This window comes from Saccopteryx bilineata, chromosome 5 (genome assembly GCF_036850765.1).
Source record: "Saccopteryx bilineata isolate mSacBil1 chromosome 5, mSacBil1_pri_phased_curated, whole genome shotgun sequence".
Taxonomy (NCBI): domain Eukaryota; kingdom Metazoa; phylum Chordata; class Mammalia; order Chiroptera; family Emballonuridae; genus Saccopteryx; species Saccopteryx bilineata.
Genome location: NC_089494.1, coordinates 200,319,392 through 200,391,480, shown reverse-complemented (window position 1 = coordinate 200,391,480; position 72,089 = coordinate 200,319,392). Strand labels below are relative to the sequence as shown.

General features: G+C 40.5%; 1 protein-coding gene and 1 pseudogene across 1 annotated transcript; one reads left to right on the top strand and one right to left on the bottom strand.

The window, feature by feature from the left end:
• The first annotated feature begins 6,658 nt into the window (after positions 1 to 6,658).
• On the top strand, positions 6,659 to 7,438 carry LOC136338371 (nucleophosmin pseudogene; annotated as a pseudogene).
• Positions 7,439 to 38,451: 31,013 nt separating this feature from the next.
• PLAC8 (placenta associated 8) lies at positions 38,452 to 66,285 on the bottom strand. The gene is made up of 5 exons (XM_066232767.1): positions 66,138 to 66,285; positions 49,371 to 49,499; positions 47,498 to 47,622; positions 40,731 to 40,845; positions 38,452 to 38,662 (listed from the first exon to the last, which is right to left on the bottom strand). Exons 2-4 carry the CDS (start codon positions 49,468 to 49,470, stop codon positions 40,741 to 40,743), a joined length of 330 nt encoding a protein of 109 aa, XP_066088864.1. The 5' UTR covers positions 49,471 to 49,499; positions 66,138 to 66,285; the 3' UTR covers positions 38,452 to 38,662; positions 40,731 to 40,740.
• Positions 66,286 to 72,089: the final 5,804 nt, after the last annotated feature.

Below are 72,089 nucleotides of genomic sequence, written 5' to 3'. Positions count from 1 at the left end.
ATAAGTACACAAAATGAGTACAAAAATTGACATTAAGTGTTTAGAAATCCTTTAAAACGATAGACATTTAAAAGTGCCAAGATTGGCCTGACCAGGTGGTGGTGCAGTGGATACAGCATTAACCTGGGATGCAGAGGACCCAGGTTTGAAACCCTGAGGTCCCTGGCTTTAGGGCAGGCTCACCAGCTTTAGTGCGGGGCCACCAGCTTGAGCATGGGATCGTAGACATGACCCCATGGTTGCTGGCCTGAGCCCAAAGGTCACTAACTTGAAGCCCAAGGTCACTGGCTTGAACCCAAAGTTGCTGGCTTGGGCAAGGGGTCACTGGCTCAGCTGGAGCCCCTCCACCCCTAGTCAGGGCACATATAAGAAAGCAATCAGTGAACAACTAAAGTGCTGCAACAAGTTGATGCTTTTCATCTCTCTCCCTTCCTGTCCCTGTCAGTCCCTCTCTCTCTGTCTCACTCGCTAAAAAAAAAGAAAAGTGCCACAATTGAAAAAGTAGCAAAAAGGCGGAATAGACAATTCACAAAAAAAGACATGAAGATGACCCATAAATGTACAAAAAATGTTTAAACTCACTAAATATTAAAAAATGCAAATGAAACACTTTAGATTAGCAAAAATTAGAAAATATGCAACACATTCTCTTGACAAAGCTGTGGAGAAACAGGCACTCTAATATATTGCTGGTGAGGATGCAAACTGGTGTGACCATTCTGGAAGGGACTTTGGCAATACTGAACAAAACTACATATAGATTTACCATTTGGCCCAGTAACCCCACTTTTAGAAATTGATCCTGAAAATATACCTCCTACAATGCAAAAAAATATATATATATAGTGAGGTTATTCATAGCAGTATTGTTTGTTTTTACAAACTATTGTAAACAAACCAAATGCTTACATATGGGACTGGTTAAATAAACTCTGGTACATTCATACAACAGAGTGTTATGAAGCTGTCAGAAAAACAATGAGAGCAATCGCTATAAACTGCTATGGAATGACTTCCAGGATGTACAGTGAAGTGAAAAGAGAAATGTACAAAAGAATATAGCATGACATCCTTCATATAAGAAATAAAAGGATATAAGAAAACATACATGTATATATCTGTTCAAACGAGCAATAAAAGTTGCAGGAGGAATAAATTAAAAAATGGGTGAAATTTGTTAAGTTCAAAGAAAATGAGATGGAAAGAATGGGAGAATGGAAATGGAGTGGTCTGGATGGGAGTGACACTTCTCTAAGTATACCTTTTCTGTATGGCTCAGGCTCTGAAACATGCTAATATTTCACAAATAAAGTCAACATGTAAATAATTGAAATCAACCAGAATGTGAGAAAACCCCCAAAATAAACAGGAACAAATGGACCTAGTTGTATTACAATTAATATTATAACCACACATCATTTTCATGTCTCCTTTTGTGAATTATTTATTTCTACCTTTTTGCTATTTTTTTCAATCTTGGCATTCTTTTTTTTAGAGAGAGAGAGATAGAGAGAGAGGGACAGGGACAGAAAGGGAGAGAGATGAGAAGCATCAGTTCTTTGTTGTGGCACCTTAGTTGTTCATTGATTGAGTGGAAAAGAAAAAGGTCACCTTAGTAACTTTGGAAAACAGTATTTTGACTATATAATTCAGTGTTTTTCAACCCCCGGTCGGCGGACTGGTGTTGGTCAGCTAGAAACTAGACTATAATCCTTATACAACATCAGAGAAATTAAGTCTTTTGCAGACCAGCATGACATTTCTGGCAGACCAGCCACAAAAAAACACTAAGATAATATAAAGCTGAAGTAAAAAATAATTAGCAAATATTATACTCTAGTTAAGAAACTCATTTTTTACAGGAGAATAGATTAGCAATTCTGAAACAAAAATACAAACAAATAAATGTACTGTGGATAACAAGACTGAGGACTTTCAATGTCAGAGAAAAAAACTACAAGGAAGAAAAGGAGGAAGGCTAGTATGAATCCTGTGCTATTGCATTGGAATTGGGAGTGTGAACTCATGGTTATTTACACACATGCACATGCACACACAGATATAGAAATGGGTGTATAGGTATGTATACATAAATATATTTCTAGTCTTCTCCACTGACATTTGTTTTTAAGCGAGAGAGAGGGACAGACAAGGACAGACAGACAGTAAGGGAGAAAGATGAGAAGCATCAACTCATAGTTGCGTCACTTTAGTTGTTCATTGATTGCTTTCCCATATGTGCCTTGACTGGGGTTGCTCCAGCTGAGCCAGTGACCCCTTGCTCAAGTCAGAGACCTTGGGCTTTAAGCCAATGACCCATGGGCTCAAGCCAGCAACCATGGGGTCATGTCTGTGATCCCACACACAAGCTGGTGACCCCATGCACAGTATCTCAGGTTGATGCTCCATCCACTGTGTCACCACCTAGTCAGGCTATGCTGTGATTTTTAATATAATTAAAACTTCTCTTCAATTTTAGAGTCACCCTTTCCTTCAGCTGACAGTCCTCACTCAGTATATGCTGTGTTTGTCATTTAAATTGGCTACTTATCTATAAAATCGGCTTCTGATAGACCTGTTAGCAGCTTGAGACCTGATCATTCTCTGCGTGCTGGGGGTCTGATCAGTAGTACTCTGTATAGTCTGTAGCAAGCAGCTTTATCCAAAATATTTGTGTTCTGACTGCCAGTTAGTTTGTATGAAAGTTTACTTCCTCAGTGTAGTGGTCTGAACAGTCTTTTGTCCAACAGTCAAAGCTCTGGGTGTCTGTTTTTTTTCACTACTTTTGACTTCCTCTTCTGTATATGGGAAATTGTGGCGAGTCAGGTGCTTCTGTGGGCTTGAGCAGAGAGAAAAGAGCAGAGGTGGCGGCCTGAGGAGGATTCTCACGCTGTGGGAAGCTGAGGTTCCTCTCCAGGGAAGGTGCCCTGACAGCCGTGGGGAAGGCTGCCCAACCCGCCCAGTCTGGCCCCGCCCCGAAGAGCAGCACGAAGGGGAATCAGCATCTCAGATTTAAACCAGTTTAGCTTATTCTGAAACACCTCTCACGTGAGACCTTTTACTTGAGGAAAACAAAGGTGTCCAGTAGTTTTTTCTTTTTTTTAACCTTAGCCATGCAAATTAAAAGACCAACAGCAAGAGTGTGTGTGTAGGGGGAGGCAATAACAAAAGATGATGCCCCTGAAATAAACTTAATGCCCAGTGATGTTCCTAAGAATTTCTGGAAACTTATCCACTGTTCAGTGTCTTCCTGTTTAGTGATCCTCAATGCTTACTGTGTGCAAGAGCCACCAGGAGTACCAGCTAGTGCCACCAGGAGTACCAGCTAGCCTGAGGAGCACAGGCTGGACCTACCCTTGTTGCGTCTTCGCTGCCTGCCCGTGCAGAGCCCCGGCCTCCCAGGGGGTTGCTGGTCCAGCAGCCTTACAGTGCATATTTTGCAACCCACAACACTTGGTTTTCCCATTTCTCTTCTGTTACAGATAACTACAGATCCAAGCCAATTCAGCAAACATTTATTGGGCATCCAATGTGTGTAAAAGCTTTCTGTCTGAGTTGGTAGAGGTCCAGCTGTCTGTGGTTCCTTCTCTATGACCAGCAGCTCTGTCCATTATTGGGTGACCACACACCTGTTTTGTTTCATATTATCTTGGATCCCACAGGAGCAGAGAGAGTGATGGGAAAAGTGGATGGGAGCCACTTGGGGAAAAGGAGAAATGGAGGCGGGAGGAATTGAAATGGGGATCTTGTGGAGAGACTTGGAAGACAGACTACATACAACTCCTTTCTTCAGAAGGCTCTTTTTGTGGACCGACCTCAATGCCAGGGAACCTTGCAGGATTTGGCTCACATTTAAAAAATCTTAATTTCACTTATTAGTCTTAATTGCAACTAATATTTTACTTATCTTCCTGCCTTGTAACACCTCACTCTTGAGAAGGATGCCATCGTCTTACTAATATTAATTAACAGTCTTAATATATTAATTACATTATAGTAGTGATCCTTTGTTTGCCAGGGATCTGTTCCAAGACCCCCAGTGGATGCATGAAAAAATGGATAATACCAAACCCTATATATACAGTGTGTCCGTAAAGTCATGGTGCACTTTTGACCGGTCACAGGAGAGCAACAAAAGACGATAGAAATGTGAAATCTGCACCAAATAAAAGGAAAACTTTCCCAGTTTCATATCTATTCAGTGCAGTTCGATGTGGGCTCACGCACAGATTTTTTAGGGCTCCTTAGGTAGCTATCCCGTATAGCCTCTACAGGTACAGACTCATCACTGACTGATGGCCTACCAGAACAGGGTTTCTCCACCAAACTGCCGGTTTCCTTCAACTACTTATCCCACTGAGTAATGTTATTCCTATGTGGTGGCGCTTTGTTATAAACGTGCCGATATGTACGTTGCACTTTGGTCACGAATTCAAATTTAGCGAGCCACAGAACACACTGAACTTTCCTCTGTACCGTCCACATCTCGACTAGCATGGCTGTGGGCTGCTCCGCTGTATACACGGTGTTATGTCATCATCTGCGCATGCGCGCATGCTGCCACATCATCCTACAGAAACTGGGAGGGTTTTCCTTTTATTTGGTGCAGATTTCACATTTCTATCGTCTTTTGTTGCTTTCCTGTGACCGGTCAAAAGTGCACCATGACTTTACAGACACACTGTATATTATGCTTTTTCCTATATACACACACCTGTGGTAAAGTGTAATTTATCAACTAGGCACAATAAGAGATGAACAAAAATAACAGGTAATAAACTAGAACATTTATAACCATATATTATAATAAAAGTTTTGTAAACGTGGTCTCTCTTTTTCTCATAACTGATCTGATAATCCAGATGGATAAATAGCTAATCACTATGTTGTACACCTGAAACTTTAATATAATAGTGTATATCAACTGTAATTGAAAAATTAAAATATTTTAAAAAACATTAAAAAAGAGCCATAGTTTATAGCTGACTTGACACGGGATAAAATCCTAGTTGTGTGACTTGTTAGCTATGTAGACTCTGAAAGTCAACTGAAAGCTCTGAGCTTTACCTTAGGCAAACCCTAGCTTTGTTCTTGTGCATCTGGGGTGCATGTCCAGACCTTTCGAAAACAGACCCACCAGCAGCAGAGCTCCAGGACATCAAATCTCCCTGTTGTCGTCTTGTTGTCCACGTGCCATCTCTCTTCACTGTAATTGTTCAATGTTGACTATCCTGTGCCCACCAATGTAAAAGAAATGTATCTCTCCATTTTCCTTTTTATCCAGTCCTAGTGATTTCCTCCTTTGCTTTCTCCTGCTTTCCTAGTCTACTAACAATAGATTTTATGTAACCTTCTTTACTTTTCTTCCTTTGATTCTAACTGTGTAAAAAAAACCCCTAGAAAACAGACTTTCTCTGGAGTATAATCTCAACCCCTTGACGTTTCACTTCCAGACATGACCTCAAATGTGGCTCGAGTAAATTCTTTTTTTTTTGAGAGAGAAGTGGGGGATGGGAGAGGGAGAGAAACATCAACGTGTAGTTGCTTCCACTTTATTTTTATTTTATTTATTCATTTTTAGAGAGGAGAGAGAGAGAGGGAGAGAGAAGAGAGAGAGACAGAGAGAGAGAAGGGGGGAGGAGCTGGAAGCATCAACTCCTATATGTGCCTTGACCAGGCAAGCCCAGGGTTTCGAACCGGTGACCTCAGCATTCCAGGTCGACGCTTTATCCACTGCGCCACCACAGGTCAGGCAGTTGCTTCCACTTTAGTTGTACTTTGAGTTTCTTGTATGTGCCTTGATCAGGGCTGTGCCAGTGTCCCCTTGCTCAAGCCAGTGACCTTGGGCTTTTCATACCAGTGACCTTTTGGGCTTAAGCTGGTGAGCTTTGGGATCATGTGGAAGATTCCCTGCTTGAGCCAGCGCTCTCTGGGTTTTAAACTGGTGACTTCAGTGTACCGGGTCGATGCTTTATCCAAATTACCACCACTGGTCAGGCTCAAGTAAATTTTTTTTCTTTTTTCTTTTCTTTTTTTTTTTTTTAGGTTTTAGGTGAGAGAAAGGGAGATAGTGAGGCAGACTTCCACACGCACCCTGACTGGGATACACCTGGCAACCTCACCTGGGCTGATGCTCGAGTGCTGAGCTATTTTTAGCACCTGAGGCTGACGTGCTTGGACCAATCAAGCTATCCCCAGTGTCTAGGGCCCTCAAACCAATCGAGCTACTAGCTGCAGGAGGGGAAGTGAGAGAGAAGGGGGAGAGGGCGGAGATGAGAAGCAGATGGTCACTTCTCCTGTGTGCCCTGACCAGGAAGTGAACCTGGGACGTTGATACCCCAGGCTGATGCTCTATCCACTGAGCCACCAGCCAAGAACTCAAGTAAATTCTTAATAAAAATTTTCACAGGTCAGTATATTTCTTACATCAACACCTTTCACATATTTTTCCAAGTGAAACCCTTGCACAAATCATTCATTCTTGGCATTTGCTCCTCAGGGGACAAGGACTAACACACATTCTTTTTCATTTATTAGCTGAAATGCTTCTAAAAAATAAAGTTGCTGGTGTGATTCCATCCTGCTTGTCTGTTCTCAGAAACAGAAGTCATTTAGCTCTGTCTGCCTACTCCCTCACCTAAGTGTGTGCTGTCACCCCATGGAAGATTTACTGGACATGGACATGAGCCCTCTGAGGCCCCAGAACTATCTTTTCAATTGTGAACTAAAAAGGCTGACAAAGATGATCACTTCAAGATGAATAATGATGAAAATGGGCACCAATTATCTTTACGAACAGTTGGTTTAGTTTAGGGGCTGGTGCAAAGGACGAACTGCACATTGTTGAAGCAGAGGCAATGAATTATGAAGGCAGTCCAATTAGAGTAACACTGGCAACTTTGAAAATGTCTGTACAGCCAACGGTTTCCCTTGGTGGCTTTGCAATACCACCACCTGTGGTCTTCCTGTGGAAGTGTGGTTCAGGGCCTGTGCATATCAATGGACAGCACTTAAAGTATATCTGGAAAGCATTCTGCCCCTGGAAGTGGCAATAAGCTTCCATAGAAAAAAAGTAAAACTTGCTGCTGAGGATGATGATGGTTTTGAGAATGAGGAAGCTGAAGACAAAGCTCCAGTAAAGAAATCTATACGAGATATCAGCCAAAATGCACAAAAATGAAACCAGAATGGAAAAAACTGAAAACCAAACACTATGATTGAAAGGTCAGGAATCCTCAAGAAACAGGAAAAAACTCCTAAAATTCCAAAAGGAGTTCTGTAGAAGACATTAATGCAAAAATGCAAGCAAGTATAGAAAAGGTGGTTCTCTTCCCAAAGTGGAAGCCAACCTCATCACTTATGTGAAGAATTGCTTCCGGATAACTGACCAGGCTATTCAAAATCTCTGGCAGTGGGGGAAGTCTCCTTAAGAAAATAGTTTAGACTGTTAAAATTTTCCATCTTATTTTATTTCTGTAACAGTTGATATCTGGCTATCCTTTTTATAATGCAGAGTGAGAACTTTTCCTACCATGTCTGATAAATGTTGTCCAGGTTCCATTGCCAAGAATGTGTTGTCCAAAATGCCTGTTTAGTTTTTAAAGATGGAACTCCATCCTTTGCTTGTTTTAAGTATGCATGAAATGTTACGATAGGACCCAGTAGTAGCGGTGGTCAGACAGATGGCAATGGTGGGGAGACAAAATATACATGTGAAATAAACTCAGTATTTTAATAAAATTAAAAAAAAGTAAAATAAAATTCTCCTCACCAACTATTTGGTCACATTAAGGTATAATTCCTATAAAAAAAGCAAATAATATTTAATATGTTTGATTTATTTCCCAGTTTTCAAAATAATAAGTTTTTCCCTAATATTTATTTCACAGTTATCTAATGAATTAAAAATTTTTAGTATTGTTACAAACTCATGTAATTAAACATGTTTGGTGTGTTTCAATCAATTGCAGTTATTATCTTATTGATGCTCATATTGGGCTTCGATAGATTCTTTGTTTCTTTTATGACACAATATTCCCAGATAATTTTATGTATTTTCTAAGATTATATATATCAGACCTCTAGTTGACCATTTCTCCAAGGAACCCTGGTTTGTGAAAGTTTATTAAAAAGGAAAGGGGAAGAAGGATTGGGCAGGAGAGTCATGAGACCACCATCAGATAAAATCTGTCAGCTAACCACATTCCTTACAGCTGGACAGCCAGTCCTTTCTTTTATTTTTCCTTTTTTTTTCTTTTTAAAGAGAGAGACAAACAGGTAGGGATAGACAGGCAGACAGAAAGGGAGAGAGATGAGTAGTATCAGCTCATAGTTGCGGCACCTTAATTGTTCATTGATTTTTTTCTCATATGTGCCTTGACAGGGGGTGCGGTGGGGGGTGGCTCCAGCCGAGCCAATGACCCCCTGCTTAAGCCAGCGACCTTTGGGCTCAAGCCAGTAACCTTGGGCTTCAAGCCAGTGACCTTTGGGCTCAAGCCATTGACCTTGGGGTCATGTCTATGATCCCACACTCAAGCCGGCGATGCTGTGCTCAAGCTGGTGAGCTTGTGCTCAAGCCAGAGACCTCGGGGTTTCAAATCTGGGTCCTCAGCATCCCAGGCTGATATTCTACCTACTGCGCCATCACTGGGTCAGGCCAGCCGGTCCTTTCTTGAGGGGACTGTAGGTGGTGCATTTCAATGCCAGAAACAGCATGCGACCCAGGCTTATCCAATCATAGAGCTTATATTCTTGGAAACAGTGACTGAACCAAAAGATTGGGCATATGACCTAAATAAGTCCAACTCAGTTTCTTCCTGAAGATTGCTCTAAGAGGCTGGAAGGATAAAACTCTCTCTTTTCTGTTAGAATATTTAACTGGAATGAAAGCCTGGCCTTGCCAGTAGGCGTCTTCCTTGGCCACTTGGAGCGAGTCTAACTGTAGTAGGGGAGGAGGATTCCAGTATGCAGGCTGAGGGGGTGGGGATGGGAGAGTTGGGACATTGTGGTTCTACTCACTAATTTCAATTATTCTATAAGGAAAAAAACTGCATTCCCCCCTTCATTTATTAATTAAATTACTTATTCATACCAATGTATATTTATGGATTATTTATTTAATTCTGTGAATTATAATCTAACACAATCATTTATTTTGTCTCTCAAATTATTCCAGGGTTGGCCATTGAGAGCTTCTTCAGGTTGTTTCTTGTGTCCTTGTCACATCCTCCCATCCTTGTTAAGTACTTTCTTACTGTCTGCTATCACACGATGTCCCAGGCTCATCTTGAATTAAAAAAAAAAAAAAAGCCATAGCCTGCCTCAGCCCTGGAATTACCTTCTTCTCTAAGAAACCCTAGTTCCTTTCATTGGAGAATGGTATTTAGAAACCAAGATCTGGGTGCTAGGTGGGCTCGTTATTATTGAGTTCTGATTGCTTTTAAGCTCCTGCAATAAACTTAGGAGATGTATGTATATATACATATATATATATAATTTACACATAACTATGTACATGTATATGCATACATACAGCTATATTTATCTATCAATCAAAACCATGACTTTATACTGATACCTCTAATTCCAATCCAACACCAGGAAGGTTAATACTAGCTTTCCTCATTGCCTTATTTGTAAGTTCTTTCTCAGACATCGAAAAATTTAATTCTTAGCTACAATATATTTACTTATTTGTTCAATCTCAGTATGTACTCAAATGGTTTCAGAATTGCTGACCCATACTTCTGTGAGAAATAAATTTATTCACTAGATTACAATGTTTGTGTGCAGTTCTTTTTATTTTTAACTGTTCAGTATTTAGTCAAACTACTGTTTTCCAAAGTTACTTATCTTAATACTTTTCTTTCCTACCCCCTTTAATGTGGTTAGGTAAGATATACTCCCTCCTAAAAAAAAAAAAAAAAAAAAAAAAAAAGATATTCTCCCTCCTCATTTCTGCTGCCTTATTTCCATTCCCCCTTTCCATGCCTGTCCTACTCATCCCATGGAGGTAATCAATCTCTTTAGCTTTGGTTTATCTTCCTTAATTCCTTTGTACACATGAGCGGATACATGTATATATTCTTATAGGAAGGATAGCACACTAGAGATACTATTTTACACTTTGTTTTTATTTTTTCACTTAATATTATATACTAGAATACACTTCTTAATAGTTAACATTGGTCTTCCCAATTTCTCTTTATAGTTGCAGAGTACTCCATGGTGTGGATCTACCAGAGTTTATTCAACTCTCTCTTATGTGTGAACATGTAGTTTGTTTTCAGTAATTTGCAATCACACACAGTGCTGCTGAGAATAACTGTATGCATATGCATGTTCCTAACATTGGAAGTTTATCTTCAGGATAGGTTCCTAGAAGTGAGAGTGCTGGGTCAAAAGCTAAGTGCACGTGTAGTTGTATTTGGGAATACCAAATTGCCTTCCAAGAAGTACACTCTAGTTTGTATTCCCAGCAGTAATGTGTCAGAATGCCTGTGTTCTGACAGTTTCATCAGCAACAGAATGTGTTGCATGCTTTTTAACTTTTGCCCATTTTATAAGTGAAAAATTGTATCATAGTATTGTTTTAATTTGTATTTGGCCCCGGCCGGTTGGCTCAGTGGATAGAGCATTGACCTGGCATATGAATGTTCCCAGTTTGATTTATAGTCAGGGCACACTTGGGAAGCAACCAACTGCTTCTCTCTCCCTCCTTCTTTCCCTTCTCTCCCCACACCCTGCAGGCAGTGTCTTGATTGGTTCAAGCGTGATCCTGAGCACTGAGGATAGCTTGGTTGGTCCAAGCACCTCAGCCTCAGGTGCTGAAAATAGCTTGGTACTTGACATTGGCCCCAGACAGAGTTGCCAGGTGGATCCTGGTCAGGGAGCTGATGGTATCTGTCTCACTATCTCCCCTCCTCTCACTTGGAAAAGGGGAAAAAAATTGTATTTTATAATTATAAGTTTCAACATTTTTCATATTTGAGAGCTATTTAAAAAGTCTTCTCTGTTTGTAAATTGTTCATTCATGTCTTTCCTTTCATTTTTCTATTAGATTTTTAGTCTTTTGTTTCCTAATTCTTTTTAAAATATTTTATTTATTGATTTTTAAAGAGAGGAGAGAGAGAGAGAGAAGGGAAGAGGAGTGGGAACCATCAATTTGTAGTACTGTAGTTGCTTCTCTTTTGTGCCATGAATGGGCAAGCCCAAGGCTTTGAACTGGTGATCTCAGCATCCCGGGTGACATTTTATCCACTGCACCATCACAGGTCAGGCCTTTGTCTCCTAATTTTTAAGAGTTGTTTATACATCAAGGATGCCAACACTTGTTAATATAATATTTAATATTTTGCAAGTATCATTTTGCAGTTTGTTGGTTGTGTTTGACTTTGTTTATGGTGTTTTTTGCCTTGCAATTGTAAATTTGTATTGTCAAATTCATCATTCTTTTCTTTTATTACCTCCAGACTTAGAGTCACAGTGAAAAAAGCCTTTCCCTTACACTGAGATTAATGAAGAATTTAACCATATTTTCTTCTAGTATTTTTGTGGTTTCATTTTTTTACATTTAGATCTCTAATTCATCTGGAGTTTATTCTTGTGATCTAATTTTATCTTTTCCCAAATGACTACAAATTATTCCAACATTATTTATTAAAAAGTCCATCTTTGACCCAGAAATTTAAGATGTCACCTTTATCATATAAATTTCCACATGGACCAAGTGCCTAAATTTGATAAGCACATATATGGGAGAGAAAAAGAAAATAAGTCCAGATGATTTTTCTACGCCATTTTTAGTTTTGATCTCAATGTTTAATCACTGATTAAGTAAGTATCACTTGCCTTCCTTTTATTTACTTCACTTTGGCAGCCTTCTCTTATGACTTCACCCCTTTTTTCCAAAACCCTTCACTTTGACCTTAAAGTCACTTTACAGATCTGAAGGTGGATGTGTGACATGTGTGTATATATGGGGTTTCCTTCTTTGCATTATAGTTTCTGAACAGGCCATGTAGGCTTAATAACATGCCATAAAAACAAAAAACAAAAAAGCCCCTCACAAGATTGCTGATGTAGCAGTTATAAAACATGTTCCCAAAACTCTTTTATGAGCTTTCCATTCAGAGGTGTGGTCTGTGTCCTCTCCCTCTTGAATCTGGACTCTGTGACTTCCTGACCATAAAATACGGCAGACGTGACTATGTGCCACTTTCTGGCTCAGGCCTTATGAACTGGGCAGCTTGTTTTCTGTTTCTTGAGATGCTTGCTGCTGTAACCCAGTGGCCCACTGAGAGGCCCATATGGAGAGGAACTGAGACCCAGTTCACAACCTCATCTGAACTCCCAGTTAACAGTCAGCACCAATTTGCCTGTCATCTTGAAAGAAAAGCCTCCCTGTTTGACCTCCTCGGCTGATGGTGCCATGTAATAGATGTGCTATTTCCTCTGAGCTCTGCCCAAGCTGCAAATTTGTGAGCAAAGTCCATGATTGCTGGTATAGCCACTAAGTGTTTGGGTAGTTCATTTCCAGAAATAGATAACATTTCCAGAAATAGAGCAGAATGCAAACAATACATTATGATGGACTTAAAATAATATTGCACTATGGGAGAGGAGAACTTGACACTTGAACAAGTTTCTTCCTGCAGACTCCAGTTCCTCAAAGAAAAAAAAATTGTAACTGGTGACAGATGTTAACTAGACTCATTGTGGTGATCCTTTTGCAATATATACAAATATTGAATTATTATGTTGTACACCTGAGACCAATATGTTATATGTCCATTATACCTCTGTAATACATAAAAATAAATAAATACCAAGTCTGGAGAATAAAAGAAATGACATGAAAATTAAAGAGGGAAAACCATTCACCCTGTGCCATTACTCATTTGTTTCTAAAGAAACAATAATATATTCTCTATCATCTATAATGCAACCTATATTCCCATAGAGCACATTCACACTATCACAAATAAAATTCACTTTTTTTCTACTCTGGGTGTGATGCCAGATGACTGCTATATTCACATGCTCTTTTCTCTTTTACTCTTTTCTGTGGTACTTTAATTTGTGGTCTTGCTTTGTGTGTCTTTCTGTGTGCCCTACATTTAACATACTGTTATAACGATCAAAGGTGTTCAATAACTTTGATTGTTAAATGATGAGTGTTTAATGAATAAACATTATGATTTTATTATATATATATATAAACACATATATTTATCATCAATTTATTTAATGCCTTGGTTTCTAATTTCCTGCCCCCTCTATACATATCATATAAAAACATAGAATGCTTAATTTGGTGGTTTATATAGGTCATGAGAAAATTTAAACAAAAAAACTGGGAATTGAAACAGAAAATAGGTTAGTGGTTGGCAGAGTTTCAGGGAAGGGGTTCCTATAAAGGAAAATATTTTAGAATTAGATAGTGATGAAGACTGCATAACTGTGACTATACCTAAGACCTTGGAACTGTACCTTAAAGCAGTAAATTTTATGGTATGTCAATTACTATTTAAAAGCTGTGAGTTAGAAATTCTTTTTTATTTTATTCTTAAAAAGAAAATCAACAGTTGGAATTAAACTCTATATTCAATGCATTTTTTAAAGTTAGCAACTGGAATAACTGGAATTGTCATTCATGTCAAACTAAGGGCCAGTTTCTCGTGAAATTATAATCAATTAATATCCTTCTAACCAGAAAATTGGCCGCTGTATAAATATTTTCATAGAAAAATTAAACATTTCCAGATGTGAGTGAGGGCAAAACATTTATATTTCTCAACCAACTTTTATCACATCCTGTGTAAATAAATCTTAATTGCCTTTGCTTGTACTCTGGGATCATTGCTATAAACAATGTTAGAAGTTGTGGCATTTCTCCAGATGAAGTAATATCCTAAAAGTAATGTGATGCCAAAGCTCATTTTTATTTATTATCCCTTGTTTGTTAGTTAAAGCAAACAAACTAAATACGAATCATTAAGCTTAATGGAAGAGAAGACTGAAGAGTCCATGCCCTCCAAATGTTGAAGGAACAGCATTGACCAAAGCACAGTCCAGAAAAGCTTTCATAGTTATTCCCCTGAACAAACATTCTCTAAGGGAGAGGGAAATTGAAATGAATGAGACCAAATGATTTACAATTCACCTGGTAAAGGAGAAGGTAAATATTATAAAATGAGTTTTCTGTGAAAATCTATGTCTGTGGTTAGAGATACTCATCCACTTCCAGCTCATGCTGCAACTTAAGTCAGTTTATGTCTGGTGAAATATATTTCCAGAAGGTTGCAGCTGAGAATACAGTTTTCTGATCATTAATAAGTGCTATGGAAGAGATTGTGATGATTATGACATTTATTTCCCTGGAGTAAACTTTTTTTTGTTTGTTTTTTTGTGGGTCTCCTAACTGTAGATTAAATTCCTGTCCTCCTGATGCAAGATAGAAGATTCTCCATTTCTTTATTTTATTTATTCATTTTAAAGAGAGAGAGAGGGAGAGAGACAGAGAGAGGAAGGGGGGAGGAGCTGGAAGCATCAACTCCCATATGTGCCTTGACCAGGCAAGCCCAGGGTTTTGAACCGGCAACCTCAGCATCTCCAGGTCAACGCTCCATTCACTGTGTCACCACAGGTCAAGCAGATTCTCCATTTCTTAAGGAAACACTGTCTCCATACTCAATGGCTACAGACTTGTAGGTAAGCCCAGCTTTCTTTATGATATTTGATAACTTTTTATTAAGGAGAGACCATGTGTAGGCTGCCGGAAACAGAACCCACTTACCTGCCCTTATCCCCAAACAAAACAAAAATCAAGAAACAAGAGCCTGAGGGCAGGGATATAAACAGCTCTTTGAAATAATCAGACTCGCCGGACCTGTGGTGGCTCAGTGGATAAAGCGTCGACCTGGAAATGCTGAGGTCGCCAGTTCGAAACCCTGGGCTTGCCTGGTTAAGGCACATATGGGAGTTGATGCTTTCAGCTCCTCCCCCCTGTCTCTCTCTCCTCTCTCTCTGTCTCTCTCCTCTCTAAAAATAAATAAATAAAATTTGAAATAATCAGACTCTAAGACTTAACAGGGTTGAGATCGCTTTCTGTTTCTCATCTTTGTTCTCTTTGATTGCACACTGGCCTTCTCTGAAGTAAGGAGTCATCACAAGGCTCTGAGTAGACAAAATTATACCAAATGGCAGGACTCCTCTCTACAGGCTGCAGTAGAAACCACAAAGATTCGACCTGTGATAGGACAGACTTGCCTGGCACTTGGGAGAAGTATGATGAAGAAGTCCCAGTTGCTCCAGTGTGTCCCTTGGTCCTTGTGTAATGGCTTAGTAAGAACCTGGGATCTTAGCTGTGTGTTTTTGGCATCTCAGATATTCTAAGACTGTTGGACTCGGCTCAGTCACTGGGGCGGTGGACACTCCAGAGATCTTGAGACTTGTTCCTCGAATCAAGGAAGCCTACTGGTTCCTCTTAGCTTCTGCATCATCCCAAATAAGAAAGAGAAACAGGGTGTGTATGAGAAATTGTAGCTGTGGTGAAAGCTTCTGGAGGCTTAGAAAACTTTTAATTATATATTATGCAAACCTGTCAATTCTTGACCAAGGGGGAAAAAAAGAATATATAATTAAAAACAGTGAAAGACCAAGGCTGAGGACTCCGTAGGAAAGTCAGTAATTTGTATACCTTTAAACTTAAGAACTTTTGTTCACCATTCCAAACTTTTCCCCACCTCATGAAGAAATTTAATCTTTGTTTAGGAACTTGAAGCAATTTAAGATGTCAACGATGGCCAATTATGGTAACCACTTAAAAACTTGACAATTGCAAAGTTTTCTCAAGAAAAATTATAAATGCATACTTTGAAAAGTTTTCATTTTTCTTCAAAGTAGTACATGTAAATGGTTAAAATTTTTCAAATAATACAGAAAGGTTTATAATGAAAAGCAGACATTTCCTTTTCTACCCTTCTATTGTCTCAATCCTGCTCCACCGGGAAATAACTTCCACTCAATTATTTCTGTTTCTGTTTTTAGTTTTCCTTGGAGTTATCTCTATATATCTGAATAATATATCATCGTTTTATTCCTTGGTTGATAGTTCTGGGTCACTGTCTATGACTCTGCATGATAGAGGAACGTTTCACACTCACCACTGTCCCCCTCTCGGTCCTCTCGGGGCTGCACCAGCCCAAGTTTTAGCTCCCACCTTCCTAACCTTATAAATTTAAAGGCTATCTGTAGACCTTTGTTTTTGGTTCTTTCTAATTTAAACAATATCCCTTGATTTCCTAGTTTGTAACATGGAAGCCCAGTGTCTTCACCATTCCCTATTTTTCTCCTCCCCAGTTCTCCCTTCCAACTTCTGGAATTTCTATTTTTACTTCCGTGTTTTCAAAGTTGATAAAGCTTACACTCTGCTCTGTAACCATAATTTAGTAATTTGTGCTTTTCCTAATGGTTGAATTTTAAAAGTTCAAAAAGAAATAGTATCATGATTGTGACTGTTAAGGACATAGCTAAGTTTTGTTTTTCTTTATACTATAATACACCCTTACTAATTGCTGGGCACTTTTCTAATTGCTCTATGGTTATTAATGGACTTAGCCCTATGTAGAAGCACTATCACTAACCTTATTTTATGAGTGAGAAAACTGCCAGGCAGAGAGGTTAAGTAACTTGCCAAAGGATACATAGTTAGTTAACTGGGGAGTTGGAAGTTCCTTTTCTCTCTGAAGTTTCTATGTACAGTACTTTCTTTGTCTTCTTACCTTACCTTCTTTAATTATCTCCTCAGTATTAGCTTTAAATCTTTAGAATTCTGTTTTCCTTGGATAACTCTTTCCTGAAACTTCTACCTTCTTGCTTCTTGGATGGGCTAATCTCTATTTCTTTTAATTGAATTTATTGGGGTAAAATTGGCCAATAAAATTGCATAAGTTTCAAGTGTACAATTCTGCCATGTATTATCTGCACATTGTATTATGTGCTCACCATCCAAAGTCTAGTCGCCATTTATTCCCTCTTTACCCTCTCCATGTGCCCCACCCCCTATTCCCTTTGGGAATCACCATACTGCGGTCTGCATCCCATTCCCTTTGGTAATCACCATACTGCTGTCTGCATCCCATTCCCTTTGGGAATCACCATACTGCGGTCTGCATCCCATTCCCTTTGGGAATCACCATACTGCTGTCTGCATCCCATTCCCTTTGGGAATCACCATACTGCGGTCTGCATCCCATTCCCTTTGGGAATCACCATACTGCGGTCTGCATCCCATTCCCTTTGGTAATCACCATACTGCTGTCTGCATCCCATTCCCTTTGGGAATCACCATACTGCTGTCTGCATCCCATTCCCTTTGGGAATCACCATACTGCGGTCTGCATCCCATTCCCTTTGGGAATCACCATGCTGCTGTCTGCATCCCGTTCCCTTTGGGAATCACCATACTGCTGTCTGCATCCCGTTCCCTTTGGGAATCACCATACTGCGGTCTGCATCCCATTCCCTTTGGGAATCACCATACTGCTGTCTGCATCCCATTCCCTTTGGGAATCACCATACTGCGGTCTGCATCCCATTCCCTTTGGGAATCACCACACTGCGGTCTGCATCCCATTCCCTTTGGGAATCACCACACTGCTGTCTGCATCCCATTCCCTTTGGGAATCACCATACTGCTGTCTGCATCCCATTCCCTTTGGGAATCACCATACTGCTGTCTGCATCCCATTCCCTTTGGGAATCACCATACTGCTGTCTGCATCCCATTCCCTTTGGGAATCACCACACTGCGGTCTGCATCCCATTCCCTTTGGGAATCACCACACTGCTGTCTGCATCCCATTCCCTTTGGGAATCACCATACTGCGGTCTGCATCCCATTCCCTTTGGGAATCACCATACTGCTGTCTGCATCCCATTCCCTTTGGGAATCACCATGCTGCTGTCTGCATCCCGTTCCCTTTGGGAATCACCATACTGCTGTCTGCATCCCGTTCCCTTTGGTAATCACCATACTGCGGTCTGCATCCCATTCCCTTTGGGAATCACCATACTGCTGTCTGCATCCCATTCCCTTTGGGAATCACCATACTGCTGTCTGCATCCCATTCCCTTTGGGAATCACCATACTGCTGTCTGCATCCCATTCCCTTTGGGAATCACCATACTGCTGTCTGCATCCCATTCCCTTTGGTAATCACCATACTGCTGTCTGCATCCCATTCCCTTTGGGAATCACCATACTGCGGTCTGCATCCCATTCCCTTTGGTAATCACCATACTGCTGTCTGCATCCCATTCCCTTTGGGAATCACCATACTGCGGTCTGCATCCCATTCCCTTTGGGAATCACCATACTGCTGTCTGCATCCCATTCCCTTTGGGAATCACCATACTGCGGTCTGCATCCCATTCCCTTTGGGAATCACCATGCTGCTGTCTGCATCCCATTCCCTTTGGGAATCACCATACTGCTGTCTGCATCCCGTTCCCTTTGGGAATCACCATACTGCTGTCTGCATCCCATTCCCTTTGGTAATCACCATACTGCTGTCTGCATCCCATTCCCTTTGGGAATCACCATACTGCGGTCTGCATCCCATTCCCTTTGGGAATCACCATACTGCTGTCTGCATCCCATTCCCTTTGGGAATCACCATACTGCGGTCTGCATCCCATTCCCTTTGGGAATCACCATACTGCTGTCTGCATCCCATTCCCTTTGGGAATCACCATACTGCGGTCTGCATCCCATTCCCTTTGGGAATCACCATGCTGCTGTCTGCATCCCATTCCCTTTGGGAATCACCATACTGCTGTCTGCATCCCGTTCCCTTTGGGAATCACCATACTGCGGTCTGCATCCCATTCCCTTTGGGAATCACCATACTGCTGTCTGCATCCCATTCCCTTTGGTAATCACCATACTGCGGTCTGCATCCCATTCCCTTTGGGAATCACCATACTGCGGTCTGCATCCCATTCCCTTTGGGAATCACCATACTGCTGTCTGCATCCCATTCCCTTTGGGAATCACCATACTGCTGTCTGCATCCCATTCCCTTTGGGAATCACCATACTGCGGTCTGCATCCCATTCCCTTTGGGAATCACCAAACTGCGGTCTGCATCCCATTCCCTTTGGGAATCACCACACTGCTGTCTGCATCCCATTCCCTTTGGGAATCACCATACTGCTGTCTGCATCCCATTCCCTTTGGTAATCACCATACTGCTGTCTGCATCCCATTCCCTTTGGGAATCACCATACTGCGGTCTGCATCCCATTCCCTTTGGGAATCACCACACTGCGGTCTGCATCCCATTCCCTTTGGGAATCACCACACTGCTGTCTGCATCCCATTCCCTTTGGGAATCACCATACTGCGGTCTGCATCCCATTCCCTTTGGGAATCACCATACTGCTGTCTGCATCCCATTCCCTTTGGGAATCACCATGCTGCTGTCTGCATCCCGTTCCCTTTGGGAATCACCATACTGCTGTCTGCATCCCGTTCCCTTTGGTAATCACCATACTGCGGTCTGCATCCCATTCCCTTTGGGAATCACCATACTGCTGTCTGCATCCCATTCCCTTTGGGAATCACCATACTGCTGTCTGCATCCCATTCCCTTTGGGAATCACCATACTGCTGTCTGCATCCCATTCCCTTTGGGAATCACCATACTGCTGTCTGCATCCCATTCCCTTTGGTAATCACCATACTGCTGTCTGCATCCCATTCCCTTTGGGAATCACCATACTGCTGTCTGCATCCCATTCCCTTTGGGAATCACCATACTGCTGTCAGCATCCGTGAGGTGTTTTCTAGCCCCCTCACCTATTTCATCCCCCCCAACAATCCCCCTCCCCTCTGACAGCTGTTCCTTGTATCTATGAGTTTGTTTCTATTTTAATTGCTTATTTTGTTTATTAAATTCCACGTATAAGTGAAAACATACGCTCTCTAGACCTGCTATGTTTCTAGCCATCTGAAACTTTTATTTATTTCTCCCTATGGGTTTTTTTATTCCAAGCGATCTTCTTTCTTAGTTTACTCTGTTGTTTGGCTAGATAATATTGAATGGGACTTCCCAAGACCGGAAGTGTATTTTTGGAGTCCTTCCATGTCTGAAAATATTTTGATTCCTCACATTTTTATGTTTTAATTAGATTTAAAATTCTATGTTTAAAATAAATTTCCCTCTGGGAAGGATGAGATGGAAGGGGGTCTCAATGCAAAAGAAGGTAAAAAATGAAAGAGGAAGAGATACAAATATAAAAGGAGATAAATAGAAAGCATAAAATAAGATGGTTGGTTACCCTCCAAAATGTATCAACAATACATTAACTATCTCAGTTAAAACACAAAATTGTCAGATCAGATTTTTAAAATGAATAAATCTAGTTATAAGTTCTTATCAAGATTTGCCTGAGCATCATACACAGAAACTTTAAAAGTCAAGAGATAGATAAAATTCTCCTAGTCAACTAGCCAAAAGTAAGCTAATATTACTATACTAATATCAGACATAATATTATAATGCACTGAAAGTAAATAAACTTCAGCTGTCTATATCAACATGAGTGAGCCTAAAAATACAAGTGAAAAATGTAAGTCAGGAGAGTACATGAGGTATAAAGATATTTATAGAAATTTCATATACAGAATACATGTTTCATGATAATATATATTTCAAAACCCAAATTACATTGGTCCACAATACATGCATATGTGGTGAAACTGCAAAGGAAATCAAGGAAATTATTAATGCAAATTGAAGATTACTTCTGGCAGAGAAAGAGGGGGCAAGATCAGGGCAGAACCGTCAGGTGTGTACTGGTGATATGAAATATCTTTATCAGAGTGATAGGTTCATTGGTGTTCATTTTATAATTACTTTTAAGTCATATATCTATATCTATATCTACAGCTATATCTATGTCTATCTAGATATATATATATATTTATTTAAAAAAAGTTTTTTTTCAGGGACAGGGAGAGAATCAGAGAGAGGGATAGATAGGGACAGACAGACAGGAACGGAGAGAGATGAGAAGCATCAATCATCAGGTTTTCGTTGCGACACCTTAGTTGTTCATTGTTTTGGTCTCTCATATGTGCCTTGACTGTGGGCTTTCAGCAGACCGAGTAACCCCTTGCTCGAACCAGCGACCTTGGGTCCAAGCTGGTGAGCCTTGCTCAAACCAGATGAGCCCGCACTCAAGCTGGCAACCTTGGGGTCTTGAACCTGGGTTCTCTGCATCCCAGTCCAACGCTCTATCCACTGCGCCACCGCCTGGTCAGGCTATATATATTTTTTGTGTGTGTTTATTTTTGTGCGCGCATGAGAGAGAGGGACTGACGGGGAAGACAGGAAAGGAGAGAGATGAGAAGCATCAATTCTTCATTGTGGCATCTTAGTTATTCATTGTTTGTTTTCTCATACGTGCCTTGACTGGGGGACTTCAGCAGAGCAAATGATACCTTGCTCAAGCCAGTGACCTTGGGCTTTAAGCCAGCAACCTTTGGGCTCAAACTAGTGAACATGGGGTCATGTCTATGATTCCATGCTCAAGCTGGCAACCCCATATTCAAGCCGGCAATCTCGAGGATTCAAACCTGAATCTTCAGCATCCCAGACCAATGCTCTATCCACTGTCACCACCTGGTCAGGCCTTGTTTATATATTTATGTGTACTCTTGTCAATACATTTCCTTTAATTTTGAAGGTATTGTTCCTTTGTCTTCCACCATCTGGAATGACTGGTGAGAAGTCAATATAATTCTCTTTCCTTTGGAAGAGATGTTTTTGGAAAATTTCAGTATTTTTTTTTTTTATGCTTCTGTTTCTGAAATTTCATGATGAGGAGCATAGTTATAGATTTTCCCCTTCATTGTTCTGGGACCTCCATAGGCCTTTTCACTCAAACGACACAGGAATAAGAAATTTCATAGTTTCTTTCAATTATTTCTTCTGACATGAGTACCTGTCTTAATTGTTTTCAGTGTTGCTGAAACAAAAGCCTCCGGGGTTTTACAGGAAAGAGTATCTCCCTATATTTTAGCTTCCTTTGTTTTTTCTTCAATTATCATTCATCCACCTTCTTTCCATCTTCTGGAAATTTGTTGAACTCTCTCCTATCTTCTGATGACCCTCATCCCAGTCTCTTGGTTTTAACTAGAAGTGCCAGGAATATTTTTTAAATGCTAAAATCTAAGCTGTCTATCGGATAGCTCTTGAGCTCGCAGCTTGTCCACCAGTTCGGCTGAGATACTGTTAGAGTACTAATGTGGGAGGACGGGGTAGAGCTGAGGGAGCTGGAGCCAGAGCCTGGATGGAACCAACCGTACCTGGATACTTAAATGAACATTAAAAATACTCCTTACTCACTAACTGGGCAATTCTGGACAGAGTTGATTCTCTGATTTGTGCTTCAGTTTGGGGTGAAATGGAGGTTATAATATTAGATACACCACTGGACAAGAGAGAGAAGTCCTGGCTTCATGCTGTCTTACCCTGATAAACAGACTGGTACCCCCTCCTTCATGGTGTAGCTCTATGGAGGAGGGCTTAGCTTGGACAAAGTGAGAATTGAACATTCTGATCCCTAAAATCCAGGTAAACTGCCGGCTGTGGAGAGCCGTGCTGTGTCCACTGGGGTGGGCTGAGAGGCACTCTCCCCCGATCAGTGCCTTTGTGCATGCTCTTTCTGTGGCTACCAGCATGCCTGCCGGTCCCTCTTGGCTAGTTAATTCCTAACATCTTCTAGATCTCAGCTTAATTATCCTCATCTTCCTCAGAAAGCTTTCCCTGACCTTGACCTTGTCAATCCTGCTACGTCAGCTCTCCTTATTGTGTTTCCTTCTGTCAACATCCCCAACAGAATACAGTCCTCACATGGTTTTATGATGACTTCTGCATCGATTCCTCCCAAATTCCCCCCAGCTGTTTCTTCCCCCTTCCCCCTGAGGAACTGCAGACTGTCTAGGATTTCCTCTGCGACTTGGGCTGGATCTGGGTATCTTGCTGACCCAGGCACTGTTTTCTTGCTGACAAAGCCTTGTTTGTTTGATTCCACTGACTAAGTGAATTCTAGTTCTCTTTGATTATTTACTGACTGCTTTCATTTTTTTTTCCTTTCTAAATATCATTTTATTGACTTGGAAAAGATAATACATTAAGTGGCACAAAATTCAAAATCTATAAAAGAGTATATACAGCGAAAAGTAAAAGTCCCCTTCCCTCTCTGGTTCCGCAGTCACGCTGTCCCCTTGCAGAAGGTGCTCACTGATGCCAGCTTCTTCTGTATCCTTCAGAGATAGTAGATGCACACTACGGGCGTGTACATCTAGATACTGTGTTTGTTTCTCATCTGTGCTAGCTACATGCTATTCTGGGCCTTTTAAAAAATTTTATCAATGCATCTTGAAGACTTTCTCTGTCTGAATATTTAAAGCAACCAAATTCTCTTTAAATGCAGGCTATTCTATTTGTTTCCAACAATATCTGATCCGCGCAATAAACCCAAATATGTACAACCTTTACGGTTTCTTTCAAAGTTCTTTTATTATCTTTGTTATAGTAATTTCTTTTTCTCCTCATCCCTTGTAATTTCTTGCAGTAATTTCCCCATATTTGGGGAAAACGCAAAACAGCCATCACACTGTAGCTACAGTGGAAGAAGGGCATAAAGGGACAGAGAGATCTCCAGGCAGACCGTCCGCTCCACACCCATCCCAGCTGTGGAGGTGCACAGCTGTGGAGAGAGCTGCACAGGTTAAAGGGAGGACCTTACTAGCAGAAAAAGAGCTGCAGGCAAGACCATATTGACTCTTACAAGTTCTTAAGCCTTGAGAATGTCAAGATTTCTCTATCCTATCATACGCAGTTCGAGATGAATGCTTATTTTTGAAATGGTATATCATTTACGTATGTGTGTAAATTCAACTAGATTTTCAGTTTGCCAAATTTTAGATAAATAATGAGAAGCATCTTGTTCTCTCTTATTGCTCTCATTGTGTCCCTGACTTTGCTTGGGGCCCTAAGCATGTGCGAGTTGGCGTCTCACGTCATCCGGCACTGCACTGGCTGGTGAGTGTGAGGCACGCAGCTGCGCATCACAGAGCCCTGAGAGTCGGAGGTGAACCGGACACAATCCTGACTTCGGTCGCTCTTTCAAGGGAGACAAACAGCAGAGTGATTTCCATTCCATATGGTAAGTGCCAAAAGGATACTCTGGTATCACACTGATGGAATCTAAGCTAGGTTCTAACTGTCTCAGTCATATATTTCTAGATTGCTAACCTCATTAGTTATGTGTCAGTGCTCAAGGATAATTTTATCAACACATGCTGGGAATATCTTTCTACAACGTCCTATTACCCATTACATGCATGTAGCAGCTTATATTTTCCAAAGGTGACTACCTTATGTTTATCCCTATTCCATACACTCGTCCAACAGTGCAGTTGACGCTCTTATCACTGAGACATGTAGGCGTCTATGTCCCTGTCTTTGAAACTGAGTGGAGGCTATGACTTCCTCACCAATGGAACAGCAGGGGATGTGATGCTACATAACTTCTGAGCTTGGTCATCAAATGGTCCCTCCAGCCCTGCCACATTGCCATGCTTGCCCTGGGAACCCATCACCATGTTTTGATGAAGCTCAAGCTATATGGAGTGGCTACAGTGGGTACTCTGGCCAACAGTACCAGCCAACAAGCCAGTATCAACCACCAGGTATGTGAATGAATGAGCTTCAGATGGTCCAGTTTGCGGCCTTTGAGTCTTTCAACTGAGGAACAAGAGACCAGCCATTGGTCCTGCTTCAATTCCTGATTCACAATAGCCATGAAATACAAAGCATGATCATTGTTATTTTAAGCTACTAAATATGGGAAAACTTGTTATACATGTATGTATAACTAATAAAATGTATAGAGCTATTTCTGAGGATGTTTTCCTTTTTATAGAAAGATACAAGAAACTGGAATGATGCTGAACATATTAATCATAACTTGCAAAAAATTAAAGTATAATACTTTTTATTTGAGTGTTGATAAATGATGTGAGAGTTTAAAATTATCATCTAGTAAAAGGTTAAAAAGTCAAAAGCAAAGTAATTTTTTGTGTGTGTGAGAGAGAGGGACAGATAGGGACAGACAGATAGGAAAAGAGAGAGATAAGCATCAATTCTTCATTGCGGCGCCTTGGTTGTTCATTGATTACTTTCTCATATGTGCTTTGACCTGGGGGGTTACAGCAGAGTGAGTGATCCCTTGCTCAAGCCAGCGACCTTTGGGCTCAATCCAATGACCATGGGGTCATATTTATGATCCCAAACTTAAGCCAGTGATCCTGCACTCAAGCTGGTGAGCCAATGCTCAAGCCTGCGACCTAGGGGTTTTGAACCTGCTTATCCCAGTCTGACTCTCTATCCACTGCACCACTGCCTGGTCAGGCACAAAGCAATCTTTATAAGCATAACTGACACCCATGCATTTCATACAAGACTTGAGAACTCAGAAATTGGAGCAAACCCAAGATGTTAAAGCCTATAAGTCTTACCACAGATCAGATTTAAGGTTCTGCTATTCCAATAAGCATTGACATTCAAACTTTGGAGTGTCTCTGAGTCACCAGGTAATTGTGTTAGAAATGCCAATTCTCACCCTCACCCTCTCTCTGAGTATTTTCATGCAGAGCAAAGTTTGGGAATCACTGTTTCTTCAATCCTCGTGCAAGTCAACTATAAGCAGCTCCATGTCACCATATATTGATATTTAAAAGTTTACTTGAAATCTGGCGATGGAGTCAGCTTAGGCTGAGGGTGGGATAATCAGGCCAGGCTCCCCTTTGAGCCCTTAAAGGCAGATGCCACATCATATCCACCCGTGGGTCTTCAGGGTTATGCATCCCAGCTCACACTTAGGAGATGCTGGCGTGAGCAGAGGCCATTGCTGCCCATTCTGTTAAAGTTGGGGTTCTCCCTCCAACTTTAGAAAGTGGCTGATCTTTAACCTAAGCTCTCCACGCAAATGCTTACACTTTAGGAAAATAACTCATCTATGAGTCACAGAAGAATTTTCTGTTTCTTTGGTTTTCTTTAATGACTTGAGGTGGCAGAGTGTGTAGGGAGTGAGGAGAGAAGAGGGACTTAGTGAGAAGTGTAAAGGGAAACATTTCACAGCAAATGTTGGTAAAAATTGTTCATTCATGCAACAACAGCTTTTGCATTTAAATTCCGTGATGATAGGGCCTTTTTCTTTTTTCTAACGGCTACCTTCCCAGAGCTTCAAATAATGCCTGGCAAATGGCAATAATGGTAACAAAGAAGACTCCCTTTTCTCGGTTGCTTACTATGGATCAGATACTCTTTATGTAGTACATTAATTTTATCTTTATATCAATCCCATGAGATAAGTATAGTTATCATTCCCATTTCACAGCTCCATACACGAAGGCACAGAGAGGCCCATAGCGGACACTCAATAAGTAGTTATTGAATAAACTATTTGTGGAGTGCTTCCTATCTGTAAAAGTATCTGCCCAGATCTGAAGAGGATGAAGAAATGAAGAAGACATTGTCCGTCTCAGGGAGTTCACAGTCTCCTATACTAACCTGTTTTGGGAGTTTCCACATCACAATGCCACGAACAATGGACAGAGCCTGTGTCCCTCCACCCCCACCTCCTATCCTGCCAGGAGCTGCTATTTTTGGCTGACCTACTGAGAAGGCAGTGCAACTCCCCATGTCCTTAAAAAAATGGTTCAAGGATGAGCTGACAGCTATTTCCTTTAGAATGCCAGAAGATAGTTTATTTCTAAAGAAAATGTCAGATAACTTCTAAGCAGTCAGTTTCCTGGAAATGATTTTCAGTACAGAGCCAGCCCTTGGAACGTGACCACTAGTGATCTACATTCTATACCATTAAAGCTGAGTCCACTTTGGGCTCAGAAGGACACAAATGAGGGGTGTTTTCTTGTGTCTCGCCCTTTCCCTTACTCCATCCACTTTTTTTTTTTTTAATATGGACATTATCACACTCCAAATGTGGAAAGGGATAACCCAACAGTTTTAGTTCCCCCCAAATATTTACCTTTTTGTAGCCATCCCCAACAGAAATCATTCCCCCCACTTTCCAAACAAGAGACGCTCTCCAGGCCCTGGCCAATTAGTTCAGTTGGTTAAGAGCATCGTCCCAAAACAAGGTTGTGGGTTTGATCCTCTGTCAGGGCACATACAAGAAGCACCTAATGAATGCCTGACTGAGTGGAACGAACAAATGAATGCCTCCCTTCCCTCTCCCCTTTCTTTCCCTTCCTCTCTATGTCTCTCTAAAAATCAATCAATCAGTCAAACCCTGGCCAGATAGCTCAGTTGGTTGGAGCATCTCCCTGGCACGAAGGTTGCCTGTTTGATTCTCCGGTCAGGGCACACACAGGAGCAGCTCGATGCGCCTCTCTCTCCCTGCCTCTCTCTCTAAAACAAACAAACAAAAAAAGCGAATTTCTCCAACAAAAGGTCTCCAAATCCATCCGAGTGACTAAATTAATTCAAGGGCACCTCTTCATCTGCACATTAATTGGTTTATCACTTTTAAAAGAAACTAAATAAAAAAATTTTCGATTACAGAATGCATTCAATATTATTTTGTATTAGTTTCAGGTGTACAGTTTAGTGGTTAGACAATCAGATACTTTACAAAGTATTCCCCTTGTTATTTCAAGGACCCACCTAAAACCATGCATAGTTATTACAATGTCATTCCCTGTGCTATACTTGACCTCCCATGTCTATTCTGTAACTACCCATTTGTACTTCTTCATCCCTTCACCTTTCTCACCCATCCCCCAGCCTCCTTCCCCTCTGACAACTCTCAGTCAATTCTCTGTACTATGAGTCTGTTTCTCTTTTGTTTGTTTATTCTGTTCTTTAAATTTCACATTACGTCAAATCATATGGCACTTGTCTTTCTCTGACTGACTTATTTCTCTGAGTACAATGCACTGTAAGTCCATCCGTGCTGTCGCAAATGGTAAGATTGGTTTCTCATTTTTGAAGCATTCTCCTCTTCTAGCTTTCTTCCTCTCCTCTAATACAAGCCTCTCCTTCTGAGTTATGCTAATGTTTCCTTTTCAAACTAATGTCCACACCCTGGGGTTCATCATTTTATTTGGTGGTGCCACCTTCCACTTGGCTGCTTAAACTGGAAAATGAAAAGTCAACCTGAAGTTCTTTCTTTTTTTCATATCCTCCAATCTAATTCTAATATCGCTTTTCTGATAGCGTGTTTCAGTGTTTAGATCCACACATTCTCGAAGGCTGAAAACATTTTTAAAAAATGACTATCCTTTAACTGCCAAAAATCTGTATCCCTTGCTTTCAGTGAAAACTGCAAGTTTGGGGGGAAGATTCTTCTTTTGTATTGGGAAAAAGAATTTCATTTTTATTTTTAGAAAAAAACCCACCTCATTTCTTAGTTTGAACAAATCATCAGATGTTTTAAAAGCATATACTTAACATGAAGGTCTAGAGCGCTCAGAAGCAAGTGACTAGTTTAAACATAAGTACCTTAATAGTCATGTCTGAGTCTGAACACACAAAACAAGCAGAGCTTCCCACCACCGGCCATCTCTGAGTTGTTACGGGCCAGACTGAAAAGACTTGCTATGCGCTGTAAGTGGGCAGACTGGGAAGATACTGAGATAAGGGCTAAAAGAACATAAAGGGATAATTATTATTATTATATTTTGTTCAGCGAGAGGAGGGGAGATAGAGAGACAGGCTACCGCATGCGCTTCGACCGGAATCCACCCGACAACCCCCATCTGGAGCCAATGCTTCCGGAGCCACACTTGAACCAATCGAGCCACTGGCTGCAGGAGGGGAAGAGGGAGAGAAGCGGGAGAAAGAAGGGGAGAGAAGAAGATGTCACTTCCCGTGTGTGCCTTGACTGGGGATCAAACCCCATACATCTGCACACTGGGCTGATGCTCTATCCGCGGAGCCAACCAGCCAGGGCCAAGGGATAATTATTTAAGAGAAAGTATATTGGTTTCTGTCTTTAAAAGTAAAACTAAAGATCCATCAGCCTTAGCATCTCAGATAAACACATCTTTATTTTATTTCAATCAAGAAAAACAAACAAAAAAATGAACAATGAGGTGAATATTACAGGTCATACAAATATAAGACCAGTTCCTGTTAATGTCCCCTGGCCCTCCCTGTTTTTCATCCCTCATCACTCTGTCTTTGGGAACATCTGGACATAGATGAAGTTGTCCAAAAGCAAATATATCAGATTAGGACATTAAGTATACTGCCTCATATAGTTTGTTCCCCAGTGGTGGTTTGGGAGACATGGTGGGGAGGGCAGGGAGAACACCGGGGAAGTGTTTTCATCAGATGGCGTGAAGAGGGGGAGAGAGGAGCGTAAACTGTGGAGGTCTCTGTGCCTCGGGGAGGAGAGAAGATGGGAGGGAAGACTCTAAGGGAGACAGAGGGTTGCTGGGTGCCTGCAAGGACATGCCATTGAGTGACTTTAAGTGTCCTCGCTCACTTTTAAGCTTATACTATGTTGGTGTGTGGCTTTGAGAGCAGGTGCTGTACTGCTGGGTGTCTCTGCTTGAAATCTCACCTGTCCACGTGTCCCAGCCCCAAGGTGTGTGATCTGCCACTGGGCCCCCTTTCAGGGTTGTGACCTTCTGAGGGGAAAAGCAGCCCAGATGCAGACATTCAGCCCTCAGCCTGACAGCTTTCACGATTTAATTTCCTTCCCTTCAACCGTCCAAAAAACTTCTTGAAACCGACAAAGGACACAACCTAATAGATTACTTTGTAGGCAAAATTCACCATGCTGCCAGGCTGCACTGCTTCCTGAAGATATCACTTATAAATTATTTTTATTCCACATGCTAAATGGATTTCTAGCTACATATGTGGCTGTGCTATGATTGTCTTCTTTCCTCTCTTGGCAAATGTGTAAGGTCAGGGCTCATCGAAGCCTTATAACGTTGTGTTATAAGAACTGACTAAGGGTCATAGTTTCTTTCTCCATTCAGAGTACATGTCCAACTTCAGGTGAGCTTTGGAACCTGAGAGATTACTGATACTTATGTGTATTTACACTTTGTAGTCGACAAACCCTGTTCCTTATATGAACATGTTGTTTCTTTTAAACCTTAAAGTTTAATAAGTACTAAGAAGGCCTTATCTGCATTACAGAGGTGAGAAATCTGAGGCTCAGGAAGGCCAAGTGATCTGCTTAAACTCACGCAGTTGGCAAGGGTATTATTCTTGGGCTTGGATTTCCTTTGCCAGCCCTTAAATATTGATATCGCCCTGGGCTTTGACCTTCAGCCTTGCTCTCCACACTCCCCTGGCAGTCCCATCCTCTGTTTTAACTATCAGCTGTAGGGTGATCATCTCTAAATCTGTATCTTCATCCCAGACCATTCTTTGGAGTTCACACAGTCAAATACCAGCTAAATATCTCCACTTGAGGGTCATGACATCTCAAACTCAACATCTCTCCAATCAAACTCTGTTGATCTATCCACGCAAGCCTTCTCCTCCTTCCACACCCTCTCCCTTCCTTTCTCTTTCTCTTTTCTCCTCCCCCCCACCCTGTTCATTCTCCCCGACTCTCGCCTTTTTTGTGTTCTGATAATTCATGGTTTTGCTTCCTGATTACTCTCCTTAGTTTCAATTTTGGGACTTTAATGCATGAGAAAATACGTAATTTCCATTTAAGAATGATTTGAAGGAGAAACATCCATGTGAGGAAAAACCAAGCAATCAAAACTATCAAGGCCATAACCGACGGCAGTTCTGATGTTCTTAATAAAAAGTAAATCAACCATGAAATTACTAACTTTGGCATTTGAATACAAAATATTTATCAGTGTAAACTTGGGGAAATGATTAAGTTTGTGTGCAGCATTCCAAACTGTCTATGTGTCCTTTGTAGACATGTCCGGTACTCTGAGGTCTGTTGGAGGGACTTGTCTCCTCTCAGCAGGAATTTTGTTTTGTCTGATTTTTCATTTCCATCTTACCCCAAAAAACCCAACCTCTTTTTCATTCTTTTTGTTTTCTTCTGACATTTACTTTTTCTCTTCTGACATTTACTTTTTATGGTATAAACTTTATCCAGATAAAAATCCAAACAGCCCAGCTATGACTGTCTGCCTCAGGAAACAGAGACCTGGGCCTGGAGGTCAGGGCTCTGAGCAGGGGAGGGTGCATGGCAGAACACAAAACCCTGAGAGAGCGAGTGAGACCAGGCAGGACCATGGCCGTGGAATCCGGGCCATGCATATGGATCAGGGGATTTGGGTCCAGAGAAAGAAGGCAAGGGTACTGTCAGTAAGGTTGGGTATGAGACACATGTTGGGCATTAGTTGGCAGCTCTCTGTTTACCAATCTTTTCTTTTCTTTCTTTTTTTAAAATTAATTTTAATGGGGTGACATTAATCAATCAGGGTACATAAAGGTTCAGAAAAACATCTCCAGGTTATTTTGACATTTGATTATGTTGCATACCCATCACCCAAAGTCATACAGTCTTCCATCACCTTCTACCTGGTTTTCTTTGTGCCCCTCCCCCCCACCCTCTCCCTTCCCCTTCTCTCCCCTGGTAACCACCACACTCTTGTCTATGTCCGTGAGTCTAATTTTCTAACCAAGAGGAGGGGAGATAGAGAGACAGACTCCTAAATGCCCCTTGACCGGGATCTACCCAGCAACCCCCATCTGGGGCTGATGCTCTGCCCAGCTGGGACTATGCTTGCAACTGAGCTATTTTTAGCACCTAACGCCAGTCTCCAAAGAGCCATCCTCAGTGCCTAGGGCTGATACACTTGAACCAATTGAGCCATGGCTGTGGGAGGGGAAGAGAGAGACAGAAAGAGAGAAGGGGGAGGAGTAGAGAAGCAAATGGTCACTTCTCCTGTGTGCCCTGATCTGGAATTGAACCCGGGATATGCACATGCCAGGCAGACTCACTACCACTGAGCCAACCGGTCAGGGCCTGATCTTTTCTTTTTACAACTGCTTGATAATTGTTGTGGATTTTGGGGACCCAAAGTGTGAAGTCTCCCATAGTAGTGGGTAGAGTTTGATGATAAGCACAGAAGACACATGGAGACCTTCCAGACTACAGAACTGTATCATCTTCTAGTTGAAGGAAAGGTAAAGTGCAATGGGTCTTAGATCAGGCCCCCAAAAAGGAAATAAAAGAGGTCATGCTTAGAACATTCTAGTTTTAGATATCAGTTTTTTTGGTGTTGGAAAACTCCAGTGAAAAGGTTAAAGAAAGTTTCAGTTTTAAAATGATTTTGGTTTCTAAACTAAGCCCAATCAAAGACTGCATTCGGGGAGACACTAGAATCTATGTAAACACAATAAATTAAAATTTAAAAAAAGACTCAGAAGTGAGGTGGTTGACGTAAGAACATTTTGTGAGCTGTTCTATGAGTCAAAACAAAATAACCAACCAAAAAAAAAAAAAAAAAAGCCTGGCCTATGGTATATTAAGAACCTCTTCATTTTTTGAAAATTTAGGGAATGATACACAAAAAAGAATTTTATATTCTTTGTTGATAGTTGAAATTTTTCTCTACATTTGTGTAGGAAATTCTTATCTTTCCCTTCCTCACTTTGGTTTATTAGGCTTCTTAAGCTAATTATAGGCATAAATTACCTAATTCAAAGGATGTTTATCTCTTACTAGTTCAGAAATATTATTTAGGCTTTAAGAGAAAGAACACAGAAAATAATGTAAAAAGGGTTCAGTTTAATGGTAACAAGTTTTGAGCTTCTATTCAATGCATAAACTATAAATGACAGAAAATGAAGGAAAATGTGGTTTAGCCAATGGCTTAGCTTTACACATGGTAAAAGAGAAACTGAACTAGTTTTAGAAGGAGGTTGGCTTAAAAAAGAACAACAACAAACAAAATCTTGGTCCTACATGGAACATCAACACGAAATAGAGATAAAATACTAAGACTGGGGAGATTCTGAGAAGATTTTAGAGTAGGAAGGACAGGAATCTGTCTTCTTCCACAGACTAGAATTACACTGGCCAAATGATGACAACCTACAGAATGGGAATACAGTACAGATTTTCAGTAAGACAATAAACAATAACAAATATTGGTGAGTATGTGAAGAAACTGGAACCCCTGTGCACTGTTGGTGGGTGTATGAGATGGTACAACCATGGTACTGGGGAGAAAATATGGCACTTCCCCAAAGAATTAAAAACAGAATTATCATATGATATAGCAATTCCTCTTTCGGGTAAATAGCCAAAAGAACTGAAAGCAGAGCCTCAAACAGATGTTTGGGCATCCATGTTCATAGCAGCATTATTCACAATAGCTAAAATGTGGAAGCAACCCGGTGTCCAAGAAATAGATGAGCAATATGTGATATGTACATACACACAAGGTATTATTTGTCCTTAAAAAGGAGGAAAGATTCTGACATATGTACAACATAAATTACCCTTGAGAACATTATGCTAAGTAAAATAAGCCAATGACACACACATTCCACGTATATGAAGTACTTAGAGTAGTCAAGGTCATAGAGACAAAAGGTAGAATGGTGGCTGGCAGGGGCTGGGGGGACAAGGGACTGGGGAATTATTGTTTAATAGGTACAGAATTTCAGCTTTACAAGATGAAACGTCTTCTGAAGATGGATGGTGCCTGACCTGTGGTGGTGCAGTGGATAACCTGTTGACCTGAAATGCTGAGGTCTCTGGTTCAAATACTTGGGTTTACCCAGTCAAGGCACATATGAAAAACAACTACTGTGAATTAATGCTTCCCACTTCCCTCCTCCTTTCTCTCTCTTTTTCCTCTCTCTAAACATCAATAAGTAAAATCTTTAAAAAAAATAGAGAGATGGTGGTGATGGTTGTACAATATTCAATATATTTAATATCTCAAAACTGTACACTTAAAAGTGGTAAATTTTATTAAAAAATTGAAAATAAAAAATACTCATAGCAGATTTAAAATCTGTGACTGCATGTTACTTTGTGGCAGAATAGAATTTATCTACAATCTCTGAGGTAGATGCCACATGAAAACCAGAAATGGAAGGAGAGTAAAGAAAGGCTTGGGTAAGAACCACTTCAGGCATTAACATGAACTGGACAGTTATGCCAGTTCAGAAGTTGCTGAAGGTTGTTTGCCACTAGGAGTATCTTGCAACAACGCCTTCCACAAGAGAAGACCCAGATTGCAGCTGCTATAGAATAAATACCCATGAGAACCTCAACATTCTGTAGACTGAGATCAGGAGAAATGCAAGGAATTAATTACTTGTTATTTTTTGATATGCCCTGCTCCTAAGATAGAATAGAAGCTATGCCCCTATAGAGAAAACCAGATGTCACAATGCAGGAGTCAGAGCAGAAATGGAAAAGAAAAATAAAATGGAGAAGAAGAGAAAGGGAAAGGGCAGATAACACAGGGTACCTCAGCTCAGACATCAACCCTCACCACTGTACTCATGGTCCATAGCTGGGTCGCATTAGAGCTCTTTCCATCACTACTTACAGGGCAAAGTACTGGTCTCACAGCTGGCGAACAACCTGCATCAGAAATACTTGTAGTCTGTTAAAATTTAGACTCCTGGACCCCATCATAGATAGGAATTAGAAAATCTAGATGAGTAGACTATTGTTACAAGCTTCAACCACACTTATGCTCTCCAGGAAGAGTTAGCTGGTATGATAGAATTTATGTCACAATAACTGACAACCCAGCTGGGCAGCTGGCCATCACTCTGCTGCAATCCTCCAGAGGCACTTTGTTGAGAACAGATGGATTATAGCTCTGATCCCAAGAGACACAAAGAACACCTCACCAATCGGCATCTGTGGCTCACTGTATTTTCCAAAGATGGCTGGGACAATATCTCTTGTCTCCTATACTCTTCACGTGCCTTGTCACACCTTACTAAGAATTAGTTTAGGTCCTCTCCTCCTTGAAGCTGGTTAGACTTTTGCAAATTCCTCAACCAAAAGCGTTCAGCAGAGGTGGTGCAATATGACTTCTGAAGCTAGATCATGAAAATGTCATGCATTTCCATATAGTTCTCTTGAGATGTTTGTTTGAGACACTCAGCAATCATAATGAAAGGCTGTCCAAGCATCCTGCGGCGTGGTTACTATGGAGAGGAACCCGGGTCCCTGGGCTCAAGCTTTGGCTGCACCCCCAGGTAAGAAGCAGCACCAGCTAGTCACGTGAGTGAATCACCCTGAAAGGCTATATACTACAACTCAAGTGGAGCCACCTGAGTTTACATTGCACGAGCATAGGCAGGATGTCCTGCTCAAATTGTAGGCTACCGAGCAGAAGAAATTACTCTTGTTTAAGCCATGAGGCAGTGATTGCTAAGTCTAATTCAGCATCCATGAGAGGTGGAAGGTATGGATAATTATTGCATACCCTGGAAAGGCTAGATCAGGGGTCCCCAAACTACAGCCCGCGGGCTGCATGCAGCCCCCTGAGGCCATTTATCCGACCCCCCGCCACACTTCTGGAAGGGGCACCTCTTTCATTGGTGGTCAGTGAGAGGAGCATAGTTCCCACTGAAATACTGGTCAGTTTGTTGATTTAAATTTACTTGTTCTAAGACAGGTAATAGCAAATGTTGGAGAGGCTGTGGAGAAAAAGGAACCCTCATACACTGTTGGTGGGAATGTAAAGTAGTACAACCATTATGGAAGAAAGTATGGTGGTTCCTCAAAAAACTGAAAATAGAACTACCTTATGACCCAGCAATCCCTCTACTGGGTATATACCCCAAAAACTCAGAAACATTGATACGTAAAGACACATGCAGCCCCATGTTCATTGCAGCATTGTTCACAGTGGCCAGGGCATGGAAACAACCAAAAAGCCCATCAATAGATGACTGGATAAAGAAGATGTGGCACATATACACTATGGAATACTACTCAGCCATAAGAAATGATGACATCAGATCATTTACAGCAAAATGGTGGGATCTTGATAACATTATACGAAGTGAAATAAGTAAATCAGAAAAAACCAGGAACTGCATTATTCCATACATAGGTGGGACATAAAAGTGAGACTAAGAGACATTGATAAGAGTGTGGTGGTTACGGGGGAAGGGGGGAGAGGGAGAGGGAAAGGGGGAGGGGGAGGGGCACAAAGAAAACTAGATAGAAGGTGACAGAGGACAATCTGACTTTGGGTGATGGGTATGCAACATAATTGAATGACAAGATAATCTGGACATGTTATCTTTGAATATATGTATCCTGATTTATTGATGTCACCCCATTAAAAAAATAAAATTATTAAAAAAGTTGAAAAAAAAATAAATTTACTTGTTCTTTATTTTAAATATTGTATTTGTTCCCGTTTTGTTTTTTTACTTTAAAATAAGATATGTGCAGTGTGCATAGGGATTTGTTCATAGTTTTTTTTATAGTCCGGCCCTCCAATGGTCTGAGGGACAGTGAACTGGCCCCCTGTGTAAAAAGTTTGGGGACCCCTGGGCTAGATGAATTCTTTTCTGCTGTTCTTTGTTTTGCTAATTTGTAAATCTTTGACGTCTTCTCTTCCCCACAGCCAACTTCCTCAGAGGAGTTGCTGCTTCTTGGTTCTAGCAACTTACTTCTAGTGCCAGAGGTGGATTTAACGGCGGGCACACTGGGCGCATGCCCTGGGCCCTGACTTCTGAAGGGCCCTGCAAAACCTCAACTTTATACTTTTTTCTAATGACCCCAAGTTTGGTTTCATGGGTTCAATTTTAACATTAATAGTACATAATATTTTTTATTTATTTAAAAATTTGGTTAATATGTATTTTTATTTTCCCTGTCTCTCTCTCTTTTTTAAGGGGCCCACTATTTTCTTCTGCACCCAGGGCCTCAACCGACCTTAATCCGCCTCTGTCTAGTGTGCAGGAACATTTAAGGAGGGTTTTGAATAATTAAGGGAAGTAGCCTGGTGTGAGGGAGGCTTAGGCATTTGGAATGTGCAGGATAAAGCATGACATCAAGAGTTGGAGAATGAGACTAAATAATTATTTTCAGCCAGATCAAAGATGTTTTTTAAAAAGCTCTTTATTTATCATAACTTTCATGTACAAACATGTATAAAGTATGTTGCAATTTATCTAATAAGCTACATGGGAAACATTTTGTTAAATAACAGAATTCCACTGCCGTCCTGTGCCTTTGGAGCTGTGGATCCTCGGTCTAGAAAGCTGAGGTGAAACTAAACGGTTCTGCGTTAGAAAGGTATGTGGATGCACCCCTGTCTTCATTGTTGCATTATTTAAGATAGACAAGACCTGGAAACTACTTAAGTGTCCGTCAACAGATGAATAGATAAAGAAAATGTATAGATACAACGGAATACTTTACAGGCGTAAAAAAGAAGGAAAGCCTGCCATTTGCAACAACATGAATGGACCTTGAGCGCATTATATTTATACTAAGTGAAATGAGTCTGACAGGGAAAGACAAATACCATAGGATCTCACTTACAGGTGGAATCTAAAAAAAACACAAACAAAAATAAAAACAAAACCATGCACACACGCACACACACACACACACACAAATTCTGGGGCTATAGTGTACGACATGATGACTACAGTTAATAATACTGTATTGTATATTTAAAAGTTGCCAGGAGAATACATCTTACAAGTTCTCATCACAAGAAAAGAATTGTAACTATGTGTGGTGATGGGTTTTAACTAAACTTATTATGGTAGTTGTTTTTTAATATATGCATATATTAAATCATTACATGATGATTTGACATAAAACTAATACTATGTTCTATATTAGTTAGATCTCAATAAACAATAAAATGCCACATTAACCTGGGGGAAGCAGAGAGAAAGGTGTTTGAAGGCCCCGCCGCTGACTTACTGTTGGAGGTGATTTTGGGGAGGATAGAAGTGCATACTGGGAGTTTTAATTAGGTGGTTGGCTGCGTGACTATGACAAAAGTCCTCTCTTTTGTTTATATAATCTACAGTAAACTCTGCATTGCTCAGCAAACACTTACTGGAGTGGATTTAACTTCACGAGGATGTGAAGAAGTATCAAGTGCCATTTAGGCTCCCAGAGGGAGGAAACCACTCTTTGCCTGGGATGAGAGAATGCACAGGCTGACACTTGACCTCCCGGTGGAGGGAAAATCCAAAATAACAAAAGCTTTTTACTTAACAAGATTAAAAATTTTTTATATTTGTAAACGTTTTCAACATATATAAAGGTAGAAAAGTAGAATAAAGCATGTCTTCTACTCATCGTTCAACTTTGACATTTGACAACCTTGTGTTAATCTTTTAAAGAAGCATAGTGTGATTTTCCATGCAGCAGTAATTAAAGACACAAGAATGATTGAGGAAATAAATTTTTTTTAATGGCAGTTATCTTAGAGAATAGCACTGGAAACAGATTTCTTTAAAAATAAACTGAAAGTTAAAATGCTTTGAAGCCATTTGAAACCATATGGTTAGTTGAATTAATTTCTAATATCTGAGGTGAGATAGCGCTTAACACATGCAGTATTTCATTCCAGCATTTTATTTCACCACAATGTACATTTTACCTGTAGGAACCATAAAAAAAAAAAAAAAAAAAAAAGAAAGAAAAGAATGAGTGAGTAAAAGAATTAAGATATATTGGTTTCAATTTTCTTTACATTATCTTGTTCCAAATATCAAAACTTCCACTCCATCCCTACCCTACTGCCACAATACTACATATTTAAAATCTACATCAAACAATGGCCCTTGGTTTAGAACAATCTATTAGGAAGAGTCATAATCATCAGTGACGGTTTAGATGAGTCTCCTAGGTTAGGGCCTTAGTTTGTTTTCTTACTTGAAAGTTACATTCATTTTTTCTTCTATGATATTTATTGAGTGACTACTATGTGTCAGGCACTATTGATAGTGGTTGAGTGAACCAACAGAATGCTTTGTAGATTTCCAGAATTAACTTCTGTTACCAAATGACAGTGAATCATCAAACATGCGATGGTAATCGTATCTAAAAGGCAAAGAACCTAAAACAATCTTTTTCATTGACTGGATGACTAGACGAGTCAACTGCCACATTCTAATCCCCTAAGGGCTCTTTTGGCATCAAATTCTGGGTCAAGTTGCTAACACAGGCCCTTAAAAAATCATCGCTGCTTGACAAGGGAGGTAACAAACAGTCAATGCATGGGGGGTAGGGAATTAGGAAGAAAAAAACTAATAAGAAAACTCCCTATCTTGACTTTGCTTGAAAGTGAGTTAAGTACTCCAGTTTTTGAAGGAAGTCATTTAGAACAATCAGAAGGCAAATACTAGGATACTAAAATGGTACTAAAAATGCAACCTACTGAAGCATGGTTCATGAAGAGGACATTAATTTGTGCTGCATGTGGCAAAAATAGTTTAGAAAGAGACAGATTGTATCAACGTCAACCTATCATACACATGAAGCACCATCCTGATCACTCAAAAACCTCTCAGGAGATAAGACTTTTATGGAGACTAATCATTTCCATGTGAAAACTAAACTTTGATTACAAATTGTATGGGGATTGGCCAGAAGATTGAAAGACAGGACTGAGTATAGCCATTCCCCTCTTGCCTGAGAGAAACAGGAAGAACTGAGAAGATTAAAAATGCTTTCAGGAGAGCTTAGGTAGCTGTCCAACTTTGACAATATGGCCATCAAAAAGTCAGTAATTCCTCTTCATCTTGGGGGCTTTGGGAATTTTGGATAACTGGGTGAATTGTCCATATCCAACATATAGAGACTAAAAGAGCTTCCCACCACTTTAGATTATGAATTATTATTTTAATATTATGGTATTGATACAAACATAGCAGTGGACTTGAGATCTAGGCTTAAGCAGATGCATATCCAGTCATGCACATATTTCTACTACCTTAAGTTATGGTTTGCCTAAGATGGGCATGGTAGCATAGGGCACATTTATTTGGTACATCACAAGGTCACTGTTGTTGTGGCAGACATTTTTAAAAAGTCAAAGAATTCTTTCCTATCCAACCAGGCTTAGTCTTTTCAATCCAGGGTCTGCAAAGCTGACTACTAACTGACTGGTGTAGGCTGGCAATTAAAATCAATTGCCGCCCTGGCCGGTTGGCTCAGCGGTAGAGCGTCGGTCTGGCGTGCGGGGGACCCGGGTTCGATTTCCGGCCAGGGCACATAGGAGAAGCGCCCATTTGCTTCTCCACCCCCCCCTCCTTCCTCTCTGTCTCTCTCTTCCCCTCCTGCAGCCAAGGCTCCATTGGAGCAAAGATGGCCCAGGCGCTGGGGATGGCTCCTTGGCCTCTGCCCCAGGCGCTAGAGTGGCTCTGGTCGCGGCAGAGCGACGCCCGGAGAGGCAGAGCATCGCCCCCTGGTGGACAGAGCGTCGCCCCTGGTGGGCGTGCCGGGTGGATCCCGGTGGGGCGCATGCGGGAGTCTGTCTGTCTCTCCCCGTTTCCAGCTTCAGAAAAATACAAAAAAAAAAAAAAAAAAAAAAAAAAAAAAAAATCAATTGCCTTCCATCTGTTAAGGGATATCTCCTGTACCTGTGACTGAGTACCAAGGAAATAAAAGATATCTTTGAAAATTTGTTCTGATAATCATTAATCAAAGAATTTCTACTAACGTACCGAGCATCTTTTAGAAAGCATTCATTTCTTTTCTTTTATTAATATCTCTCTTGAGTTGACAAAGGGTGCATACAGGGAAACACGCCAGCCATAGGAAATCACTGCAAATGGATCCCTGTTAGAAAACAGACAAATGAGTCAACATGTAGCCTATAAATACAGTCACACAATTCCTTGCATTTGTATAGCTTTTCTAACCTCTTTGAAACATACATTATGTCACTTGATGATCATGAGAATTCTGTGACATTATCTCCATTTTCCTGATGAGCCAGAGAAGTTAAAAGACTTGCTAAGGCCCTGGCCGGTTGGCTCAGCGGTAGAGCGTCGGTCTGGCGTGCGGGGGACCCGGGTTCGTTTTCCGGCCAGGGCACATAGGAGAAGCGCCCATTTGCTTCTCCACCCCCCCCCCCTCCTTCCTCTCTGTCTCTCTCTTCCCCTCCCGCAGCCAAGGCTCCATTGGAGCAAAGATGGCCCGGGCGTTGGGGATGGCTCCTTGGCCTCTGCCCCAGGCGCTAGAGTGGCTCTGGTCGCGGCAGAGCGACACCCTGAAGGGGCAGAGCATCGCCCCCTGGTGGGCAGAGCGTTGCCCCTGGTGGACATGCCGGGTGGATCCCGGTGGGGCGCATGCGGGAGTCTGTCTGACTGTCTCTCCCTGTTTCCAGCTTCAGAAAAATGAAAGAAAAAAAGACTTGCTAAGATCACTTAGGAAATTGGTGACAATGCTTGGTCTTTCTCTTCTCAAACCAATTCCTTTTACATAATATTACATCCTTTCAAATTATCTGCAGGTTACAATGATTGCCCGGCCTCTAGCATCTGTTGTGGAATGATTCCCTTTAAAGCCAGTTGTTTTAATGCACCAATTTTTCTATAGTTTGTGAGCAATACCAGCCCAAGCCTCATCATGTATCTCTCTAGACATTTTTATTGGCATCTTTCATGTTCTGCAAGGGAGAAAGTACAACATGAGGGAGAGATATATAATTACAGGAAAGAAAAGAAAGAAGAGAATGAATACTGTTTTGGAAAAACCATACAATGTGCTACTTTGCACAGTTCTGAAGGCCCTGTCTTTGGAAGGGTCCACTTGGGCTCTCAATGACCCTTTGGTAGAGATGCCTTTGCAGAAGGCACTGGGTGATCCAAGGGGCTCTAATCTGACAACCAGATTCTATGATGCTATGTCTTGATGGATTGAAATAATTTCAAGCCCCATTTTTTGATAGCATGAATTTTTTAAAAATGTTGAGTAAATGCAATCCCCAATTTACAGTTGTGAGCAGAGAGGGAGAGAGATAGCTGTGATAGATTCAGCTTATAAGAGTTATAAGCTCCTAAATATTGATATTATGAGTGCTCTATTTTATTTTATTTATTTTTATTTTTTTTGTGAGAGGATGGGAGACTGTGAGGCAGACTCCTGCATGCTCCCTGACTGGGATCCACCTGGCAACCCCATCTGGGGCTAATGCTTAAGTACTGAGCTATTTTTAGCACCCAAGGCTGATGCGCTCTAACGAAGCTATCCTCAGCGCCTGGGCTCACACTCAAACCAATCAATTCACTGACTGTACGAGGGGAAGGGAGAGAGAAGGTGGAGAAGTATAGCAGGAAGAAGCACATGGGCACTTCACCTATGTGCTCTGAGCAGGAATCGAATTGGGACATCCATACATCAGGCTGATGCTCTATCCACTGAGCCACTGGCCAGGGCCTGAGTGCTCTATCGTTTCAATAAAAAAATTTCATTGCAACAGTGATGTTAATTTTCTTTAATGAAGTAAGCATGTGGGAAAAAAGGTGGAAAAATGAATAACAACATTAACACTCTTCTAACGTTGTGACATAAGAAGGAGGGATGGATATGCAGCCTGGAGACAATTCAAGCCTTCCCTTTCCCCCAATAAATAATCCAAATTCCTTTAACCCTGACTCATAGTATGCGTTTCTTAGTCTTTAATTCATTATTTACTTTTCATTCTTTTTGTCTTTTTTTTTTTTTTCTTTACAGGGACAGAGAGAGTCAGAGAGAGGGATAGATAGGGACAGACAGACAGGAACGAAGATGAGAAGCATCAATCATCAGTTTTTCGTTGCAACACCTCAGTTGTTCATTGATTGCTTTCTCGTATGTGCCTTGACTGTGGGCCTTCAGCAGACCGAGTGACCCCTTGCTCGAGCCAGCGACCCTGGGTCCACGCTGGTGAGCATTTTTTATTTTGCTCAAGCCAGATGAGCCCGCGCTCAAGCTGGCAACCTCGAGGGTCTCGAACCTGGGTCCTCGGCATCCCAGTCCAACGCTCTATCCACTATGCCACAGCCTGGTCAGGCTCTTTTTATCTTTTAAGGCTTCATTAAACCAGCATTATTGAATACACATAATATGCCACTAAGAAGAAAGTAGTCTTATTTAATGGGACCTCATTACTTTTCTGTTCTGGCATGTCTGTGCCTGTCTTTTAGCTCAGGTAACTTTTAGGAGGAAAAAAATGTCTCACTACTATTTGCTGAGAAACGTAATGAAACCTATAGAAAACAAACCCAAATTCTTAGTCTGTTTCATAATATAGATAACAGAGACTACAGAGAAGAAAAAATATTCTTTTTCAAAAGGAAAGGAAGTGAACTACAAATTTACATCATGCTGAAGCTAATAAGGGATACAGATGCCTTGACCAGAATAGCTCCTCGGGAAATGGGGGTCAGAAATAAAGATTTTGCCCTGGATGGTTGGTTCAGTGGATAGAGTGTTGGCCCAGTGTATGGATGTCCCAGGTTCTATTCCCAGTCAGGGCACACAGGAGAAACAACCATCTGCTTCTCTTTTTCTTTCCCCCTTCTCTCTTTTTTCCCTTCTTACAGCCAGTGGCTTGGCTGATCTGAGTGTCAGCCTCAGGCACTGAAGATAGCTCAGTTGATTTGAGCATTGTCCCCAAACAAGGGTTGCCAGGTCCATCTTAGTCAGGGCGCATATGGGAGTCTGTCTCACTATCTCCCTTCCTCTCACTTAAAAAAAAAAAAAGAAACAGAAAGAAAAGAAAGATTCTGAATTCACCACTCTATTGGGTTAAACTGAACCAGTACTTTGCTGGTTTAAAAAAAAAAAGTCTTGTTATGAGCACTGTTGACAGAATCATTGACCAAGCAAATAAATAAATGACTTATGGTACATGGTTGACCACACATGTACTTAGGAAGGCAGGATGATAAAGGGAGAAAAACCAGACCTTTGGAGTTAGTCAGATTAAACCTGAGCCCAATTTCCAGCATTTCCATGTTCTGTGACCTTAAGCCTGACTCACGCCTGGTTTCCATATCTACGAAGAGAGATGACAATCCTGGCAGCACAGAAACTCTGGAGTAGTAAATGAGCAGATATGTCAAAGTCCTATCCCAGTGCATGGTCCTCAGTCTCCTTTATTGCTCCTTCTCTAGGGCAGGGGCTGAGCCCCTTCCTGGCCTAATGGGGTGCTGTCTTGGCTGTGTCCATGAAGGGAGGAGCAGATCAAAGAGGCTGCATCGTAGCAGCCACATGAAGATTTGCATGGATGTAAAAGGGAAACAAAGCAGAAAGCCTGCATTACACAAATTAGTCCTAGGAATTACTCATCACTGTAAAGGTCTGTCACAAGGAGGAAGAATACTATCTATAAATACACTTATTTGAAAACTCATCATTGAGTCCTGGACCTAGAAATGACTTTAGAATCATCTTGCACAGCTTCTTCAAGACAGGTGAGGGAACCAGTGCTGCCAAATGATTTACCAGAGAGTCTAAGAATTAGCTACTTGCCGAGCTGTTCCCAGAACTTTTATCTCTAGAATCCAACTAAGTGCCCCTTCTCCTATACCACTTTGGGGTCAGGGACCACTTTGAGAAGCTCCCCTCACACCCAGACATATAACTACACACACATGCCACTTGCCCTTAATTTCAGGAGGTTCGTGGTTCAGTCACGAAGTTAAGAACTGCTGTGAGGTAGGCTGCCTTGTGAGTAGCGGGTGTGAGAGCACAGGGAGTGCTGAGAAAGTCTCATGGAGAAATGAAACCAGGGCCCTGAACTCACCCCTGCCCTGAGGAAACAGCCAAGTCATTTTCTGAGGTAAGCACAAAAATAATAACAGTTATCTATTGAGTACTTACTGCTTATCAGGCTCTGTGCTAGCTTTTCCCATGCATTACCATATGTGACTTACTACACCACCACAGTGAAGGTATCATTATTATTATTATTATTATTATTATTATTTTACAGGGACAGAGAGATAAAGGGATAGATAGGGACAGACAGACAGGAACAGAGAGAGATGAGAAGCATCAATCATCAGTTTTTCACTGCAACACCTTAGTTGTTCATGAATTGCTTTCTCATATGTGCCTTGACCGTGGGGCTACAGCAGACTGAGTAACCCCTTGCTTGAGCCAGCGACCTTGGGTCCAAGCTGGTTACCTTTTTGCTCAAGCCAGATGAGCCCGTGCTCAAGCTGGCGACTTCGGGGTCTCGAACCTGGGTCCTTTGCATCCCAGTCCGATGCTCTATCCACTGTCAGGCAAGGTATCATTATTGATAGCCAAGGTTAGGAAAATTAATAATATCTTTTTCTCGTCACACGGGAACAATGAGTAGGGCAGAGGTTAAGTTTTCAGCAACAAGAATCCATCATGTCACGTCTTGATTTAAAACATTTTAGTGACTTCCCAGTTCACTCAGAGTAAAAGTTACTAGAGTCAACAAGACCCTTGCTAATGCTCTGACATCACCTCTATTCTCCACCCCTGCACACTCTAGTCCTATCCTCCACCCATTATTTCTGGAACATTTCAGGTAGATTCTTCCTCGAGGTCTTGGGTCAATCGCGTTGTGCTGCTCGGACCTTTCCCAGATCAGTTACCCTTTCATTCTTTTAGGTCTTTGCTTTCCAACCGAGGTCTTTCCTCATAACCTTATTTAAAATTAGAAGCTTTAACACCCTATTCCTCTTCCTTGCCTTGTTTTTCTCTGAAGCACTCATCACCATCCTATATATTATACTTTTGCTTATTTATATTGTAGTTATCTTCTCCCGTTAAAGTGTTAAGTTCTACCGCTGGCAACCATCATAACTGATTCAAGCAAGAATCTTCAATGGGTGTTAGAACTAGAGGGTGAAAGTTTGATGAGAAATAAGATATTTATATCTCCCTACAAGATCCTTATCCATTATAAAGAGGAAAATAGCAATTTATAGTGGAGATAGCAGACCACTGTCTTAACCAAGTAACGAAAGTTAAGATTTCCCATAATAAGATAAATTGATGCCATGTGTTCCTGATATGATGTGTGAAAAACATAGTATTGCTTCTGTGGAGTTTCTGCTAAAAAAATGTGTAACCTAAGTCTAAAATGAGGAAACATTTGATAAACTGAGCTGAGGGATAGTTTACATAATAACTGATCTGTGTTCCTTAGGAAAAAAAAAAGACAAAGACAGAAACTGTTTCTTATTGTAGGAGATGACAGAGGTATGATGACTGAACACATGTGATTGCAGGTTGATTTTATTCTCATCTAAAGAATGGTATTGGGGCCCTGTACAGTTGGCTCAGTGGTAGAGCACCGACCTGGTGTGTGGAAGTCCTGGCTTCAATCTCCAGACAAGGCACAAAGGAGAAGTGACCATCTGTTTCTCCTTCCCTCTTCCTCCCCCTTTTCTCCTTCTCTTCCTCTCCTGCAGCCATTCCTTGACTAATTCAAGTGCATCGGCTCCAGGATGAGGGTGGCTCCATGGAGCTTTCACTTCAGGCACTAAAAATAGCTCAGTTGTGAGCATCTACCCAAAATAGACAGAGCATTGATCCCAGACAGGGGTTGCTGGGTGGATCCCAGTTCGGGCGCATGCGGGACTCTGTATCACTATCTTCCCTCCTCTCACTTAAAAAGAAAGAAAGAAAGAAAGGTTGTATTGGAATCATTGATAAAGTTTAAATAAAATCTATAGACTAGCTAATAGTATTTACCAATGTTAAATTCCTGATTTTGATAATTCTTCCAAGGTTATATAAGAAAATGTCCTTGTTTTTTAAGAAATACACTGAAATGGCAGTAACACTGCATCAAGTTTGTAATCTACCCTCAAATTATTTAGAAAAAAAAATAGATGAATAAAGAGAAAAATGAAACAAGCATGGCAAAGTTTTCATATTTGGGGAATCTAGGCAAAGGGTATTTAGCAAGTCTTTGTACCATTTCCATAACTCTTCATTAAATCTGAAATTATGTTAAAAAGTCTTTAAAAATAAAAGAATGTAAACTACATGAAAACAGGGATTTGGATTTTTTTTATTCACTGATGTGTCTCTAGCATCTGCAATAGCAATTGGCATATTCTAGGTACGGCTACTTCCCAGTTGAATATAGGAACACCAGCTTATGAGTTAACAAAGTTCTAGGTGGTACTGCAGACTTGCAGGGTCCTGTCTGACCCTGAGTGAAGCCAGGAGAGATGATGGGTCCTGGGTTGGCTTCTGTTTCTCATTTATTCACCTCTAGCAACTTTTTCAAAGACATATTTTGGGGTCAATGGAAGATTTTATTACTAATCTATTTCAAAATATAGATAGCCACACTATTCCTGTAAATCACTTTAAAGTTAGGATGGTAGTGGAGAAAAGCCTAGGTCAAGGCATGAAGGTGAGGAGGGCAATCATGGAGACCCCGTCAGATGGAAGAGAAGCCCTCAGGTGTCTGGGCTCCCACCTGGCGGCGTACCCCGGGGTGACTCACCGGGATGCCGTATCGGGTTCGATACATGGTCCTTATGGCGACAGAATATCCACACAGGCAGCATTCGTTCATGTCAGCGGCAATCTGACATGAAAGGCACATAGGACAGAAAGTCCCACAGAGGCCTGAGTGAGGGTGAAACCAAACAGAGGAATTAGTCAAAGTCATCATGGTTTCTACTAAATCATATGGAAATCAAATAGATGCTCACTCAGGAAATAGTCTAATGAGCCCTCTGAGAAAACAGTGTGGTCATCTGCCTCTTTATGTCTTGCTTGTGTCTGAGAACTGGGAAAAATTTGCTTGTCACTGTATCGGGTCAGATTTAATTGTAAAAGATTTTGTCTTGCCAATCTGAGCATGCAAAAAATTATCTTTATTCCCTGCCCTTGTTTACATTTGGGTCATGTTTGCATAGGACATTTGTGGCGTCAGGATGTCTGGAAAGCCCTCTGAAAACTATAGGAAGGTTTCTGGGTCAGAAATAGGTAAGTGGAAAAATCATTAGCGCCAAAATGAGAAAAGCAATAGGGAACAGATTCTAGATGTCAGGCAGGCAGAGCGTAGAAACCAATGACAGAGATGAGGGTAGAAGCATCAGAAGTTAAGGGTTATTGGCACCAAAAGCTTAAAAAGCTTACTGCAACTTCACTTTAAAGGATCTGGATAAGGCCCTGGCCAGGTTGCTCAGTGGATAAAGCATCATTCTGGCACATCAAGGTTGTGGGTTTGATCCCTGGTCAGGGCACATACAAGAAGCAATCAGTGAGTGTGGAACTAAGTGGAACAATGAGTTGATGCTTCACTCTTTCTCTCCTTTCTCCCTCTCAAATCAGTGAAAAGTTTAAAAAAATATATATATATGTATAAGACAAAAGGGCCTTAGAAAATGGCAACAAACAGGAAACTTCTCAAAAATGCTCTGAGTAAAAGTCTATTTCGGAAGGCTCTGGGGCGGAGTTTTGATAGGGTTGTACCCTAGATTAGATAAGAAAGCTTCTGTTTTATTGATTGATTGTTTTAAGCAAAAGGCTATCTCCAATGAACTTGGAACTTCCAGGATATTTACAAAAAAAAAAGAAAAAAAAGAAAACGGAGGTTGTTTTTTAAAAGCACTGGAAGATAGTCCGTACAGAGAGTGTCTGCAACTTGCATGGCAATGGACTCTGAAAGAAGGAAAATTTTCTCACGCAAAGTGTGTTTGGCAGTGAAAAAGAACTAGAAGTCAGTAAAGCTAACAACCCACAGTGCTTCCTGAAACAAAACAGCTGCAAGAGTATCACTGAAAGACAGGAAACAGAGCTAGGAAAAGGAAGATGTAAATAGAAGACTGGAGAGACATGTCGAGAACACGTGATACTAGAGAGGTGATTGAGCTAAACAAGGATCCCAAGCTCAAGGCCAGGCAGGTAAAATAAATGAATTAAATAGGTTTCAAAAAAACCCACCAACACAAAACAGTGGATATAAATATGGCAAACTGTAGGGTGCACATGTTTCAATGGGGTTGGCTGATACTCAGCAGCAGCTGACCTCAGCTACGTGAGAATGAGGACTCACTCATCTTTCCCGATTTTCCAAATTTTCAAGAGAAGCTGGGAATCTAGATCAGAAAGCTAGGTTTTTGTGTGAAATCTGATTTGTAGATGTTTCCTACTAGATTAAAATGCATACATCAAGAAGGCTCATTCCATACAGGACAAACAAAACACTCCTGCTGGCTCAATCCACCATGGGCTTCCCGGCTTGTGACTTCTGAGTTAGAGAATTAAACATGGAACTCAATGATAGGATCAGTAAGCAGTTTGTATGATGTTAGTAATCTGCGTTATTACTAGCAGTTAAGGAGAAAGCAATTACGATGAGCACTTACAGACCCCCATGTCGCTGCAGCAGTCAAACACGCCAGTTTGCCAGTCACTGCTCATCGTGCCCCTTGCACCATATCCTGGCTGGGTAACAACAGGGTTCATTTTTAAGGATAATTTCAAGAGGTCACTGCCTGTAAAAACAAAACCAAAAAGTATTAAACACCTAACTGTAGTGGTTGGATAGACTCTAGTACCAGGTGAGAAGGCATTTCATCACACCTCTCCTGATTAAGGAAGCTCACATCCAACTAACTCAGCATAACATTTCCAGACTATTGGCGATACCTGGAAATTAAAACCGTAAAGGAAAGGGGATGAAGGTTGCTTTCTCAGGTTTTCTGGGTCCCCCCTTCCTTTTACTTATCAGCAAGATGATTTTATTTTTCTATTTTCAAGGCAATCATATTGAACACTATTTGGCATTTGAAATGGTTCTATAGAATAGCAGAGAAGCTATGGTTAAAAGGCACGAGAATGCATAGTATTTGCCTTGCCTAATCAAGTAAATTTAAACTTGTGCAGCATAAAGCACAAACTTTTAAGTTTTTGGATGGGGTATTTTTTAGTTCTGGTTGTAATGGGGTCTTATTGATTAAAATATTCTACGTAGCATATATTTTCTACTGGTTTCTGTCTAGACATTTTGTCTTTGAAAACCACTGTCCTGTTGCTAGCTAACATGTGCGGTATAACTTTATAAAATACAATAAAAACTCATTTATAGTTAATAAATATTTCTATTTTTAAAAATTTTGTGTGGGTAAGAATCACCTGAAGAACTTGTTAAGAATGACACATCCCTAGAATACTGGATTTCATAAGCCTGGAAAGGGACTGAGGAATCTGTATGTTTAATAAGTGCCTCTTAAGGGTGAGGGATTGATACACAGTGAGAGCGGTGGAGGGGGCCATAACAGTATTATTGCTACTCTGCTTTTAAATCTAAATTGCATTTTTTTTTCAATTCCCTTCCCAAACACTGATCCCTCTGAGATTTCACTGATACCCATTTTGGTACTGGGTATAGTTAGGAAGCCAGAGAGAGTGTAACAGAAATTTGAATAAGGAGAAATTGAGAACTCATTGTGTGGGAATTTCTAGTAGTAAAATAAAAGACTGAAAACTACTGACACACTTACACAGCCCCAGAAAGGCAGATGTTACCCAAAGAGGAAGTGATAGTATTTTGTTGTTGTTAAAACTCTTGCTTTTTATTTATTTATTTATTTAAAAGATTTTACTTACTGATTTTATGGGAAAGGGGGGAGGTGGATGAGAAGCATCAACTCATGGTTGTTTCACTTTAGCTGTCCATTGTTTGCTTGGCATATGTGCTTTGACTGGGAGAGCCCTGGATTTCAAACTGGCGACCTTAGCATTCCAAGTTGACGCTCTATCTACTGAGCCACCAAGGCTCAGACAAGGAAGTGGTAGTATTTAATTTCAGTTAAAACAAATATGTATAGGCCTGACCTGTGGTGGCGCAGTGGATAAGGCATCGACCTGAAAATGCTGAGGTTGCCGGTTCGAAACCCTGGGCTTCCCTGGTCAAGGCACATATGGGAGTTGATGCTTCCAGCTCCTCCCCTCGTCTCTCTCTGTCTCTCCTCTCTCTCTCTCTCTGTCTCTCCCTCTCCTCTCTAAAATGAATAAATTAAAAAATAATAAAAAAAAATTAAAAAAAAGAATGTTTAAAAAAAAAAAAAAATGACAAGGGGAATGCCTGACCACATTGGAAAAAGAAAAATCCCGTTTCGTAGAGAAAGTTGTCATTTAAAAAAAAAACAAAAAAAACAAAAAAAAAACCAAAACAAAAAAACAAACAAACAAATATGTATAGCCTGACCAGGTGGTGGCACAGTGGATAGAGCGTTGGACTGGGATGCAGAGGACCCCAGTTCAAGACCCCGAGGTCGCCAGCTTGACTGCAGGCTCATCTGGTTTGAGGAAAAAGCCCACCATCTTGAACCCAAGGTCGCTGGCTCCAGCAAGGGGTTACTCGGTCTGCTGAAGGTCCGCGGTCAAGGCACATATGAGAAAGCAATCAATGAACAACTAAGGTGTTGCAACGCACAATGAAAAACTAATGATTGATGCTTCTCATCTCTCTCTGTTCCTGTCTGTCTGTCCCTGTCTATCCCTCTCTCTGACTCACTCTCTGTCTCTGTAATAAAAAACAAAAACAAAAACAAAACAAGTATGTATTGAGAATCTCTTTGGCCTGCCTGAGGAGAGGTAAGGGAAGTGTCTGACCCAAGGTGGAGAAGTTTCAAGCATATGCTCTGGGAATGCATATATATTTATATTTGGTTGTTGTTGATTTGTTTTCCAAACTAGCAAAACTAGAATTATCATCCAGTTCTGGAGAAGGTGGAAGTATGATTAAGGTCATGGGATTCTGCTGGGTACAGAAAGTAGAATATTCTAGGTGTGGATATAGTGCAAGAGTGCAAGGAAATGCCCAGGGAAACGAAAGATTGGGAAATGCATGAAGAATAGTAGAGACACGATCTTTTTGGGGCAGGAGGTAGGGTTGATGTGTAGAGAGAGCACTGTGTAGCCAGGTGCCCATCAACAGTTCTTTCCTGTACCCACAGCAGACACTGCTAACTGATCCCAGAATGTAGAAGCTATTTCCACTGGATGCACCTTAGAATCCTAGACCATTGCAATTCCTGATTGGAGTTCAGTGGGAAGAAGAATAAAGTCTCTGGAGTTCTGTAGGACTGCATTCAACCCCCAGTTTTCCCACTCTGCCACTTTGGACATGTCTTATTTTCTGACACTGTACTGGATGTTACCATTTGATCAGAGTTGGTACATGATGTGGATTTAATCTGCTATAAGAGAAATAGATATAGATAAGAGTAAATTATATAGGCAATGTTTTGTTTAAGTCTGACTGTTAGGAATATAGCTCCAACTCAAGTTTGAATTATTCATTACTTTAAACAAATATACTGAGAAAATCAGTCTAGTTAAAATATACATAGTTGCTGCTTTGCACATGTATGTGTGTGAGTGTGTGTATGTGTACCATTAAAGAAAAATTTACCAGTATGGCTATATTTTTAAAAGAAAAAAAAAAATTACTTCTTTAATAAAAACAAATCTTTAGAGAAAAAAAATTTAGTAGAGCCAATCACAGTCAATTTAGCCAATATATCAAAATGAAAAACCATGCTAAGGATCTTTTCAAGAGAACTTGGAGCTGAAAATTACATCGGGGCAAAGGTTGTATCTTAAATATTCTTCTAGGGCTTCATACCTTTCATAACTGTTTGTACTGCTCTGGACACATATACTTGTTGTGCTGAGTAGTTTGGAGTAAGGATAAAATTTGTTGGTTTGATGTAAAAAAAAAAATACCAGTGAGTAAGTTTTGGGAATCAGAGGTTCTGATATAAATCCAGCAATGGGCATATGCTTCAATTGTCATATAAGCAAATCACATCTATCATAGTATGTACTGTGTACATATTTTTCTTTTCTTTTCAGAGACAGGGAGAGTCAGAGAGAGGGATAAATAGAAACAGACAGACAGGAACGGAGAGAGATGAGAAGCATCAATCATCAGTTTTTCGTTGTGGCACTTAGGTTGTTCATTGATTGCTTTCTCATATGGGGCTTCAGCAGACCGAGTAACCCCTTGCTCAAGTCAGCGACCTTGGGTCCAAGCTGGTGAGCTTTTTGCTGAAACCAGATGAGCCTGTGCTCAAGCTGGCAACCTTGGGGTCTTGAACCTTGGGTCCTCCGCATCCCAGTCTGACGCTCTATCCACTGCACCACCGCCTGATTAGGCTGTACTGTGTACATCTTAATTCAATTAATTCAGTTCCAAATCTAACCCAGAAGCCCATGCACATGCTTATAAATCCTTAAATTCCCTTTCTTAAAGTAAAATGTTTAGAAGTATATTATAAACACATACTGCAGTGTATGTGTGTACATATGTGTTTATTTATAGATTTTGCACTTCTATATATCATGGATTAATCTATACTGAGATGCAACTGAGATCAGTGGTTCTTAAATTATAATGTGCACAGGGCCCACCTACGTATCCTTTTAGAATGTAGATCCTGATTCAGTAGGTCCCGAATGCATCCTGAGATTTGCAGTAACAAGTTCTCAGGTAGTGCCAATGCTGTAGGTGTTTGGCCCACACTCTGACTAACCAGAGTGTAGATTATAATTAGGAACCATAGAGACAAACAAACCCAGGTTTAAATCTATTTTCTCTCTGTGTGTGCCCTTGGACAAGTATACTAACTTCTTTGAGCCTCGGTTCTGACATTTTAAAAATAAATATAATATGACTTTTCTCATTGGATTGTTGTATTTATGTATTGAGATTATGTCAATAGACTATGTCAATTAAGCATTGTGTTTCCTATAATATGCCAATGACCTGACATATGCACCCTTGTGTCTATTTTAAATTAAGTGTTGCTAAGTAGCAGGGCCTATGCCTGATTTAATGGTATGAAAATGTGCCTGAGAGCACAGCACCCAGAAGGCAAATGAAAGTGTGGGGATAAGATGGCCACTGCCGTACGAATCAGAAGGCTTGGATTTTAGTCATTGCTTGTGTTTGGGAGGCTCAAATAAGATCACGTATGTGAAGACACTTTAAAACTGCAAATCACCATATGCACGAGAGAAAGTCTAAATGCCAGTGACAGTTAATGGAAAAAACCTGAGCGTGATATGTTTGCCAGTGTGACAATGGCTTACTCTTGTACAGAACATTGTACTTTTCAAAGCATTTTCATATTTGATCTCCAGTTTATATTGATCTCTATTTAATATTCACAGCACACCAGAGCACTCAGGAAATTAAGGCTGATAAGTCCTTTTTTAAAAATTAATTTGTTAATTTTTCTTTTTTTTACTGCTGACAAAAGGTTAAGTGTCAACGGCAGGGAAAAAATCATTATTGTTAGTTCAACCTTTTTAATGTATAGATGAGACAATAAGGCTTGTCTCAAAGATTGAGTATGGCCCCTCATACTCTTCCTAGTTGCCTAGTTTCTGTGCCTCAGTTTCCTTAGCTGTGAAATAGGTATTAACAGTACCTTGCTTATAACGTTGTCAGAAGGATGAAATGAGTTAATGTTTGAAAAGCCCTGGTATAGGGTGCTTTATGAATATTAGTTAAGTATAAAAGAGTCCTTGGCCCCAGAGGGAAACAAATACTATCCCTCGGTTCACCGTTTCATCTTTTATACTCCAAGATACTGTGATATGTGGGTAGTTCTTCTAGAAGGCTACAGAAGAAAAGGAACGAAACAGACAATAAGTCACATGCCCAAAGCGACAGAGTGGCTGGGCTGGGACTTGAATTCAGTTCTGTGTGACTCCAAAGCCTGTATTCTTCTCTCCGCTGAGCTTCGTCAATCAGGAATTACAATTCTTTGCCTGCTGAAATGCACAAGCCCTGTTCAGGAATAAAAGGTAAGCGCTTTGCTGGAGTGTTCCTTCTTAGGGAAATTTTGGAACTGAAGAAAACTAGACAGTTTGTGACTAACTTTGCCTTCTTTTTATGCATTTATTTATGTGTTTATGCATGTGTGTACGTATTATTTTTAACAGCCTGGGACCAGTCACTCAGAAACTTGCCCTAGAATCTGCACAATACAGGTTAGATTACTGATTCTCAATCGGAGTTCATTTTAACTTCCGGGGGACATTTGGCCATGTCTGGAGACATTTTTAGTTGTCATAACTGGGGGTGAGGTGTTATTGTGATCTAGTGGGTAAGAGGCCAGGCATTCTTGCAAAGCACAGAACAGCCCCCACAGTGAAGAACTTTCTAGCCCTAAATGTCAACAGTGCTGAGGTAAGAGACAATGTTTTAGAGTAGTGGTTTTTAAGTGCCGGTCCAAAGAAGATTATAGACCCAATGATTATAAACTCTGTAATCTTCAAACAATATCAGGATGGTTATCTTATCAGGAAACTCTTTTTCAGACCAGCAGAAAGTTTCTGGCAGAGTGACAGTGGTCTGTGGACTGGAGGTTGAAAGCCACTGGTTTAGAGAACACAAACAGCACCATAAAATGTCAGTATCAGTATCTAAGTCAGTTTCCCAGCAGATACCTAAGTCCTGTCTGCAGTAGAAGTGACAAGCAGTTCCGTTAAGGAATGAAAATGAACACATTGTTTCTTAGTCCAGAAATGTTCAAAATGCAAGCACTAGAACTCAGGAATTATTACATGACTCCAATATCCCTATGGATCTATTCACACCTTGTTCTGAAATTCCTTTTCTGTGTGGCAAGTCCTGCTTGGTCCACCCCCAACTCCAAACCTGCCTCTTTTCCTTCTGCTTATTGTTCCCACATTGATCTATGCAGTTCTACTACTTTGAACCTATCCATTTCTACTATTTTTTCTTTTTAAGTATACTTTTAATTGAAGTGTAATATATGTATACACAGTAAAGTACAGAAATCATAAGCATGTTGATGAACTTTCACACAGTGAACAATTCTTGTAACCACAACCTGATTCAAGAACTAGGACATTACCAGCACCCCAGAACCCCTCCTTACCTCTCAGGGAGCCTAACACTCTATCCAAAGGCAATCTCTGCCCTGTCTTCTAACACCAGAGGCTCATTTTGCCTGTGTTTTGGTGTGCCTGCCTTTTTTTGTTCAAAATCATGATTGTGGGATTCAACCATGTTGGATGTAGCAATAATTCATTCATCCTTTTTTTCTTCTTTTTTTTAGCAAGAGAGAAAGAGAGAGGGAGAAGGAGAGACAAGGACAGACACACAGGAAGGTAGAGAGATGAGAAGCATCAATTCTTAGTTGTAGCACATTCAAGCCGGTAACCTCAGGGTTTTGAACTTGGGTCTTCTGCATCCCAGGCCAACACTCTATCCACTGCGCCATCACCTGGTCAGGCAGCAATAATTCATTCATTCTTATTGCCGTATAATATTCTATTATATAGATATACTACAATTTATTTATCCATTCTACCCTTGTATTGCTTCTAGTTTGGACTATTTCAAATAGTATAGTGCTATCATGAATATTCTTATACATAACTTCAGGTGGACCATGTATGTATTTGTTATATCTATACTTAGGGGTAGAATTGCTAGTTCCCAGGGTTAGTAGATAGTGCTAAACAGTATTCTGATGTGGTGGTACCAATTTACACTCCCTTCAGTAACGTATGAGAGTTTCAATTGCACCAAATCCTTACCAATACTTGGTAATGCCAATATCTTTTTTTCTACCCATAGGTTGCTAAAGAAACTGGAGAGCAAAAAACTAGGTTTAAGACTAAGGAAAACAGAAATGATGATTAAATATTAAATAGAGTTGCCACATTTGAGAAAAATAAATACAAGACATTCAGTTAAATTTGAATAAGTATGTCTCATGCAAAATGTTAGACATACTTATATTAAAATTTTTTTGTTCTTATTTGAAATTCAAATTTCACGGGACATTGTGTATTTTATCTGGAGGGAGTGCCGTTAGTGGTAGATACCAGTGTGGGAACAAGCAGATAACTGCTGCCTATGTTTACAGGAATGGGAAGTGGTGGGGAGAAGGCCAACCCAGAGCAGGTCCCTGTGCTGGTGCAGGAAGCTCTCACTCCTCCAGTGATCAGAGTCCAAAGAACCCAAATGTCAGCAATGGTTGATTTCTATCTAAATTACTGTAAGAGTATTTCCCCTGGGAACACACAATTGTTTATTCCTGGATAAAGGAAGGAAAACTGAAATTTTTTGAGCCCTTTCTCCTGCCAGTTTTCATGCTAACAGATTCTAGTCTCAATCTTTTCTGCTATGGTGAAATCCCATACTTGGAGAAGTCAGGTAGCTCATCCAGGTTCAAAGCTAGGCGAGCTAAAGCCCACGTCCATGCTCTTTCACTCTGCCAAATCTCATGGCGTTTTGGAAGGAGTTTTAAACTGCTATCACTTGCTCTGGGCATGCCAGGCCTCTTAATTCCCTCAATTTTCATCTTTTCCTTTCTTTCTTTCTTTCTTTCTTTCTTTCTTTCTTTCTTTCTTTCTTTCTTTCTTTCTTTTTTCTCTTTCTTTCTTTCTTTCTTTCTTTCTTTCTTTCTTTCTTTCTTTCTTTCTTTCTGTGATTTTATAAAGAGGAATGGAGAGAGCAGGAAGGAGACTGGAACATGTGTTCCTGTATGTGCCCTGACTGGGGATCGAACAGGCAACTTCTGTGCTTCAGGACAATACTCTAACCAACTGAGCTATCTGGTCAGGGCAAGTCCATCACCTACTTTCTTCTCTGTTCATATCCTCTGACTTTCAGCTTCCTACAAAATAATTCCATGGGTTATATGCAACCCATTTCTGAAACAAGAAGATAAAATATATAGCCAATTGAGTAGGTTGTATATATGTAGATGTGAGCTAAATTAACTTCATCTCTATGTCCCGGATTTTATTTCATTTTTAAGTTTCATGCTGTCTCCTTTGACCAACTTCACTGTCTTGAGCAAGCATATCAGAGCTCCCTAGTTGATCATTATCTGTACCCAAAAATATTTTTGTTAGTAATGGCAATGGAGATAAATATCAAACTGAGAATAGGTTTGATTATAAACAATCAAGACCACTAGGCGGTTGGGCCCAGGAACTACTGTATTCTTTGTCCCTTTGTCTTGTCAATCATTAGTACCTGAGTTATACCATAAAAAAAGTACTGTAACAGAAATCTGTAGAGAAGAAGAATCTGGGAAGACAGCTGAATTGCCTTTTCTGCTCCAACCCAAAATTTCCGCAAGTAAATGAATGACCCTGTAATAAATTGTTTTATGTAGTCCGTGGAGTTGACTGCTTTGTTTGTTGGTCTTAAGATACCTTCTTGTTACTTCTTGTTATGGCAACCATGCACCTTTGCCCCACTGTCAGACAGTAGGCCCTGCTTTTTTTTTTTAGCCACTTTGAGCTTCTTCTCTAGCACCCCAAATCCCACTTCAGGCCTGTCTTTTAGTCCTGGGTCTGAGTAGGCATCTGTAGCAGCCAGCTGTCTACCGCCTCCCCGGCTTCCTAGCTTAGCGCCTTTGGATCTCTACGGAAATCTGCAGTCTCTGCATCATGCTCAGGCCCCGCCTCGTTATGATGTAGACCAGAAAATGCCATCCCAAAATATACCTCTTTGGTGTAAGGGTTATTTTGAGAAACAGTAGGTGCAGCAGGAACTCTGAAAACAGAGTGGAAGTTACCTTTCAAGGGAAATTTACACTTACAGAAGCAACCTTCCTTTGTCAGGGAGTCTCTCTCAGTAGTGCCAGGAAGAGAAGGATGACTCTAAATCTCAAGAAACTCTTGCCTGACCTGTGGTGGTGCAGTGGATAAAACATTGACCTGGAATGCTGAGGTCACCAGTTCAATACCCTGGACTTGCCTGGTCAAGGCACATATGGGAGTTGATGCTTCTTGCTCCTCCCTCCTTCTCTCTTTTCTCTCTAAAAGTGAATAAATAAAATCTTTAAAAAAAAAAAAAGAAACTCTTAGGATGGAGAAGGTGCCGGCTGAAAACTGTGTAGCAAACCTTACTCTTGCGTCCCTGTCACCTCCCCCACACCTTCTCTCTTTTGCCTGAAGATGGTATTTAAGCGTGAATTCTAAGCTATCTCTGATAGTCATTTCCCTGGGTATCTATATGAGATTTACATGTTAATAAACTTTTGTTTGTTTTCCCTGTTTTACTCTGTCTTTGGTTACGGGGCGGGCGGAGATGGGGGGTGCTCAGACAAGATCTTAGAAAAGTAGAGGGAAAACTGTTTGTCCTCTCCTGCAATGTCATTTCTGAAATTCTATGAAAACGCTTATGCATAATAAAATTAAAACATGATTATGCATAACTGAGGATATGGCATTTCCTAATTTAAGTGAAATGATTTCTATAAACATAATGCCACTCCAAAAACATTTTTCCTCATGTTAAAAATTGTGCTCAGGGCTGCCAATGCTTAAATGAAAAGCTCCCTTAGTAGTATTTGTGCTGCTGACAGTGCGAGACTGAGGATTTTTCTGATACCTGAAAAGTCCAGTAATCCTTTCATCAAGAAAGTAAAGGGGACTTGGTTTACTGAAGTGTTTAATTTGAGTAAGAGTAGGGATGAACAACATAAGATAAACTGGGTCCTTTCATCTCTCCACTGTCATTTTACTATCACTAACGTCTCTGGTGACCTAATTCATTAAGCTTCCCTACTTTTATGAAGTGTTCAGCTGGTGTCAGGCATGCATGGTTCTATGGGAAAACTACACGTTCACATCCAAACCCTCTAGGCCTGACCTCGGAAGCGCCTTACAACATGACCCACTCTATTTTTCTAGTCCTTTTATTACCATTTTGTTTCCTCATTTGTCAGACCAGATTCCTCGCCACTCTGCAGGCATTCCTTCTACACTGTTCTGCTGTGAGTTACTGCCTCCTGTTTCCCTTTTAACCTGTTAATATCCCGTCTCAAATGCCACCTTCTCCCCGAAGCCATTCCTAATCCTACAAATTGGATTTGCCTCTCTCCCTCCTCCGAACTGGCTCATCACTTTTATGATGTAGTGGAAAGCCCCTTGCTCTTGAGGTTAGGACACTGGGCTCTAACTATAGCATTGATACTTGGCTACTTCTGTTTCTTTTCTCTAAATGACAACGAAAGTATCTTACCTTCCTTCTTCCCAGGGTTACTGAGAAAGCTACTAGAAGCTAAACAGTCATGGGCTGCTTAATGATGGGAATACGTTCTGGGAAATGCATCATTAGGAGATTTTATTGAACAACATAGAGTGTACCGACACAAACCTAGCTGATAAAGCCTACTACACACTTAGGATCTATGGGTCAGCCTATTGTTGCCAGGCTACACACCTGCACAGCATGTCACTGTACAAAAACAAGACGTTAAATCAAGTAGGAGAGAAAATGATGTGATGAAGATACATAGTAAACACAAGCTGTATGAGGCTGCTGGCAAAAACAGCACACCGTGTTACAGTAAACTTCTGTTTTATAAATAGAAAGAGTACACTCTAAAATGATAAAAGTATGGCATGGAAAATAATATACAAACCAGTAACACAGTCACTTATCATCGTTATCAACCAAGTATTATGGACTGTACATAACTGTATGTGCTACAGTTCTGTACGGCTAGCGGCACACGAGGTTTGTTTACACCAGCATCACCGTGAGCACGCGAGTAATGTGTTCTGCTACAATTTTAAACAACATATGAGGCAACAGAAAAATGTCAGCTTCGTTATAATTTTATGAGACCACTGTCATATATACGGTCCATCATTGGCCCAAATATTATGTGGTATATGACTAACTTCAGATATGAGATTTAGATATGTGCATTCTAAGCACTTAAATTTTTTTGTTCTTTTTGATGTGTTGGTTGTTTTTTTTCCCTGGAGGCAATTTACTGGGCTTCATCCTCTTTGTGTCCTGCAGAGACAGTGACCTATGCATAGCCTAGCACTTGATAAGGTCTAGGACATGCTACCCTAAAATGTAGCACCTTGGCACGTTGAATATCTTAAACTGAAGAAGTCTGAGAAAAAAGCAGAGAAAGGAAAGTCATTCTGACCTCCCTCTCCTCATCCTTCCTCCTTAGAAGTAAGAGATAAATCTGTCCTCTGAAAGGTACTTCCGTGAACTAAGAAGAAGGGAGGTATTCTTATCACTAGAGACAGGAAATTCAGGGCTGACATTAAGCAAATTATGTTATTTCCCTGCCATTTAGTACCCTTTGGACAACTCCCTTGTCTTGTCAATTCTTCACAAATTTATTGTTTCTTTGTCTAAAAGGTATAAAGGCTTCCTGCCCTGCCCTTCATTTCCTTGGGTCTTTCATTCTCTTATGAAGGTTCCTGTGTACACGTAAAAATTCCATACAATTTGTATGCTTTTCTTTTGTTAATTTGTCTTTGTCAGTTTAATTTCCAGACCCAGCCAGGGACTTTAAGAGGGTGGAGGAAAACTTCTTTTCTTACATGCTTAATCCCAGTTTATTCATTCATTTATACCAGTGATTTTTTAATCAGAGGTGATTTTCCCCCCAGAGGACATCTGGTAATGTCTGGTGACATTTTGGTTGTCTCAACTTGAAGTAGAAGGTGGGAGGGAGAACTGCTATTGGCAATTAGTACAAATATTGATCGACTTACGACTTATGCAACTTACAACCATTCAACCTTTTTTTTTTTTTTTTTTTTTTTTTTTTTTACAGAGACAGCGAGAGGGATAGACAGGGACAGACAGACAGGAACGGAGAGATGAGAAGCATCAATCATTAGTTTTTCATTGTGCATTGCGACGCCTTAGTTGTTCATTGACTGCTTTCTCCTATGTGCCTTGACCGCGGGCCTTCAGCAGACCAAGTAACCCCTTGCTCGAGCCAGTGACCTTGGGTCCAAGCTGGTGAGCTTTTGCTCAAACCAGATGAGCCCATGCTCAAGCTGGCAACCTCGGGATCTCGAACCTGGGTCCTTGGCATCCCAGTCCAATGCTCTATCCACTGCACTACCGCCTGGTTAGGCACGACCATTCGACTTTATGACCACAATCACTAGCCACCACTGCTCTGCGTCTGGCAGCACAAGCATTGCCCAGCTGGGTGTAGGACAGTGCAGACCAGCTTCCGGCAGCACTACCATCTCCACGTGCACCATTTCAACTGTTATCCCAGACTCGGTACAGCAATTTGTGTTTTATGTCTTGGATATTTTTCATCAAACCCCTTCCAAGATGTCTACCAAGAGGAAATTGTCTTTGCAAATATTAAACCAGTTGTACTGGTAATGCAGTGTTTTACTTAAACCTGATGAATGTAAAAATAAGAAACCAAATGGTGTAAAGATGATACAAATGGCATAAAATGAACAAAGAAAATTATGATATATAACAATAATGAAAGAAAATTATGATAAAATATGACTTAAAGATTTTTATAACATCATTTCACAGTACTGTACATATAGCCTACTCAACTTATGACTAAATCGTGTTACAACTGGTCTGTCGAAACCAATCGTGGTTGTAAGTCAAGCACTAGCTGTAGGTAGAGACCAAGGATGCCTCCTCTCTCTCTCCCCGTTTGCCTCCCTACTCCTCCCCCTCACTCCCCCTCTCCTACCTGCCCATTCTTGCCAATAAGGAATTATTCAGGCCAACAGTGTCAAGGTTGAGAAACTCTGATTTATACCGTTATCTTATTAAGAAGAGTTGAGCAGTTTACAAATTTACATAGACAATAACAAGATACAAAATGAAAAATGAAGAAATCAGATACAGGAGAAAAAAAGCCTGAGGCAAATTCTGTGCATGCCTTAAGGTTCCTGTACAGTGCTAGACATTGGTTGCAAACTAGACTCTGAACTTCCTACCAGGCAAAGTGAAGAGATTTAATTAAGAGATTGACCACTTCCATAAAATAAAAACAAGTTGAGACTCAGTAAATTCCTTATCAAGGCACTCATAAAGGAGATGATATATGATATGAAGTGGTCAAGGACTTTAACAATTTCTGTGCAATAAACAGAAAAGTGGTTTTCCTGAGCTTATTTCTTAATATAAGGTTAAAACACAAGGTTGGGGTAGAATTCCTGAAAGCAATATATGAGAAGTGAAAATGGTCTCCTCTAAATACTAACCTCTTTAATAACCTGGGATGATTCAAGATTAAAAATCAGATTATTTTGATTATTCAGAGAAACATATGGATGCATATTCTTTGACAATCCTCCATGAATAGTGTTTTTGCCAGCTGGGGTTTGATAAGAATTGGACAGCTGTGAGGCTGAATTAGAAGCCTTTGGCAAGAACCTGAGCTCAGATTCCCAACCAGGGTTGCTTACTGTATATAGCAACAGGTATGCAGAGGAAAAGACACATAAGTCAAATACATTGTTATAAAAATTAAAAGATGCAACCAGAACAACACAGCTGAACAGAAGACCACCTTAGTAGCATGGAGGTGAGCTAATCAATAGCTATCTTAATTCAACATGGAGATAAGCTAAAGCAAACTTGCAGGAAAGCCTTTGTTTTCCTGAGAAAACAGTTCTAAAACTGATTTAGCAGGTGACCAGTGGGGACATTTACAGAAAATAAATAGCCAACCCAGGCTACAATTGCTATTTAAATGGTCCATTTAAAACAAACTGACACTGCTTTGCTAAGCAGTACACTTTGTGTAACACTATGAATTATATGTGACTAATCAAAGTCCTGGACTTCCAAGCCACAGAGACTGGAAAACTTTTATGTTGAGAGTTAACAAAACCCACCCACTGTGACAAAAAAAGAATTCAGTGAAACCCTGCGGAGGCTAATTTTAAGTAACCTAAATTACTAGTCAACAGAGATAAAAGAACTGAAACCTTAGATAACTTTGTGAGTTCACTTTTTAAAAATGCCAACCACTTGGCTCTATTTGGATTCTGATCCATTGGTCTGAATGGAAGAGATTAGTGGCCTTTGAATTGATATTTTAATGCTTCCTTGGAGATTATAAGGTGCACTGAGGATTGAGAATCACTGTAGTAAAGGATGTCTATTCAGAATGATGATTTGAGTTTTGAAATAGTGGAACTTAAGTCTTTTATACAAAAGTAGTTTCCTCATCTACTTACATTTTCACCCCACACATGTATAATTTAAAAAATTTAGCCAACATAACATGATCAATGAAGACAATCTAAAAAATAATCACAAAAATATCAAAAGAAAAAACTTCTAGTAAATCCACCATACAAACCAAACCACTACTGAAACTTCTGCTGTATATGACCTTCCATTCGATCTAATAAAAAAAATACTTTGTGACAGGACCACTTTTTCATGAGGATACTCCCAAATGTGGCAATAAAACCATTTCTCTTATAGTGTAGAGGAGGCTGCTTCTCTTGTTTGTTATAATTGGGGAACAAGCATTCACCTCTTTAAAAAAAAAAAAGGTATCCGATCACTGTGCTTCAGCTAACAATTATGATCTGGTTAGTTGAGACCTCTACCATGACTTGAGTTGGTGTAAAGGAGAAGAAAGAGTCTTTCTTTCTAAGAACATTTAATTTGTGTTCTTCTAGCTCATCTTACAATTTATTTCTGTCTGTAGAATTAAAGGTTGAAATATCATCTTACAATTTATTTCTGTCTGTAGAATTAAAGGTTGAAATATCATTGATTGAGTGAATGAATCTTTTGAACTCCCTTTAAAGTACCGATTTGTATGCAGATATACTGAAAACACTCAACTAAAATCATATTCCTCACATAAGCAATTATATATTTCTGCAGACTCAAATCTGTTTCTTCACATCTTTCTTGGAACTCTTTTGTCTCAAATAGCAGTTCAGCAGAGGAACGCCAAAAGGTATCACCAACTCTTGAACTTGCAGAGGGCTTGACTCTATCCATACTTAGCATATCTGCTATCTGGTCATATAGATAGGCATTGCAGACCTGCAAATGTTCAGATGCAATATCTTGGCTAAAAAACCAAAAGACCTATAAAGTATAGCACCGTGTTTTAAATCTTGCAGTAAGTCAAATCTGAATGGGAATTACCTGTCCTTTGAATCATGTAGGCTGAAGAGCACTTACCTAGTGAGTCAATACAGCTAGTGACTGCATCCACTTTGCTACAAAACATCTCAAAAGGACTTGATATTTACTTATTTATTCATTTGGTAAACAGTCAAGTTTGTTGGATGATTTTAAAGTTTCTTTTATAATGTGGAGGAAAAAGTCCCTTCTATTCCGGTCCTCCAAATTGTACTGGTGATGAAAGTAATGGAGTTAAGATAGTGCTGATCTTTAACCATACTATCATCAAAATTTTCAGAATGTTGCCTGACTGGTAGTGGTGTAATAGATAGAGCATCAACCTGGGATGCTGAAAACCCAGGTTCAAAACCCCGAGGTTGCCGGCTTGAGCACAGGATCATAGACGTGACCTCATGGTCGCTGGCTTAAGCCCAAAGGTTATTGGTTTAGGCCCAAGGTTGCTGCTTGAGCAAGGGTCACTGGCTCCATTGAAATCTACCTTTAACCCCTACCCCTGTCAAGGCATGTATGTATGAGAAACAATCAATGAACAAATAAAGTGCTGCAACCAATGGGTTGGTACTCCTCATCTCTCTCCCTTCCTGTCTGTCTGTCTGTCTCCCTTAGGAAAAAAAAAAGTGAAAAGAAGGTTTTTTTCTGTTTAATAAAAAAAGAACATTTTTTTCTTCTTAAAAAAATGTATCTGCCTGGCCTGTGGTGGTGCTGTGGAAAAGGTGCCGACCTGGAACACTGAGGTCTCTGGCTCGAAACCCTGGGCTTGCCTGGTCAAGGCACATACAACAAGCAACAAGCAAGCAGTGAACAGCTAAAGTAAAGCAACTATGAGTTTTGATACTTCTCGCTCCCTCCCCAACCCACTGTAAAATCTATAAATAAAATCTTTTTAAAAAACTGTTATCTTCTAGTGGCACATTTTAAAGAAAAAAAGTCATGATATTCACAGACTTAAGAATCACTACTGCCAAACTGAATTTAAAAGACAATTGCATGTGGCAGACGTGTGGATATTTAAAAGTTTATCCTAGGTTAACATCTATTTCATTTGCCTTAGTTTATGTTAGTTACACTGTAGGGTTTTATTAGCTCTATAGTTTATTATTTCTTTAATCACATTTTCTCTTTTGAAAGAGTGTAGGAGAGAAAGACAAAAGATTTGTAAAATGGAAAAGGCATTCTGAATCGCAAAAATACTTACCACACAAAGGTTAACTGCAGAGGACAGCAGCCCAGGGCAACCAGCGGCAGGCTCAGGAGTACAACTGCTGTGCTGCTTCAGCCTCCGGTTGTAATCACCAAGGGTGGGGTCAGGGGTGGGGAAGTTAGGAGGTGGGACTGGAGGAAAGAAATCTTGCAGGAGTCACCTTTACTGCCTAGGGGAACAATGCTTTTGTGTTTAAGAATGTGGACACTGCGTTTTATCTCATTGCATTTATTTTATGTGACATTTGGCTGAAAACATTGCTCCCAAAGGCAGCAAGATTTATTTAAGATTGGGCAAGAACACATTTTATGAAGGTCCAAGGCTTGCATATTTAGTTAGGATTTCTAGCATTCATTTACTTCCTCAGGCATTTAAAGTTCTTGAAACATGTTTTAAAGTAAGAACTGGGCAGCTGGTCTTATGTCTCACAAATACTAAAGAGATATTCAATCTTTGTCTTGCCAGGTAATTAGGATTCTAGTTCAAAGCTAAGGAGCTGTATGGCGTGAACAAAGGAACGTATCAAAGGTTAGGGACAGAGCAGTGACATGGTCAATGGCATTTTGGAGTCACCTGTCTGGTGCCCAGTGTGGAGCCTGGATTCTCAAAGGCAAGACTGGCATCAGGGAGTTCCTGCCAGCTATTCATAGAGTAAAGGACGAAGAGGGCCCGAGCCAGCACGGAAAGCAAGAGGAGGGATTTGACGGGAAATCATAGCAGAAAATGGCAGTTCTTAGGACTTGGGCAGAAGGATGGGAAAGGGAATGAATGAATCACTACTGTGTATAAAAACCTTAATTGTTTCTGGTTGCTGACAAAATATTTTGCTAGATTAGTTGAAGTTAAAATGTCCTTCTTTCCTTTCAGAGTGACTCTAAGATGGTTGTATCTTCTTTCATGTATTTGAACATAAAATTCAAATGACTCACATCGCTAAAACTTTTTCTTTCTCTTGGTTAGCCATATGTACAGAGGGAGAGGGACTTGTTTCGGAAGATGAAAGATAGTGGGAAAGGGATCCTGGGTGCTTAACATATCTCCAAGGGGCATTCCCTAGTCGATTAACATGCACACATAGAGTTTAGCAGAAAACTCAGTTTCTGAATAATAATCGCTATCTTGTTTCAAGAGACTAGTGCGTGAGTAATAACCACTGTATGTATAGGTCACTAGATCAAAGGCAGGCAACATCATTCCTGTCCTAGGAGAGCTCATGACATGGCAAGTATGCCAAAAAATACAGCCTGTATAGGAAATATGCTTAGGATCTTACAAAGCAAGAGGTCGTCAAATTCTAGGCCACTTGCTATGTGGATCTTGAGTAAATGTATTTAAAAAAATTTTTTTTTATTTACTTTTTTGTGTGTGGCAGAGACAGAGAGTCAGAGAGAGGGACAGACAGATAGGAAGGGAGAGAGATGAGAAACATCAATTCTTCGTTGTGGCTCTTTAGTTGTTCATTGATTGATTTCTTATATGTGCCTTGACCGGGGGCTACAGCAGACCAAGTGATCCCTTGCTCGAGCCAGTGACCTTGGGCTCAAGCTGGTGAGCCTTGCTCAAACCAGATGAGCCCGCACTCACGCTGGCAACCTCGGGGTATCGAACCTGGGTCCTCCACATCCCAGTCCGATGCTCTGTCCACTGCACCACCGCCTGGTCAGGCTAAAATAATTTTTAAAAAGATTTTACTTATTGATTTTACACAGAGGACAGAGGAGAGGGTGGGAGGAGCGAGAAGTATCAACTCATAGTTGCTCTACTTTAGTTGTTCATTGGTTGCTTGTCATCTGTGCCTTCACATGACAAGCCCAAAGTTTCAAACCAACTACTTCATCACTCAGCATTCCAGATTGACGATCTACTCACTGCGCCACCACAGGCTAACCTTGAGTAAATGTCTTAATTGGAAAAGAAAAGAAAAGAAAAGAAAGAAAAGCAGCTTTGGCAGGGTAGCTTGGTTGATTGGAGCATTATTCAGAAGCACAGAGGTTGCTGGTTCGATCCCAGTCAGGGGACGTACAGGAACAGATCTATGTTCCTGTCTTGCTCTCTCTCCTTTTCTTTCTCTATAAGAATCAATTTATAAAAAATGCTGTGATTTATTGAGTGCTTAGTCTACACCAAGCACAAAATCATTTTACTTAGCAAACATATCAAGATACATCTTTAGCACTCAATATTCACAGCAACTCTGGTTGTTATTATCCTCAGGAATATATCAGGAAACTTAAGTAATTTGGCAAAGGGCCCTATAGTAATTTGGGTGGATGAAATTTTAACTCAAACATGACACAAAAGCTCATGTTTTTCTCACAGTCATATGCTGCTTAACTATGGGGATACATTCTGAAAAATACGTCATTAGGCATTTTCTCGTGCAAATATCACAGAGTGCACATACACAAACCTAGATGGTGTAGCTAACTGCTGACATAGGCTATCTGGTATAGCCTATTGCTCCTAGGCTACAAACCTGTACAGTATGTGACTTTAATGAATTCTGTGAGCTATTGTATATGCGTTGCGTTGTGCTATGAATTTATGACAGCTACTGTGTCTCTAAGCAATGGAAAATGTTCAGTTCTATTATAATCTTATGGGATCACTGTGGTATATGTGGTTGGTCTTTGACTAAAACATTGTTAGGCCACACATGACTGTATTCTCAATAACAAAATGGTAATAAAATCTTCAGCATCACAGGTGAGCAATAAATGAGATAATATGGGAGAGAACCTAGATATATGGAGGATGTGCAATAGAGAGTGTTTCAAACTTTCCCTGTTATCCCTGCCCTTCCTTAGGACACGGCTCTGCTTTTTGGGTTCCTCCAGAGTCCCCAGTGTCTCCTTCTCTTTCCACAGTAGGATATTTCACCTGCTGTGCCCCCCCAACGGGACACTGAGCCTCAGAAGGAGAAGTGTAGAGCTTTTTCATTAGCTTGACTTCTGAACTGGAGGCAAACCAAAGGCATGAGAGTTCAGAATCCCATAGGAGAGCATTAAAATGTCTTTAGAGTTGTGGTCTGAGTCAGGCACATGAGAATAGGAAAAGAATGCAAAAATTATTCAGGAATCAATTGCGTTGTATGGAAAAGAGAAGAATCCAGGGTTTGGGGATTTTACCCATTTTGCCCATTTATACCAATCAAGCAATTTAAAAGGGGCCCATCTGTGATGGGGTAAAATCAGCCTTCCTGGCCTTGTGTCTTAGTCTTTGATTCTTTTTTCATTCATTAAACAAATATACATTGAGCACTTGCTGCATATCAGGCTTCTGTGAGCTGCTGGAGCTACAGCAGAAACAAACAGGTTTCCTGCTCTCAAGATGTCCATTTGCTTTCCTTCCAATAAAAGAGAAAGACCAAAGAAAAACACATACAGACACAAACAAAACCCCAATAAACAAACGTACAAGTGAAAAAAATAGTTGCATATTGTTTTCCGGGTTGCAAAGAAAACCACCAGGGGCCTGAGATTCTGAATAAGGGAGCCTACCTTAGACAGGGTGGGCAAGAAGGGCCTCCCTGAGGCAGAGACCCCGAGCCTGAGCAGGTCCTGGCTGTGTGGGGAGGGCTAGGAGGAGCTTCCCAGGAGAGGGCAAAATCCCAGCACGAGCTCAGCAGATTTGAGGAACTGAGAGGGGGCACCTGCAGGACAAGCCATGAGCATTCTAATGGACAATGGGAGGAGCCTAGCAATGGAGGAGGAAATCGTTTTATAGGACTATTCAGAAAGGACTCCATTTTTAAGAAGAGAGATTGGCAGATGCATCATGTGCTCATGCGTGTATGTGCGTGTGAATGTGTGTGAATTCATGCTGAAAAAAATCACAAGGTCATTTGTTTGTCTTTATATAATTAAAGAATAGGACATGGGAACAACTTAACTAGTGTTGTTTCTCTCTTTGCAAACAGGCTCACCAAGCTTTGGAGTTAAGAAATGGGTAGATTCAATTGACCACCAATTCCCAGAGAAAAGTGGTCAGGACAGGTATGTGTGACTCCTGGCATTGACCAGAATGCTTTAGGGGCATTGCCCTTTTCAAAAAGGACCAAGTTAGCCACCAGCCTATGCCTAGTGAAGTACTTCCTGAAGCAAATTTTATAGGTACAGTATTGTTTCTGGGGTTAGTCATTCAACAAACATTTTTGTTTTTATTTCCCCCCTTTATCAAATGTACTTTTACTTATTTATTTTTAAACTGCAGTTGACATACAATATTACATTAGTTTCAGATGTACAACACAGTGATTAGACCAGGGGTCTCAAACTCGCGGCCCGCCAAACAATTTTGTGCGGCCCACAGACTAATCCACGAAGTTCAAAATATTTTGGATAAAATTAAGTAAGCCTAGGGGCCTACTTGTATTTTTCATTTCTCTAGCATCCTAGCTAGATATTAGCTTAGTTAACAGCAGTTGTGATGCGAACTACAGTTTCTGGTCGTTTTGTGACACTGAGTAAACTGCATGTACGATTGTGCTTGTTGTACTGATTTTTTTTTGTTTTCAACTGCAGTGAGAAAAGTGTTGTGTAACAGTTGCCTTTTGTAGACCTAGTGCGGCCCGCCGAACGGCTGTGATCTTGCTCTGCGGCCCACATGCTGAGTTGAGTTTGAGACCCCTGGATTAGACATTTAAATACCTTATCAAGTGATCGCTATAATAAGTCAGGCAAGCATCTGTTACCACAAATATACTGCTCACAAAATTTAGGGGATATTTTATAGCTTCATGTTCATTCTTGAAATATCCCCTAATTTTTGTGAGCAGCATATTTATCAACACAGTGTGGCATAGCGGTGTCAGTCTAGCCTGGTGAACTGGAATTATCACGGGCTCACTGTGTGGCCTGGGACTAATCAGTCACTGTCTCTGTGTTTCAGGTTCCTCCTAGGATTGTCGTCAAGATTAAAAAGTGAACACGTTCTACCATAGTCTATAAGTGTGTAACAGGTCCTCAGCAAATATTGATTTTCTTTTTTATCCCCTGAGTTAGGGAAGTTTAAAGAAATAGAGGAAGTAGAATGGGCAGCTTACCATATAGGATGTGGACAGTGAGGGAGAGGGAAGAAATGAAACGGTCTCCAAATTTCTAGCCTGGGACATTGCTTGACAGTTGCAATCATTTGAGACTCTTTCTGACTTAAGTTCATGTTAAGCAAAAAAGGGTTTTATTGCCTCATGTCTGAAAAACCAGCTTGAGAAACAATTTTTTCCAGAGCTCAACCTTGTGGTCAGCTCTCCTTCTCTGATGGCTCAACTCTCCTTCCTGCTAACCTGGTTCCTTCTCGGACTTCATGTGTCCTGTGGTGGCTGCCAACAGCCCCAGACTTGTCCTCCCAGATCCTGGGCAAGAGAAAATAGTAACAACAAGAGTTAATGCCACAGGTGGGACTCAAATAATTTAACAACCGATTCTCTGCCCCATTGACCATTTTAAGTATATAAAAAAGATATACTGAAAGGCAGTTTATATCTAATTTCATGCATTTAAAACCTAAATAAGAACAAAAAAGAGGTATACAAAACTGGATTATGTTATAAGAAAGAGTTTTAAAATATTAATGAATATTTAAAAATACTTGACCAAAAACAATAAAACTATTCTTTAAGCTATTTCTATATTGCTTCTTGATTGGCATCCTCACTTGCAATTTTTTTACCTATGGATGGAATGAACATTACTACAGACACTTAGAATATGCTGTTGCACAGATGAATGTTAAAAGAAGAGTAAGAAATGTAAATTTGTGATTTCCATATTGGGTGGCTCCCCAGGCACCCACCCAAGAGAGAACCCTGATTACAAGTGCCATTTTAACAATTGTTTGCTGAACTAAAAAAATTAGGTATCAGTTCTGCCAAACCGGTGCGAATTGGCTGAATCCCACCACTGGTTAATGCACGTATTTGCTTACTGCTGTTCTAAACTTTAACAC

Excerpts from the sequence above, each read along its gene's own strand:
- PLAC8 (XM_066232767.1), bottom strand. The coding sequence starts at position 49,470 with ATGAACCCTGTTGTTACCCAGCCAGGATATGGTGCAAGGGGCACGATG. Across the intron at positions 47,623-49,370 it reads CTGCAGCGACATGGGGGTCT|GCCTCTGTGGGACTTTCTGT; the intron begins GTAAGTGCTCAT and ends ACCCTCACTCAG. Across the intron at positions 40,846-47,497 it reads GAACCCGATACGGCATCCCG|GGATCCATTTGCAGTGATTT; the intron begins GTGAGTCACCCC and ends GTTTTCTAACAG.